The 72089-nt window shown below is 45.0% G+C and overlaps 1 long non-coding RNA gene and 5 other non-coding genes across 6 annotated transcripts; 2 read left to right on the top strand and 4 right to left on the bottom strand.

Moving 5' to 3' along the window:
- Positions 1–18716: 18716 nt before the first annotated feature.
- TRNAG-GCC (transfer RNA glycine (anticodon GCC)) lies at positions 18717–18787 on the bottom strand. The gene has a single exon. It is a non-coding gene; the product is annotated as a tRNA-Gly (tRNA).
- A 128-nt stretch (positions 18788–18915) lies between these two features.
- TRNAK-CUU (transfer RNA lysine (anticodon CUU)) lies at positions 18916–18988 on the top strand. The gene has a single exon. It is a non-coding gene; the product is annotated as a tRNA-Lys (tRNA).
- Positions 18989–19777: 789 nt separating this feature from the next.
- TRNAG-GCC (transfer RNA glycine (anticodon GCC)) lies at positions 19778–19848 on the bottom strand. Its single transcript has one exon. It is a non-coding gene; the product is annotated as a tRNA-Gly (tRNA).
- A 126-nt stretch (positions 19849–19974) lies between these two features.
- Positions 19975–20047, top strand: TRNAK-CUU (transfer RNA lysine (anticodon CUU)). The gene has a single exon. It is a non-coding gene; the product is annotated as a tRNA-Lys (tRNA).
- Positions 20048–20826: 779 nt separating this feature from the next.
- TRNAG-GCC (transfer RNA glycine (anticodon GCC)) lies at positions 20827–20897 on the bottom strand. The gene has a single exon. It is a non-coding gene; the product is annotated as a tRNA-Gly (tRNA).
- A 34595-nt stretch (positions 20898–55492) lies between these two features.
- On the bottom strand, positions 55493–62815 carry LOC141219379 (uncharacterized). Its single transcript, XR_012287891.1, has 3 exons — positions 62765–62815; positions 56118–56176; positions 55493–55767 (listed from the first exon to the last, which is right to left on the bottom strand). It is a non-coding gene; the product is annotated as an uncharacterized lncRNA (long non-coding RNA).
- Positions 62816–72089: the final 9274 nt, after the last annotated feature.

Genomic DNA, 72089 nt, shown 5'->3' with positions numbered 1-72089 from the left:
GAAAAGGAAGCGGAGGAACCACAAGCTTGATGACCAGTGGGAGAGAGAACCCTACACTGTGTTGAATTCAAGGTTTGACAACAGGAAGACATGTCTGATCAGCAAAGATGGAGGAAGAACAACTGCAACAGTATCTAGGGACCACCTGAAGTTGTGTCCAGATCTGCTAAAACCCCAAGAAGAAGTGCCTCTCATTTTCCCGGAGGAACCTGATGAAGCAGTAATACATACTGATTTAGGAGACTTCCCGGCAGATTGGCCTCAAATCGGAGGAGCAGTCATAATTCCAGTACTCAAATTCTTCCAACAGACAGAAGACCCTCCACAGCAAGTTGAACCTGTAAGTGCTGCAGAAGAGCCTAGTGCCACAGAAAAGCCTGCTCAGGAAGAATCCCCAGAAGAAGGATCCCCGGCAGAAGCAGAGCAAGAAGGCCCAGCCAATGGTGAACTTGCCAGTCCATTAGCGAGGTTAAGGCAGTTTTTCAATACCATCACTAGTAGAACAAACAGGGTAGCTGAGAGAAACACTGACACTATGTTATGTTCTGCTACCAGAGCTAAGGAAAGAGAGGAGATCTGTCCCTACGATAGAACTCAGCTTTATCCCTACGATGTAACAGGGGACCTGATCCTGCGATCAGACCTGCTAAAGTCCTAAGCTAGTCTGTACGGAGACCTATAGATGTGGGGAAGGAATCCCTACAAGTACTAAGGACTGGGAGGAAAATGGGACACCTCCTAACAGAAATAGTAGCAGACAGATAAACAAACAAAATATATAGAACACTGAGGTCCGTAGACCAAGCAAACTAACAGAGTTAGATACAGAGCACAGGCTAGCTAGAAAGTAGTTATACAATGAAGTCCAGCAAAGCCAGAAGGGCGGAGCAGGATTAAATAGGCCAACAAGGTCATGTGACCAGCAAAGGAAAAAACCTAAGAGCAAGGTTCTAACAGTACCCCCCCCCTTCTAAGAGGATCCTCCGGATCCCCTAGGACCAGGCTTATCAGGAAATCTCCTGTGAAACGCTCTGATAAGTCTGGACGCGGAAACATCATCTGACCTCACCCAAGAGTTATCCTCGGGTCCGAAACCTTTCCAGGCCACAAGATACTGCAAACTACCTCTATACCGTCTAGAGTTAAGGATGCGAGAAATTTCATATTCCCCGTCCTCCACCACCGGAGGAACAGAGGCAGAGGCGTCACCATCCGACACAACAGCTTTTTTTAGCAGAGAGACATGAAATACCGGATTAATTCTCCAGGAGGTAGGAACCTCCAACCTAACAGCAGATTGGTTGACAACCTGAAGCACCTTAAAGGGCCCTACAAACTTGGGACCCAATTTCTTAGAAGGAATCCTCAACCGCAGATTCCTAGAGGACAACCAAACCATGTCACCAACAGCGAACAAAACCTCCTGTCGTTTCCTATCAAAGTAGTCTTTAGATTTTCTGTTGGCCTCCTGAAGATTACCACGCACATCCGTCCAAACTCTCTCCAAATCACCGGAAAAATTCTCCTCCTCAGGCACGGCAGATCCCAACTTGGAGAACGACCCAAACGACGGATGTCTCCCAGAACAACAAAAAAAAGGCGAACAACCAGCAGAAGAAGATGTATGATTGTTCAGAGCAAATTCAGCAAGTGGCAGAAACTCAGACCACCCCTCTTGATTGTCTGCCTCAAAACAACGCAAGAACTGCTCAACATCCTGGTTTTTCCTTTCTGTCTGGCCATTAGATTCAGGATGATATCCGGACGAGAACGATAAATGAACTCCCAACCTGTCACAAAAGGCACGCCAAAAACGAGCCACGAACTGAGGACCCCTATCAGAAACAATGTCAGTAGGAACGCCATGAAGTCTGACAATTTCCTTGACAAAGGCCTTAGCGAGAGTTTTAGCGCAGGGCAGTTTGACGAAGGGAACCAAGTGACACATCTTGCTAAAACGGTCCACGACCACCCAGATGACCGTAAAACCCTCAGAGGGGGGAAGGTCCGTTATAAAGTCCATAGCCAAATGTGTCCAAGGAGCACTGGGAACCTCCAAAGGACAAAGCAACCCCGCAGCAGGAGTATGTGAGGACTTAGATCTAGCACATATAGTACATTGACGCACCTACTTAATGACTTCCTTCTGCCATCCAGGCCACCAAAAACTGCGACCCACCAGTCTCTTGGTCTCAGAGATTCCGGGATGACCTGCCAACCGAGATTCGTGACACTCAACAAACAAATCTCTCCTAAAGGTCCCAGGCAGAAACAACCTCCCATGAGGAGTGTTAGATGGGGCATTCTCCTGTGCTTTAAGAATCTCATCTTCCAAAACGGAGTCCAAAGCAGCTATCACAACACCTTCTTGTAAAATGTTCTCCTCTTTCTCAGCACCGACTATGGGAGAAAAACTGCGAGACAAGGCATCCGCCTTAACATTCTTAGTACCAGGGATGTAAGTAACGGAGAAATTAAACCGCAAGAAAAACAGTGCCCACCTAGCCTGACGGGCATTCAGGCGCTTGGCAGCATCAAGATATATCAGATTTTTATGATCCGTAAGAACCTGAACGGGAAATTCCGCACCTTCCAAGAAGTGGCGCCAGTGTTCAAATGCGAGTTTAATAGCCAATAATTCCCGATTACCAATATCGTAATTCAGTTCAGTCTCCGAAAATTTTTTTGAAAAAAAGGCACAGGGATGTAATCCATCCCCGTTATCCTGAGACAATACTGCGCCAACCCCCACAGAGGAAGCATCAACCTCAACCAAAAACGGCTTAGTCACATCAGGCTGCATAAGGATGGGAGCAGAGGTGAACCTCTCCTTGAGATACACAAAAGCTTCAATAGCCTCAGAAGACCACTGAACCGCATCAGCACCTTTCCTGGTGAGATCGGTCAGAGGTTTGACAATACTAGAAATTTTTTTTATGAATTTTCTGTAATAATTGGCGAAACCTAAAAACCTCTGTATCGATTTCAAACCAATAGGCCTAGGCCATTCCTGTACAGCTTGAACTTTAACCGGGTCCATCTCAAAACCTTCGCTGGAGATAATGTAACCCAAAAAACTAATTCTCTGTACAGCGAACTCACATTTCTCCAGCTTAGCAAAAAGCGAATTGTCCATTAACAACTGTAATACCTCACGTACGCTCCGCCAATGAGACTCCAGATCCGGCGAATAAATCAAAATGTCATCCAAATACACAACCACATTTTTGCCGATCAAAGGTCTAAGGATGTCATTAATAAGATTCTGAAAAAATGCAGGAGCATTAGTAAGACCAAAAGGCATAACCAGATTCTCAAAATGACCCACAGGAGTGTTAAAAGCAGTCTTCCATTCGTCACCCTCCTTCATGCGCAACAGATTGTATGCCCCCTTAAGGTCAATTTTAGAGAACCACTTGGCCCCCATTAACTGGTTAAATAAATCAGGAATCAATGGCAGTGGGTAAGGATTGCGTACAGTAATTTTGTTAATCTCACGAAAATCCAGACAAGGACGTAAACCGCCGTCCTTTTTTTTTTACAAAAAAAAATCCAACCGCCACAGGAGACTTAGAAGGCCTAATGTGACCAGCGGCCAAACTTGTCTGTATGTATTCCTCCAAAGCCTTCCTCTCAGGAATAGTAAGGTTAAATAAACGACTTTTAGGAAGAGTCGCTCCAGGGACAAATTCAATAGAACAATCATAGTCTCTATGGGGAGGCAAAACCTGCGATTCCTTCTCAGAAAAAAACTCTCCAAAAATCCTGAATAGGAACAGGCAATTCTCCCCTATCCAAAGCTGCAATACGACCGTTACAACACTTGTCATAACATTTATGGCTCCAGGATTTAATTTCACTGGTAGACCAATCCAGTACAGGATTGTGAAATTTTAACCAGGGCAATCCCAATATTACTGGAGAAGGCAAGTTATTCAAAACTACCAAATCCAATTTCTCATGGTGAACACCATTAATAGTGAGAGGAAATTCACAGACCTTGAGAGTAATATTCTTCAAAGGGGAACCATCCACAGAAACCACAGCAATGGGGGATGATAAAGGTTCGGGTTTTAAATTGAGTCTTTCCAAGAATCCCCCATCAATTACATTCAGAGTAGACCCACAATCGACAAACACCCGAAATTCCATTAATTTTTCCTGAGCAATCGTGGAAGCAGCTAAAAATACACCCTTGGAATTTAAACAGGCAATACGGGCATGACTGACCATTTTTTTTTCTTTCTTCATACGAAGCTCACAGCCTTTAATCAAATGACCAGATTTTCCGCAATAGAAACACAAGCCTTCAAAAAATCTACGGTCTTTTACTTGAGAGCGAGGTGCCACCGATCCAATCTCCTTCGGTTCACCACTGTTAGTACACACATTCTCATAACCAGAAACTGACATAGCAGAGGATTTGCTCTCATTAACCCTTGCACGCAGTCTCCTATCCACCCGTATAGCTAATTGCATAGCCTGTTGCAAATCTTCAGGTGTAGGATAAGCAATTAGCAGGTCTTTAACCCTTTCATTGAGCCCAGCAAGAAATAGACTTTTCAGAGCAGAATCGTTCCACCCTGTTTGAGTAGACCATCGACGGAAATGAGTACAATATTTTTCCACATTACCTGATCCCTGTCTCAAACGTCTTAACTCAGTCTCAGCTGATGCGACACGGTCAGGATCATCATATAATAGCCCCAAAGCAGAAAAAAAACTATCCACTGATCTGAAGCATGTATCACTAGGTTGCAAAGAAAAGGCCCACTCCTGAGGCTCTTTGCGCAAAAGTGACATTATGAACCCTATGCGCTGGGATTCATCCCCAGAGGACTTGGGTCTCAAACGAAAATACAATAAGCAAGCATTTTTAAATGAAAAAAATTCTCGGTGTTCACCAAAAAATAAATCCGGCAAACATACCTTAGGCTCCAAGAAATGTGCTCCAGGACAGTTACTCACGTGCTGACGGAGCTCGGCCACCTCCAGAGAGAGTCCCTGCAGGCGATGAGCCAAATCCTGAACCGACACCATGATGGAACAGAAAAATCTTTCCTTAGAGAATTTGCAGGCTGGACTTACTGTTATGTTCTGCTACCAGAGCTAAGGAAAGAGAGGAGATCTGTCCCTACGATAGAACTCAGCTTTATCCCTACGATGTAACAGGGGACCTGATCCTGCGATCAGACCTGCTAAAGTCCTAAGCTAGTCTGTACGGAGACCTATAGATGTGGGGAAGGAATCCCTACAAGTACTAAGGACTGGGAGGAAAATGGGACACCTCCTAACAGAAATAGTAGCAGACAGATAAACAAACAAAATATATAGAACACTGAGGTCCGTAGACCAAGCAAACTAACAGAGTTAGATACAGAGCACAGGCTAGCTAGAAAGTAGTTATACAATGAAGTCCAGCAAAGCCAGAAGGGCGGAGCAGGATTAAATAGGCCAACAAGGTCATGTGACCAGCAAAGGAAAAAACCTAAGAGCAAGGTTCTAACACACTACACAGACCACCGCACTACGCAGATCTACACGTAGCATGAAAGGTCAACTCCCTGTCAGGTACACTAAGTAAAATAGTTAAACCCCGACAGATGTAGATAGTTATCCCTGGGGTAAGGTATTGTATTGTATAATACTGTATATTATTGCATTATCCTGTGTATGTATTGCTATGTATTTATTGCCTTTTACAGGCCTTTAACTTATATTTTGCCCCTCTAATGGACAATCCAAGTGAAACGGACACTTTACTTATTTGCTTCCCATTACCCGCTTGGGTATCTAAGAACTCTGTGGCTGAGGACTATGTGCAGCCCAAAGACTTTATTTGTACATATTTGCACTCCCCCTTTGCGCAACCTCTCCGGAAGTGACTTGGACTTTCTGGTTGCTCATTGCCTACTGTTTATTGAACTATATATGTATATTTATCCATGTTCTGGTTATGCAACGTTCAAGTGTCCTAACCTCCCATAAAGGGAAGCTTGTTATTGTTGTTACAAAATGTGCTTCAGCCCGGGAGTGCTGAGTTCAACTAGGGGGGAATGTGACGCCCTGCTGTGCATGGAGCCACAGATCCTGGAGGGGTGTATTAAAGGATTTCTCCACAAGAGGCCCTCGGAGCATACATACACCTCTACCCTACCTTAGTCCACCAGAGGGAGTCCGGATAGGGATATAAATACGGAGGGTGGAGCTAGGCAGAGGCGGTCTGTGAGTTAGTTCTCCTCAGGAAGTGAGTGGAGACAGAACAGTCTGGAGTCCACAGCCAGTTCCTGCAGATTGAGACACAGAGAAACAGGTCTGTCTGCAGTGGAGCTCAGTCAGACTCAAGCATCTCGAGTTAAGTGAGCTAGGAGCGTTGCTGACACTCAGAGAGCAGTAGAAGAGGCAGCAAGCTAACTGCCAGTGTGTATAGCCTAGTGAGGGCCCGAGTAGGCCGAAGGCTAGAGGAGCGAGTAGCATTGGGGGCAGAGGGGCTTTACCAGCTCACCCCAGAAACCATATACCAGACAACGGGTCCGAGTCTGCAGGGATTCTTTACACCCAGCAGAGGACAACCAGAACACCTGGTTAACTACATGTCTCAGGAATACCAAACGCTGACTGTTATACCAGGGTCAGGAGTTACCGAGGCCCCATATACCAGGGGGTGTGTACTCTAACAGAAGGCCCTACCACAGGATAAGCCGATGCAGGACAGAAAATAAGTTAGGCCTAGCTCCAGGCAGGTCAGAAACTTACTACAGAGAGGTAAGAAACAGGAGGCCGTACACCCGCTCACTGGGGAGAATCCAGACGTGCACCCCTCACCCTACAGCGCTCCGGAGTGTTCCTGAACTATTTCCAGTAAAGGTACAGAAGTGACTTTTGTGTGTGCTTCCCCTTCTTGCTCTGACCTGGCTGGGTCCCCTCTGTCCTGCATTCCCAACTCCTACGCTGCCCTGAAGCCCCAATCCGCCTGTGGGGAGTGATTCCATCTAAGTTGCCACAACACCGGCCTCAGTGGAAGGTCGCAGCGCTGGTGATCCTCACCAGACACCATAGGTGGCGTCACGAACTTTGACATTTCATTTTCCCCTTTTTAAGAGAGACCTCAGTGTAGGGGCCCGGGAGCCGACCACCGCGACATCCCCCAAGAACAGGCATTAAGGCCCGGGCGCCAAGTAGTCCCCATCCCCTGGGTGCCACAGGGTTCAGCACACTCCAAGTACTTCAGGTGCACTTGACAGGTCCCCATGCTCTAGTGTGTTCCTCTCTTCTCTTAATTCTCCTCCCTCCTTGTGTTCCCCACTGAGTCCCATACGGGTACTGCGATGCCCTTTACGGGTGGCGTTTAGCCCCCGGACCGACTGGGTGCCCTTATTGGTGACTGGTGGTGAGAACTTGGTGTAAGGCCGGGTCCCTCTGGATAAACGCAGATTAGAGGATACAGGTGGCGACTCCGCTCCGTCCGTATCCCCCTGGGATCCACATAAGCCTCCGGACTTTTCTGACAGAGACGTGAAGTGCAAGGTCAGATAATCGGGGACCGATACCCCCTCTTGCGGCAGGGTCTCTCTGACTAAGCCAGAATGAGGCATGCAGGTGGCGACTCCGCTCCGTCTGCACCCCCTGAGATCCTTTCGCCTGTGGAGCCTATCTGCTCTGCTCCCCTCTTTTGCCTTCTTGTGTGGACTAAGACCAGGAACAGAGCGGGCTATAACTCAACTCTGCCCCAATCCCCAGTCTCGAGGCCTGAGACCGGGAATCACAGAATCCTAGAACAGCTGCAGCTTGTACTGACTAACCACTCCAGGGAACTGCGACCAAAGACCCGGTAAAGATGGCCTCTGTTTATATATGATTCTATTAAGGTGTGTTATAAAGTGCTTCCTCCACCCTCACTCACTACTTGGTTCCCCCTTACTTTGGTTCCGCCCAACTCCTCCATTCAGACCCAGGGCTGCACTATGGTGCTTTAGATCCCCGTCCTGAACTGGAGTGGTGTAGTGATGAGTCCGTGGCAGGGGTCCTGTGTAGTACTCCATTCTTACCTTGGAGAGGAGATACCACACCTCGGTCTGAGGTGCAGTACCCCTGTGGCGACTGAACCCTCAGGGGTGCCACATTATTCTGTATGGAGCACTGTGTGGGGCCAATTATACTGTATGGAGCACTGTGTGGGGCCCATTATACTGTATGGAGGATTATGTGGGGCCATTATACTGAAGGGGCACTATGTGGGGCCAGTATACTGTATGGAGTACTATGTGGGGCCCATTATACTGTATGGAGCACTATGTGGGGCCCACTATACTGTGTGGAACACTATGTGGGGCCCATTATACTGTATGGAGAACTATGTGGGACCCATTATTCTGATATGGAGGGCTATGTGGGGCCCATTATTCAGTATGGAGGACTATGTGGGGCCATTATTCTGTATGGAGGACTATGTGGGGCCATTATCCTGTATGGAGGACTATGTGGGGCCATTATTCTGCATGGAGGACTATGTGGGCCATTATTCTGCATGGAGGACTATGTTGGACCCATTATATTGTATGGAGGAATATGTGGGGCCATTATTGTGCATGGAGGACTATGTGGGGCCATTATTATGCATGGAGGACTATGTGGGGCCATTTTTCTGCATGGAGGACTATGTGGGACCCATTATACTGTATGGAGTACTATGTGGGGCCATTATTCTGCATGGAGGTCTATGTGGGACACATTATACTGTATGGAGGACTATGTGGGGCCATTATACTGTATGGAGGACTATGTAGGGCCATTATACTGTATGGATGACTATGTGGGCTATTATTCTGCATGGAGGACTATGCGGGGCCATTATACTGTATGAAGGACTATGCGGGGCCATTATACTGTATGGAGGACTATGTTGGACCCATTATATTGTATGGAGGACTATGTGGGGCCATTATTCTGCATGGAGGACTATGTGGGGCCATTATTCTGCATGGAGGACTATGACGGGCCATTATTCTGCATGGAGGACTATGTGGGACCCATTATACTGTATGGAGTACTATGTGGGGCCATTATTCTGCATGGAGGTCTATGTGGGACACATTATACTGTATGGAGGACTATGTAGGGCCATTATACTGTATGGATGACTATGTGGGCCATTATTCTGCATGGAGGACTATGCGGGGCCATTATATTGTATGACGGACTATGCGGGGCCATTATACTGTATGGAGGACTATTCAATGTTATATTTGATAAGGGAAAACTTCCTCAATTGTAGACATTTTTTAAATAAATATCACGGTTGTCTTGCAACTTTGTCCAAGCTTTTCAATTTGGCCCTCCGGGTATTTGAGTTTGACAAAATATAAAGGGATGTCTGGGCATACAGTATTGCCATATCGCTCTGCGTCATAATTCAGCTGTCACAGAGAGAGACTGCAGACTTTTCTTTTGCAAGCAGAAAACCCTATAAGATATAAAGGGATGTCCGGGCATACAGTATTGATGACCTATCTACATCTGCAGGATAGGTCATCAATAGCAGATCAGTGGGGGTCCGACACCTGGCGCCCCCAAGAGCAGCTGTTTGCTCAGGCGGCATTACTGAGCGGCTGCTGCTGGTTCTGCAGCTCAGCTCCTGTTCATTTGAATAGTAGTGACTACAGTACCAGCAGCGACTGGCAGAGGCCACTACACTCTGGATAGAGCTGCGCTTGCTCCGGAGCTTGTAACAGCTGACCGATGGGGGCACCAGCTGTCAGACCCCACCTATCTGCTTTTCATGACCTATCCTGTATATGTAGAGAGGTCATCAATCCCATATGCCCGGAAATATCCTTTACTCTCTTATAGTTGTTTTCTGGTCACAAGAGAAGAGTCTGCAGTTATTCTGACTGCAGACAGCTGAATTATCACACTGTCACGATTTGCGCACACTGTCTCGATTTTCCTGTATTTTAATGCGGGAGGGCGGTCACTTGACCTCATGTATGCAATTTACATACTTGCAGTCACATGCCGACTAGTCTCATCCAGATTCTTTCAATTCTCTTATATTGAGTGGAGCAAGATGAGTCTCGTCCGCACATGACTGCAAGTATGTAAATTACATACATTTAAAGGAAAATTCCTTTAAAGAGAATTTCCAACCTTCTTGAAAATTTTACAGGGGACAGGGTTTGTTTTAAGAAAAAGAAAAACAACCTTAAAGGGGTTGTCCAGCTTTAGGCTACAAGCCTGCAGTTTCTCTGTGCGCGCTGTGAGGATTCTCAGGTGTCGGTGCCCGATGTGAATTGAGTGCAGCCGAACACAGTCTAGTCAGAATGTGGCCAGAAGTAGAAGTATGCGTATCACATGCTTGTGGTCACACACCCGACACCTGAAAATCCTCACAGCGAGCAGGGCGTGCAATGTGAGGATTCACAAGTCTGCAGTCACATAAAGTGACTGCAGTCTTGTAGCTTAAGGCAGCTTGCACCTGTTCACACTTGCTTTATTCTGTTCGGAGGTGCTGGTCAAGTTTTTTTTATAGTTTACTTTTGTAGGTTGTGACAGCCTCCTTTTCTGACTGTGCACTCCTCTGATCAGCCTAAGGCCCCCTTCACATGTACATGTCTGCGTTACGTGTGGCATCCGTTTTTTCCATGGATACCACACGTGCCCATTATAACCTACTAGCTATTCAACCCGTTCTACGCCCGGGTGGCAAGCATTTTTATTGGTATATGGTATCCCATGCTGGTATGTGCTGCCCCCCTTCTGGTATTTGTGCTGCCCCCATCCTGTCCCCACCATCCCATCCTGGTATGCATGGCACCTCTCACCCCCAATCCTGGTATGCAAGGCACCCCTCACCCCCAATCCTGGTATGCATGGCACCCCTCACCCCCAATCCTGGTATGCATGGCACCCCTCACCCCCAATCTTGGTATACATGGCACCCCTCACCCCAAATCCTGGTATGCATGGCACCACTCACCCCCAATCCTGGTATGCATGGCACCCCTCACCCCCAATCTTGGTATGCATGGCACCCCTCACCCCCAATCTCGGTATGCATGGCACCCCTCACCCCCAATCCTGGTATGTGTGGTACCCCATCCCTCATCCCTATCCTGGTATGTATGGTATCCCAGATCCTGGTATGCATGGGCCGCTCACCCTCATCCTGGTATGCATGGCACCCCTCATCCCCATCCTGGTATGCATGGCACTCCTCATCCCTATCCTGGTATGCATGGGCCCCTCATCCCCAATCCTGGTATACATAGTACCGCTCATCCCCAATCCTGGCATACATGGTACCCCTCATCCTTATCATGGTATGTATGGTACCCCTCATCCTGGTATGCATGGTACCCATCATTCCTATCCTGGTATGTATGGTCCCCTCATCCCTATTCTGGTATGCATGGCACCCCTCACATCCCTATTCTGTTATACATGGCACCCCTCACACCCCAATCCTGGTATGCATGGTCCCCTCACCCCCCAATCCTGGTATGCATGGTCCCCTCACCCCCCAATCCTGGTATGCATGGTCCCCTCACCCCCCAATCCTAGTATGCATGGTCCTCTCACCCCTTAACCCTGGTATGCATGGTCCCCTCACCCCCCAATCCTGGTATGCATGGTCCCCTCAACCCCCAATCCTGGCATGTGTGGTACCCCTCACCCCCCAATCCTGTTAAGTGTGGTACCCCTCACCCCCCAATCCTGGTATGCATGGTCCCCTCACCCCCCAATCCTGGTATGCGTGGTACCCCTCATCCTGGTATGCTTGATCCCCTCACCCCACAATCCTGGTATGCATGGTCCCCTCACCCCACAATTCTGGTATGTGTGGCCCCCTCTTCCCTTTCACACTGTACACACATACAAAAAAATAAACAGTTATACTCACCTTTCTTCTCTGTGCTCCAGCGCTGCTGCGTCCTGTTCTGCCGGAGGCCGGGGGAGGAGTGTGGAGACGGAGCACCGCGCTGTCCGGCGCCATTTTGCTGAAGACACACTGCAAATGTATCTTCAGTAAAATGGCGCAAGATAGCGCTATGTGCATGCGCCGATCCGGCGCCTCACTCCTGCCACCGTCTCCGGCGAAGAGAGGCGCTGCGGCAACGCTCCTCCCGGTCAGGTAAGTATGTAAGTATGGTGTCGGAGATCGCGGTATGCGTTCAGTGCCTACGCATACCGCGATCTCCGGTGCCATACACTCCTTTTACCTGTAACGGCTGGATGGGTGATTCTGTCTGGAGCGAGACTGCGCGTCGCGCATGCGCAGTCTATCGAGGCTTCAGACAGAGACACGCTTGCAGTGTTATATTATAGATGGTGTTTTTCCGGTAACGGTTTTATATGAATTTATGAAGGTGCCTAAGGCTTTTAATTAATGCTGGATCCTACCTACCCTTTACATTTTTACGCTTATAGCCCGGGAGAGGCATGACTGATAAATATTAGGATTAGGATCCCATCAAAGAAAGGTCACCTTGTCACGGCTAGTGGGCTCTCCTGAATTTGCCAATTTATGAGCTAAATACTGTAATTTTTATAAGTAAATTCTATATAACAGTAATGCGGTTCAAATGTCATATATTCAATGTTTGCAGCACTTACAGGGGCGGCTGTATTCTCCTGTATCTATCTATACTGAGGAGAGGGTGGACATGCCTTGGTGTTTGGGACCTGATCTTTTAAGACCCTAACAACGCCCCCGCTGCTATCCGTCCTTGGTGACACTGTTTACCTCTTGGTATCACTTTGCAGCAGCCAACAGAATGTCTCCGCACTGTGACCCTAAACTACATTCTCACTTATCTTTTTGCAAAGGACCAGAAAAAGAGGGGAGGAGACATCACACCATGTGAGCACATCCCGCCCACTTTTACTGCAGTCTTAATGCAATCTAACACTACACTAGATTCATGGGAAATGTCTGCAGCTGCTCCCCCTAGTGGTTAAAAGTTGAAAATATCAAAACTTTTACAATTTTTATATTTTTTTACCATTAAAAGATTTTTTTTTTAAATTAAAACTTTAGTGCTTTACATTTTTTCAATTGTTGCTGCGAGACCTCTGAAGATGATGAGTATTATACTATCCATTTCTGAGCTTTACGTTGCTTTACTCCCTACTTCACAGTACACTGACGTTGAGTATGGTCTCATCCATATGGGGTCACAAAGGTTCAGCTAATGTTATCGCCTTTTGCAGGGCTTTTCATACTGGATACATCACCGTCCATCATATGAAAGTCCAACCATAAACAATATTCCATGGACCCTCAAGGTAAATCCCAAACTTCTCCCTGACCTTCTCTATGGGATATTCATGAAGCTGCTTTATATTTTATCCATGACTGTATAATAACAAGGGCTCTCTGGTTGATTAGATTATGTATAAGAGAATTTCTAAATGTTTTTTTTTTATTACAGGATGACCCAGGGTCGGCTCCAGGTTTTTCTGGGCCCCGGGCGAAAGAGTCTCAGTGGGCCCCTTTAACACATACCACGATTCATGATGCAGGGATACGGCGGAGAAATATATATATATATACCGTATATTCCGGCGTATAAGACGACTTTTGAAGACTGAAAAATCTTCTGTCTAGTCTGGGGTCGTCTTATACGCCGGTAATGCTTTTGAACTTTCAGAAATTGACATGCGGGGATACTCTGGGGGTGTTAATAAGCTGCCGTGGCCGTATCCCTGCCATGTCGGAGTTAATATAAGGTGGAGGGAGTTAAAATACGGTGGCGGTAGGTCCAGACAGTCAGCGCTTCTGTGCTGAAACTGACACATCGCTGCGTATTCCCAGCTCCGGACACAGCGCAGGACTTCTGTGCCGACAGCTTTCACTTGTCACAGAAGCGGTGCGCTGTGTCCGGAGCAGGGAAGTTCGCATCGCTTCTGTGACAATATATGAAAAGCCGGCAATTCAGCAGCGGCATAAGCCGGCACCCGACAATTTAGAATAGAAAGAATAGAGCATCACACATAGATTAGATAGATAGAAACATGTCAGTCACATATATATGAAGTACAGTGACAGTGTTGCTTACTGTACTTGTCATTTAGTGTAAAGGATTTATTAAAACAAATATTAGTGTTTTCATGCACCGTCTCTTTAAAAAAGCCGGCCGGCAATTCAGCATCTGTACCCGACAATTTATAACAGAAAGATAGAGCATCACACATAGATTAGATAGATAGAAACATGTCAGTCACATATATAAGAAGTACAGTGACAGTGCTGGTTACTGTACTTGTCATCTAGTGTTAAAATAACGGATTTATTTAAAAAAAAATTGGCGTGGGATTCCCCGTAATTATAGTCTCTAGCGGAGGTTAAGCAGACAGCTGGGGCAGATGTTTGAAGCCTGGGAAGGGGGTAATACCCACGGAGCTTCCCAGGCTACTAATATCAGCCCCCAGCTGAATACCTAGCCTTTACTAGCTATTAAAATGGGGGACCCCCCCAAAAAAATGACGTGGGGTCCCCCCTAATTTAATAGCTAGCAAAGGCTAGGCAGACAGCTGGGGGCTGATATTAATAGCCCAGGAAGGGAGCCATGAATATTGGCCCCCTCCCAGGCTAGAAACACCAGCCGTCAGCCGCCCCAGAAATGGCGCATCCATAGGATGCGCCAATTCTGGCACTTAGCCTCGCTCTTCCACACTGCCCTGGTGCGGTGGCAGGGGGTAATAGGGCTGGGGTTGATGTCAGCTTATAATGCCAGCTGACATCAAGCCCAGGTTAGTAATGGAGAGGCGTCTATAAGACACCCCCATTACTAACCCCATAGTCAAAGTTAAAAAAAACACAAACACCCAGAATAAAGTCCTTTAATTGAAATAAACACACAATTCTTTATTGTTCTAAATTAAACCATACTTACCATCACGCCCATTCCAGCTGAAGCCAACGATCTCCTGCAATAAAAGTAAAATAATAAAGCAACCTCATCCTTACCTCTCCATGGTTCCCAGGACCGATCCAGCTCTGCTACATTCACATGACAGGCTGGACCGCAGCAGAACGCTGCCATCCAGCCTGTCATCCCGCAGACACTGAGAAGCGCAGGCATGCTTGCGCTCTGCAGTGTCTGGCTGTGACGGCATCCAGATGAGCCGACAATGAACTCAGCTCACCTCCTGGACGTCCGTCACTGACAGCGTGGGAAACTTCTACTGCGCATGCGGGGAGCAGGAGAATTTTCCCACGCTGTCAGTGACGTGCATGAGGTGAGCCGAGTTCATTGGACATGATCTCGGCTCATCTGGATGCCGTCACAGTCAGACACTGAGGAGCACAAGCATGCCTGCGCTTCTCAGTGTCTGCCGCATGGCAAGCTGAACAGCAGCGTTCTGCTGCGGTGCAGCCTGTCATGTGAATGTAGCAGAGCTGGACCGGTCCTGGGAACCATGGAGAGGTAAGGATGAGGTTGCTTTATTATTTTACTTTTATTGCAGGAGATCGTTGGCTTCAGCTGGAATGGGCGTGATGGTAAGTATGGTTTAATTTAGAACATTAAAAAATTGTGTCTTTATTTCAATTAAAGGACTTTATTCTGGGTGTTGTGTTTTTTTTAATTACTTTACTAGAAATTCATGGCGGTCATGTCTAATATTGGCGTGACCCCATGAATTTCGGGCTTAGGGCCAGCTGATAATGCCAAGCTGGCCTTAACCCCTTTATTACCCAGTGAGCCACCGCACCAGGGCCCTGGATGAGTTGGGTACAGCGCCAGAAGATGGCGCTTCTATGAACGCGCCATTTTCCGGGGTGGCTGCGGACTGCAATTTGCAGCGGGGGGGGGGCCATAAAGCTTGGGCCTCCCTGCGCTGCAGATTCCAGCCCCCAGCTGCCTAGTTGTACCTGGCTGGACACAAAAATAGGGCGAAGCCCCACGTCTTTTTTTTTTTAATTATTTCATGAAATAATTAAAAAAAAAAGGGCTTCCCTATATTGTTGTGTCCGGCCAGGTACAAATAGGCAGCTGGTGGTTGGGGGCAGCCCGTTCCTGCCTGCTGTACCTGGCTGGACACAAAAATATGGCGAAGCCCACGTCAACATTTTTGGGAAAAATTAATTACAAAATTAATAATAATTTAGGGACTGCATCTTTATTAACCCCTCAATTGTCATTTAGTGTTAAAATAAAGGATTTTTTAAAAAGAAAATTGGCGTGGGATCCACCATCATTATAGTCTCTAGCGGAGGTTAAGCAGACGGCTGGGGCAGATGTTTGAAGTCTGGGAAGGGGGTAATACCCACGGAGCTTCCCAGGCTACTAATATCAGCCCCCAGCTGAATACCTAGCCTTTACTAGCTATTAGAATGGGGGACCCCCCCAAAAAATGACGTGGGGTCCCCCCTATTTTAATATGTTTATGAGTGACAGTTTTCCTGCTATATACCTGCATGTCATAAGAATTTAAATTAAAAAAAGGACCATGTTAAATTCAAATCTGTTTTTTTTTAATTTTTACCGGTTTTTGGTATGCGTTGGAAAAGGGGTAGTCTTATACGGTGAATATATCCTAAACTCTATATTTTAACAGGAAAGTAGGGGGGTCGTCTTATACACCAGGTCGTCTTATACGCCGGAATATACGGTATATATATATATATATATATATATATATAGTACAATGCAAAGATTTCACTTCTTACATTACATGAGTGATATCTATTGTAAATTCCACAATAGCTCAGAAACCGGTGAATCGCTCCACACAGAATACTGGCCCTCATATAAGGCTCCATACGGAATACTGGCCCCCATATAACGCTTCATACGGAATACTGGCCCCCATATAAGGCTCCATACAGAATACTGGCCCCCATATAACGCTCCATACAGGATACTGGTCCCCTTATAAAGCTCCATACAGGATACTGGCCCCCATATAACGCTCCATACAGGATACTGGTCCCCTTATAACGCTCCATACAGGATACTGGTCCCCTTATAAAACTCCATACAGGATACTGGCCCCCATATAACGCTCCATACAGGATACCGGTCCCCTTATAACGCTCCATACAGGATACCGGTTCCCTTATAACGCTCCATACAGGATACTGGCCCCCATATAATGCTGCATGCAGGCTGCTACCCCCCACATAATGCCCCATACAGGCTGTCCCCCCCTTATAATGCTCCATGCAGGCTGTTACCCCCCACATAATGCCCCATACAGGCCCCCCCCCCTTTTAATGCTCCATGCAGGCTGTTAACCCCCACATAATGCCCCATACAGGCTGCCCCCCCTTTATAATGCCCCATGCAGGCTGTTCCCCACCTTATAATGCCCCATGCAGGATGCCCCCCCCCTCTTTATAATGCCCCATGCAGGATGTCCCCCCCTCTCTTTATAATGCCCCATGCAGGATGCCCCCCCCTTCTCTTTATACTGCCCCATGCAGGATGCCCCCCCCCCTTCTCTTTATACTGCCCCATGCCTCCATACATTAAAAAAAAAAAATCAAATACTCACCTCCCTTCTGCTACCTGCTGCCCGCTGCTCGGGTCCGAACTCCAGCGTTGTCGGCGTCTTCCCGCTCAGCGCTCCCTGTGACGGCTCAGGGGAGGGCGCGGTGTAAAGACGTCACCTGAGACGTCACAGGGAGCACAGAGCAGGAAGACAGCTGATCTGCGGAGGCACGGGGAGAGGTAAGTATCGGGCAGCCGGGGCCCTGAGCAAGCGGCGGAGAAGGGCGGGCGCTGACACCGCTCTCCTCCGCCCATAGCCCAGCGGGGTGCGCGACCGCCAGTGGGCCCCTCTGCCTGCTCAGGGCCCCGGCATTTGCCCGGGTGCGCCGGGTGCTGACGCCGGCCCTGGGATGACCCACTACGTGTGGTTCCCTGGAAAAATTCCTCTGAAGATTCCATCAAGCTTCCTCTTTGGATCTTCCGTGCCACAGTTTTTGTTGCGCTGATGACACTTGTGACAATACTAGAGAACTTGGCTTTAAAGCGCACCTGTCAGCAGGATTGTGCTTAGTAAACCACATACACTGACCGGTGGGCGCCATTACACTGAGTAAAATGATAGCTTTGTTGATGAAATCCGTCCAGAGGTTCTTTTATAATCTTTAGTTTCAGTTTTGCCATAATGAGATACTCATGCTCTGGGGTGGGACTTTAGGGAGGTGCTGTAGCTGGTGCTCTCATTATGTATGCCTATCTCTGACAGGTCACTGTGCTTTCAGTCGCCGGCCTAATATTTTAAATATTGCCTTTGTAATTTCTCTGCCAATTTGAAATTTACATCCCCAAAATGGCCGCAAAGGCCCGCGCATGCGCAGTAGCATCTTTCGGTTGCCGAAAGATGTTACTGCACACGCGCGGTTGCCATTTTGCTAAAGGAAAAAGAAACTTGCCTGCAGCAATATGGCACCCAGCAACCGAAAGATGCTACTGCGCATGCGCGGGCCCCGGCGGCCATTTTGGGGGATGTAAATTTCAAATTGACAGAGAAATTACAAAGGCAATATTCACTGTCAACCCAGATAACCCCTTGCGAACTGCCCCCTTCTGCTTGCTACAAAACATGACAAACTGCATAGCCCCGCAGGATAAAGGGCAGGGAAGGCCCAAAAGGATGGGAAGCGAAAGAAAAGCAGCAAGTGCCCAATGTTTTCGCAAGTGTCTGCAAAGTCAATGAGGGAAGAGATGCGCTGCAATGGTCAGCAAATGAGAGAAGAGCTGTGCTGCATTGGCTGGGAATCAAACCCAGGCCTCCCACGTGGCAGGCGAGAATTCTACCACTGAACCACCAATGCTTGGATGAGTCCTTTATGGCAGTGGTGCCTGCCAGAACAAGGTTCCAGGATCAGACGGCCACCATCGCCCGACCTGACCAAATGAAGCTCTTGTGGTGCGGTGCGGTGCGGTGCGGTGCATGTCTGCAGCCCAGCTAGCTCAGTTGGTAGAGCATGAGACTCTTAATTTCAGGGTCGTGGGTTCGAGCCCCATGTTGGGCGGTTGCTTATTGCTGCCTTTTACTACTTATGCTAACCACTGTCAACCCAGATAACCCCTTACGAACTGCCCCCTTCTGCTTGCTACAAAACACGACAAACAGCATAGCCCCGCAGGATAAAGGGCAGGGAAGGCCCAAAAGAATGGGAAGCGAAAGAAAAGCAGCAAGTGCCCATTGTTTTCGCAAGTGTCTGCAAAGTCAATTAGGGAAGAGATGCGCTGCAATGGTCAGCAAATGAGAAAAAGAGCTGTGCTGCATTGGGCAGGAATCAAACCCAGGCCTCCCACATTGAAGGCGAGAATTCTACCACTGAACAACCAATGCTTGGATGAGTCCTTTATGTCAGTGGTGCCTGCCAGATCCAGGTCCCAGGATCAGACGGCCACTACCGCCCGACCTGACCAAATGAAGCTCTTGTGGTGCGGTGTGTTGCGTTGTGTTGCGTTGTGTTGCGTGTGTGTCTGCAGCCCGGCTAGCTCAGTCGGTAGAGCATGAAACTCTTAATCTCAGGGTTGTGTGTTTGAGCCCCATGTTGGGCGGTTGCTTATTGCTGCCTTTTACTACTTATGCTAACCACTGTCAACCCATATAACCCCTTAAGAACTGCCCCCTTCTGCTTGCTACAAAACATGACAAACAGCATAGCCCCACAGGATAAAGGGCAGGGAAGGCCCAAAAGGATGGGAAGCGAAAGAAAAGCAGCAAGTGCCCAATGTTTTTGCAAGTGTCTGCAAAGTCAATGAGGGAAGAGATGCGCTGCAATGGTCAGCAAATGAGAAAAGAGCTGTGCTGCATTGGCTGGGAATCAAACCCAGGCCTCCCGCGTGGCAGGCGAGAATTCTACCACTGAACCACCAATGCTTGGATGAGTCCTTTATGTCAGTGGTGCCTGCCAGAACAAGGTTCCAGGATCAAACGGCCACCATCGCCCGACCTGACTAAATGAAGCTCTTGTGGTGCGGTGCGGGGTGGTGGTGCATGTCTGCAGCCCGGCTAGCTCAGTCGGTAGAGCATGAGACTCTTAATCTCAGGGTTGTGGGTTTGAGCCCCATGTTGGGCAGTTGCTTATTGCTGCCTTTTACTACTTATGCTAACCACTGTCAACCCAGATAACCCCTTACGAACTGCCCCCTTCTGCTTGCTACAAAACACGACAAACAGCATAGCCCCGCAGGATAAAGGGCAGGGAAGGCCCAAAAGAATGGGAAGCGAAAGAAAAGCAGCAAGTGCCCATTGTTTTCGCAAGTGTCTGCAAAGTCAATGAGGGAAGAGATGCGCTGCAATGGTCAGCAAATGAGAAAAAGAGCTGTGCTGCATTGGGCAGGAATCAAACCCAGGCCTCCCACATTGAAGGCGAGAATTCTACCACTGAACAACCAATGCTTGGATGAGTCCTTTATGTCAGTGGTGCCTGCCAGATCCAGGTCCCAGGATCAGACGGCCACCACCACCCGACCTGACTAAATGAAGCTCTTGCGGTGCGGTGCGTTGCGTTGCGTTGCGTGTGTGTCTGCAGCCCGGCTAGCTCAGTCGGTAGAGCATGAAACTCTTAATCTCAGGGTTGTGCGTTCGAGCCCCATGTTGGGCGGTTGCTTATTGCTGCCTTTTACTACTTATGCTAACCACTGTCAACCCATATAACCCCTTAAGAACTGCCCCCTTCTGCTTGCTACAAAACATGACAAACAGCATAGCCCCACAGGATAAAGGGCAGGGAAGGCCCAAAAGGATGGGAAGCAAAAGAAAAGCAGCAAGTGCCCAATGTTTTCGCAAGTGTCTGCAAAGTCAATGAGGGAAGAGATGCGCTGCAATGGTCAGCAAATGAGAAAAGAGCTGTGCTGCATTGGCTGGGAATCGAACACAGGCCTCACGCTAGGCAGGTGAGAATTCTACCACTGAACCACCAATGCTTGCATGAGTCCTTTATGTCAGTGGTGCCTGCCAGAACAAGGTTCCAGGATCAGACGGCCACCATCGCCCGACCTGACCACATGAAGCTCTTGCGGTGTGTGTGTGTGTGTGTGTGTGTGTGTGTGTGTGTGTGTGTGTGTGTGTGTGTGTGTGTGTGTGTGTGTGTGTGTGTATGTGTATGTGTATGTGTTTGTGTGTATATGTATGGATGTGTGTGTGTGTGTATGTATGTGTGTGTGTGTGTGTATATGTGTGTGTGTGTATGTATGTGTGCGTGTGTGTGTGTATGTGTTTGTATGTATGTGTGTGTGTATGTGTGTGTGTATGTATGTGTGTGTGTATGTGTGTGTATGTATGTGTGTGTGTATGTATGTATGTGTGTGTGTATGTATGTGTGTGTGTGTGTGTGTGTGTGTGTGTGTATGTGTGTGTGCGTGTGTGTGTGTGTGTGTATGTACAGTACAGACCAAAAGTTTGGACACACCTTCTCATTTAAAGATTTTTCTGTATTTTCATGACTATGAAAATTGTAAATTCACCCTGAAGGCATCAAAACTATGAATTAACACATGTGGAATTATATACTTAACAAAAAAAGGGTGAAACAATGGAAAATATGTCTTCAAGAGAATGCCAAGAGTGTGCAAAGCAGCCATCAAAGCAAAAGGTGGCTACTTTGAAGAACCTAGAATATAAGACATATTTTCAGTTGTTTCACACTTTTTTGTCAAGTATATGATTCCACATGTGTCAGTTCATAGTTTTGTTGCCTTCAGTGTGAATGTACAATTTTCATAGTCATGAAAATACAGAAAAATCTTTAAATGAGAAGGTGTGTCCAAACTTTTGGTCTGTACTGTATGTGTGTGTGTATGTGTGTGTGTATGTATGTGTGTGTGTATGTGTGTGTGTGTATGTGTGCGTGTATATGTGTATGTATGTATGTGTATGTGTGTGTGTGTATGTGTGTGTGTGTGTGTGTGTATGTGTGTGTGTAATGTATTGTAGTGTAGTGTAGTGTAGTGTGAGTGTAGTGTAGTGTAGTGTGAGTGTAGTGTAGTGTAGTGTAATGTAGTGTAGTGTAGTGTAGTGTGAGTGTATTAATATAGTCATCTACCTCCTTCTCTGGCGCTGGATCCTGAAGAATGTGGCAGTAGATCAGTATAGTAACACACACCACACTACATACACATATAAGCAGCTTTAGTATAAAGAATCCTCATGGGGGGGCTTCTTTAAGTGAGATGGAGGTATGGCATGAGACCACTTGTCTCTGCCGAATGTCTGCGCAGGGCCTGTGCGGCTAGCAGTTTTACTGGCCCATTGTGATTGGCCCCTTAGCAGGTTTATTGCATGTATCCGGCAGTTTGTCATATTAGTAAGTCTTTAAAACCTTTCAGAAATTACAGTACATAGTTGGGGTTTGTTCACACTGAGTTTTTGATGAGTCTTTGGAGCAGAAACGGAGTGGAAACTCACCTCAAAAATGTAAAACTTCTCAAAAACTTGGAGGTTCAGTTTCTGCTTTGAAAGCGTCAAAAAGACTCCTTGTACTCACAGCCTTAGTATGATTGAGAAAAAGACATGTCCATCAAGTTCTATGGAGTGATTGGTAAGGGGTGTAGATCCATCCATAATGTCTGATCCAATGCTTTACTACAGCCTAAAGCTGGAAAATCTGGGTTATGTTAATAAAAAATAAACCTTAGAAAAAAAGTTTTCTGCCCTTTTCTTTCTGGTGTCCTGCATGTGGTTTTCTTCTGTAGAATACACTAGATGTGCGAGTATACAAGTATTCCATGTTACCTCTGTGAAGATACTGAGCATTCACATCACTTTGTAGAAAGCACCATGTCCATGTACCTGAACATCGCTGGTTGTACGGGGATCAGTGCCAAAAAAGGGGAAAAAAGGGCCCGATTTGTAATGTGTTTTTAAGTCACTTTTCTTTTGATGTCTTTTAGTATTCCTACATATTTTTGCGCCTGATTCTTATAAATTGTGCGTGTCGTTTCATGAATTTGGGTCGATTTAGCACAAGTCTCATATGTTCGACTGCAATGTCGCCAAAAAAAACGGAGTAAAAATGACAGGCGTCTATAGAATAATTTGGGGTGGGGGCCTAGTACATTTCTGCAGAAGGGTCTAGGCTATTTTTGCTGTCACTTGAGAGCTTGAGGAAGGTGAGTGGTTTTTGCTCCTTTCATGTGGTGTTGGTGCAGTGTGTCGGCCATTGTTGCTGTGGTTTTGTGCTTGTGGGGCGGCGTGGCCTGGAGTCATGGGGACTCGGTCTGGCAGCATGGGTGCTGTGAGGCACCGGGCCGCCCGCCCTGCTGGTGCATTGTCGCTGCGGCGGTGGGTGGCGCACGGCTCCGCTCCCGTTCAGGCAGGAAATGTTAGGACCCTCTATGAGGTTTGGCGTGACGTGGCAGTGGGCTTCATACAGTCTGATCATTACATCAAATGGATGAGTTTTTGGAGGTGCGCTCCATGCTCCTTTTTTTTACATTTCTGTAAAGACTTTGTAACATTTTAAATAAACCCAGGCGAAGACATAAAATAGACTTTACAAAAGGGGCAAATTAAAACCGTATAAGGCCGAAATGAGAAACAGCCAAAAACACAGAAAACCACACAAAAATGTGCAAATGAAAACATGGATTGGGCCCAAAGTTTATTATTATAGAGGGATTGATACCTTTAGTTATAAAAAGGGACTTAAAATGGGAGTCGCATCACAGCTCAATACAACCTACTTTATATTTCAGCAAATACATTAATGTAATTATAGCGGAGCATGGTATGGATGGTGTATATAAACATGCAGACAAGATGGCGGTATATTATCATACCTATAGCGGTGCATGGTATGGATGGTGTATATAAACATGCAGACAAGATGGCGGTATATTATCGTACCTATAGCGGTGCATAGTATGGATGGTGTATATAAACATGCAGACAAGATGGCGGTATATTATCATACCTATAGCGGTGCATGGTATGGATGGTGTATATGAACATGCAGACAAGATGGCGGTATATTATCGTACCTATAGCAGTGCATGGTATGGATGGTGTATATAAACATGCAGACAACATGGCGGTATATTATCGTACCTATAGCGGTGTATGGTATGGATGGTGTATATGAACATGCAGACAAGATGGCGGTATATTATCGTACCTATAGCGGTGCATAGTATGAATGGTGTATATAAACATGCAGACAAGATGGCGGTATATTATCATACCTATAGCGGTGCATAGTATGGATGGTGTATATAAACATGCAGACAACATGGCGGTATATTATCATACCTATAGTGGTGCATAGTATGGATGGTGTATATAAACATGCAGACAACATGGCGGTATATTATTATACCTATAGCGGTGCATAGTATGGATGGTGTATATGAACATGCAGACAAGATGGCGGTATATTATCGTACCTATAGCGGTGCATGGTATGGATGGTGTATATAAACATGCAGACAAGATGGCGATATATTATCGTACCTATAGCGGTGCGTGGTATGGATGGTGTATATAAACATGCAGACAAGATGGCGGTATATTATCATACCTATAGCGGTGCATAGTATGGATGGTGTATATGAACATGCAGACAACATGGCGGTATATTATCGTACCTATAGCGGTGCATGGTATGGATGGTGTATATAAACATGCAGACAACATGGCGGTATATTATTATACCTATAGCGGTGCATAGTATGGATGGTGTATATAAACATGCAGACAAGATGGCGGTATATTATTATACCTATAGCGGTGCATGATATGGATGGTGTATATAAACATGTGTGACACCCCAGGGGTCTGGTTGCCACAGTGATAGAGATATTACGTCTGAGAGCAGGTGGGAGGTCCTTTGGTCAGGGATCCTGTGCATGCCACACCTCCTGCCCAGTCTTGGGAGGGGAAGGACTTCCCCTATATAAACCCGGGGCTGAGGCAGAGTTAGTGAGAAAGAAGACAGAACAAGAGTAGAGAAGAGAAGCAGCATAGCAAGAAACATCAGGAGCTCTGTGGGGAGCAGTGTTACAACGAGTCAGGGGCTGGCAGCTACAGAGCTCGCCCTGACTGAGAAGATTTCTTACCGGACCCGGAGTCCGAGGCTGTGGGGACTAACTCCTACCCAGCAGCAGAAACCGTCCGGCCGAGGATTTCAGGTCCTCTGGCCCAGAAGCCCGAAGGCACGGTCACATGCGTGGGACCAGCACCGCCATCGTGGAGCGGAAGCCATTAGAAGGCCCCGAGTCACCGGCCATACGGGTGAGCACCACACGGTACACTCAGGGACGTGGGCTACTTATTCCCGCCTCTAGCAAGGTAGCCAGAAGAGTACAGTTAGTTGGGAAGGCCTACAACTCCGCCTGGCCAGGGGAGATCCCATCTGCTCAAGGACTGACCAGGCCCCTATCACTAGCAAGTACTCCGGGAGGGTCTATCTTTGTCACCAGTAAAGACCCTGAACTACACCGCACCGTCTCTGAGTGGTTCCTGCTACCCCCATTATCCACGTCGGCTGCCCTGAGGCCATACCCCTCCCGTTGGGGCTTATACCATCCACGCTGCACCATCCTTCCACCGGCCTCAGCGGTCTGCCCTGCAGCGGCAGCTCCATAGCTGCATTCAACGGGTGGCGTAGTCACCAACCATCTACTGCTAGTACATCGCCGCTCAGTTTGACTCCCTGGGCGCGGACCGGGTCGCCGCCACGAGACTACAACCCTCAAGAGATCCGGCTCCGGGTAAGCTCCCGCGTGCGCAACGCAGCGCGACACAGGCCCAGGGGCGCGTCAACTTTGGCGTAGTCGGCAGGATTTCGTGCCCGCAACCACCGGGTACTGCGTGCCTGAAAAGCAAAGACTGTTCAAACTTACCAGTGGTGAAGATTCCCGCTATCCGTGGAGGTTTCCCGCCATCCGGCGCCATCTTCTACCTTCTTCCCGCCATCCGCGAAGTTTTCCCGCCATCCGCCGCCATCTTCGACCTTCTTCCCGCCATCCGTGGAGTTTTCCCGCCATTGGACGCCATCTTGAGGACGCCGCGCGGGAAGCAGAGGGGCGTGGACTCCGAAAGCGCGCGAGAACTGAAGCCCCGCCTCACGTTCGGACGTTGCGTAAGGTCCTGGAAGGAGCCCAGCAGACGCCGACGTCACCGGAGCGCGACGGAAGGTCCTCAACCCTGACGATCCACTGCGGAGCCGCGGCCTACGGAACAGGATCATCGCAAGGTAGGCCACGGTCCACTAGGGGGGAGGAAGATGTCGGATACGGAGGAGAGCTTCACTGCCTCAACCCCCGCCAGCGCCACCGCTGCTGCAGTTATGCCCTTCACCATGCCCTATATCCCGGGAGCAGCTTGGCTACCCCAGTACTCAGGGGAGTCACATACCCTGCATGACTTTAGAGAAAAGCTGGATAGCCTCTTCCAGGTGTACCCCCTCACAGAAGAGCAAAAAGTGAGCATCCTGGTGGCCCAACTAACCGGGGCAGCCAAAAGGGAAGTAAAATCCTGGCCACCTGGGAGGAAGACTGTCGCAGGGATACTAACCCGGCTGAAGGACACCTTTGATACCCGCACCTCAGCCGAGATTAAGCTTAGATTCTACGGGTGCAAGCAGCGAGCGCATGAGAGTATAAGGGACTATGCACTAAACCTACAAGAGGCCCTGAGGGCCATAAAGCAGACCGACCCTGATGGGGTGGGAAACGAGGACAGGCTGTTGACTGAACAATTTATAGAGGGTTTATATTGCAATGCCCACCGAACCCAGTTGCGGGCAATGGCCTTACAGGATCCCCATCTGGACTTTGCACAGTTCAAGGACAGAGCCATCCGGGTGCTCCGAGAACCGGCACCGGGTGGCGTTGTGACCCACAGGCGCCCAGCTATCACTTACCACCAGGAGGCGGCGCCCTTGTCGGCAGGGCCTGTGGGAGCTGATGCGCAGGCTTTGGACAATGACCCGGCTCCAGACCTACGCCATCAGGTCCAAGAGCTAGCTAAGAGCGTTGCTGCGCTAACCCGAACTGTGCAGTCTTTACAGGTTTCCACCCCAGGGAAGATCCAGCTGGCATCCGGACCGGAGGACATCCCGTGGCGTCGACCAAGGAGGACCCCACCGGCCAGAGGAAGACCCAGTGACCGATACAGCGAGGACGGACGACCCATCTGCCGCCGCTGCAATCAACCCGGACATATGGAAAGGTACTGTTCTTTAAACGGGCACAACCTGGGGTAGAGGGCCAACCCCCAGGAAAAAGATCACCAGGCCCATCGAACTGGCGCGACAGATATGTGGGAGGACGTCCAGTCTTGCCTGTGGTACTGGATGGCATTCCCATGAGTGCCCTACTGGACACCGGGTCACAGGTCACCACTATCCCGTACGTGCTCTTTAAGCAGTACTGGAATGACTCGGATATTACCCGCTACCCTGACGACGACTTGAGTATCATCGCCAGCAATGGCCAGCCCGTGCCACAGATCGGATTTAAAGAGGTGACCATCAAAATCGGTAGAGTCGAACTGGCAGCACAGGGACTGATCATTGTAGACATTGACAAACATGAGAGCCACCCCAAAATAACTCTAGGAACTAATGTAATTGAGAATTGTCTTGCAGAGGTGATTTTCCTTCTACAGCAGGTTGCCAAGAACGCCAGCTCCAGCGAGCAGCGAGTGCTCCAGAAAGAGATCCGGGCACTGATGCGACGGCAACAGGTGGAACTCTCCGGCGGTGAGATTGGTAGCGTAAGAATGTGTGACCCTTTCCCTATTGCCATGCCCCCAAAAAGCGAAATGATGATTTGGTGCCGGGCAGCTATTGGTCTGAGAGGTAGAGATTACCAGGCAATGGTAGAACCAGTTTACTCAGACAGTAGGCCCACCATTTTGACAGCACGGGGGGTGGTCAATGTACGCCATGGGAGGGTGCCCGTTCGCATAATCAATATCGGGGAGAGGGAAGTGTACCTGCCCCGGTATGCCACGCTAGCAAAATTATATACCATCAACCAAAACTCTATACAGTCTGTGGAACCCTTGCCTCCATCTCACCCTGAGGAAGGTAACGGCTCTAAGAAAGTAATGGAGGATTGGTGTCAGCAACTACACTTGGGAACTGACTCCACTCCCTCCCACCAGAAACAGGGAGTCTACCGGGTGGTTCAAGAGTATGAGAGAGTGTTTAGTAAACACCCGTTAGACTTCGGGCGAGTCAAGGGGGTAGAACACCGCATCCCCACGGGAGATCATCCTCCCATAAAAGAGAGGTATCGACCCGTACCCCCTGCACATTACCAACACGCCAAGGGGATGCTTAGAGACATGAAGGAGGCTGGGGTAATCCGGGATAGCTGTAGCCCCTGGGCAGCCCCGCTAGTTTTAGTCAAAAAGAAAGACAACACCATGAGGATGTGTGTAGATTACCGGAAAATCAACCGTATCACACACAAGGATGCGTACCCCTTACCAAGGATAGAGGAGTCATTGGCTGCTTTAAGATCTGCTAACTTCTTCTCTACCTTGGATCTCACTAGCGGGTACTGGCAGGTTCCTGTAGCAGAGGCGGACCGGGAGAAGACCGCATTCACCACCCCGATGGGACTTAGTGAGTTCACCTGCATGCCGTTCGGACTCTGCAACGCCTCAGGAACCTTCCAACGATTAATGGAGTGCTGTCTGGGCCACAGAAACTTCGAGACGGTCCTGTTGTACCTGGACGATGTCATCGTATACTCCAAAACTTATGAGGACCACCTGAAACACCTGGCGGAGGTGTTCGAAGCTCTGGCGAGTTACGGCCTAAAGGTGAAACCCTCCAAGTGTCACCTCCTGAAACCAAAGGTGCAGTACCTGGGACACGTGGTGAGCGCTGACGGAGTGGCTCCCGACCCCGATAAGATCACCGCAATTAAGGGATGGCCAAGCCCCTCCAGCGTAAAAGAAGTGCGGCAGTTCCTCGGGTTGGTAGGCTACTACCGAAGGTTTATTCCCGGTTTCACCAAAAAGGCAGCGCCTATGCAGGACCTCCTGATAGGCCAGTCCCGGAAGGCCAAGAACCAGAAGCCGCCCTTCAAATGGGAAGAGCTAGAAGAAGAGTCCTTCCGCCAGCTGAAGATGGCCCTCACGGGGGATGAAATCTTGGCGTACCCGGATTATAGCCAGCCCTTCATCCTCTACACCGACGCCAGTAACATCGGGCTAGGAGCCGTACTGTCCCAGATCCAGCAGGGGAAAGAACGAGTAATCGCCTACGCCAGCCGAAAACTGCGACCCACCGAAAGGAACCCCGAGAATTATAGCTCATTTAAGCTAGAGTTCCTGGCCGTGGTATGGGCAGTCACTGAGCGCTTTAAGCATTACCTTGCTTCTTCCCGGTTCACCGTGTACACGGATAACAACCCGTTGACACACCTGGACACGGCAAGACTCGGTGCCCTGGAGCAGAGGTGGATGGCCCGTCTGTCCAACTACGAGTTCATAATCAAATACCGGGCAGGGCGCTCCAGTACTAACGCGGACGCCCTGTCCAGGATGCCCAACCTGCCGGACGAAGGAGAAGATCCGGAGGGACTGGAAGAAATTGAACTCCCTGCGTTCCACCGTCATGGGACTATCCAGTATTCCCACCGGGTAAGGAGTAAGCAGGCTGCTACGTAGAACCCCTTACCTCACTACAACTGGGCGGAAACGCAAGACAGCGACCCTGCCGTCCGACTGGTGAAGGAGATGCTGACTCGGCCGGAGGCTCGCCTTGAACCAGACGCTCCGGAGGAAGCCAAACAACTATGGGCAGAGAAGAGTCGACTGTTCCTTTACAAAGGGAAGTTGTGCCGCAGAATGGTTAACTCCCGGACGCATGAATTACTCTGGCAAGTAGTGGTGCCACGAAGAGACGCAGCCATGGTGATGGAGGCATACCACGACGGAGCTGGACACTTCGGGTGGAAGAAGCTGGAGTTCCTGCTGCGCGAGCGATTCCACTGGGTAGGCATGAGGGGAACCATTGAGAAGTGGTGCAGAGACTGTGGCCCGTGCAACCTGAGAAGGAAGGACCGCGCCAGCCAGAAGACTCCCCTGCAGTCCATCGTCACCCGGCAACCGTTGGAACTGGTAGCCTTGGATCATGTAAAACTGACCCCAAGCAGAAGTGGCTACGTCTACGCGTTAACCATCGTGGATCATTACTCCCGGTTTCTGGTTGTCGTCCCCGTCAAGGACTTAACGGCTCAAACAGCCGCTAGAGCCTTCCAGCAGCACTTTTGCCGTCCACACGGGTACCCGGACCAAGTGCTGACGGACCAGGGACCTGCCTTTGAAGCGGAGGTCTTCCAGGAATTCTGCAATCTGTATGGCTGCCGGAAGATAAGGACGACACCCTACCATCCGCAGACTAATGGACTTTGTGAAAAAATGAACCAGGTGGTAATGGATCTTCTAAAAACATTGCCCCTGGAAGAACGCAGTCTGTGGCCTGAAAAATTGCCCGATCTGGTGGACCTATACAACCACATCCCGGTAGGTTCCACCAACTGTACCCCGGCTTACCTAATGAGGGCAACACCTGGTAAGTTACCTGTTGACCTGGAAATGGGAGTCCTGACACCCGAGGACACTTCACCAGAAACAGACTGGGACACAGAGAGGCAGCAGCAGTACCGGAGAGTACAGGAGAGCGTGGAGCGAAGTCTCTGTCAGGCTAGGGAAAGACAAGAGAAAACTTACAACCAGTATGCTCTCGCTGTTCCCCTGGTACCCGGAGAGCAGGTCTTGAAGAGGAAGAGACTGCTCCACAAGTTGGACGACCAGTGGGAGAAGGACCCGTACACCGTACTGCCCTCAAGCCACGAAAACCCGAAGGTCTGTACCATCAGTAAAGACGGAGGGGAAACCACAGCCATTGTATCCCGGGACCACCTGAAGAAGTGTCCCGAACAACTGAGGAACCCTGAAGAGGAACAAGAAGACCATCGACCCGTAGAGGAAAGGGAAGATATGGTTAGTACCGTGCTCGGGGACTTCCCTCGGTCTTGGACTCAAGTCAATGGTGCAGTTGTGGTACCCGTACTCACCTTCCTCCAACCATCATCCCAAGAACCTACGGAGCAACCGGTAGAGCTGGAAGAACAGCCGGTCCAGGAGGCAGAAGACTCTACACAAGCAGACCCGGAAAATCAACCCTCTGCTTATAGTGAGCATGCCATACCCCTAGTGAGCCAGAGGGCCCATGGACAGCTGCCCAGTTTACCCTTGGCAGCTCCTACACCCTGTAGTTCAGGGCCAGACAGTCAGCTCCGTAGGTCCACTAGGGCCACTAGAGGCCAGCTACCCGCACGTTGGAGGATCTAAATGTTTAAGCTATCTTATAATGTTTACTTGTTTATAGTTGCTTGTGTATAATTTTGTGTTTCTAGTTCTTTTTAGGAGTCCTTGGTGGATTTACCGGGAATCCTTGTACATAGTTGGAGCGTAATCCAGGATGGACTAAAGACTGTTAAGGACTCGGGGCAGGACAGGCCCCTACCTGGTTACGTCTCCCTGTTTTGGTGAAATGGACACCTTGCTTTTCAAAACTGCACCCGGTTGCGGACACGCCGTAACCATCTTATGTGTTTTTCTTATTGTATTGTCATTGTTATACCTTGTTATGTTTTTCTAAAAAAAATATGTTTAGTCCCGGAGTACTAAATTTCACTAGGGGGGAATGTAACACCCCAGGGGTCTGGTTGCCACAGTGATAGAGATATTACGTCTGAGAGCAGGTGGGAGGTCCTTTGGTCAGGGATCCTGTGCATGCCACACCTCCTGCCCAGTCTTGGGAGGGGAAGGACTTCCCCTATATAAACCCGGGGCTGAGGCAGAGTTAGTGAGAAAGAAGACAGAACAAGAGTAGAGAAGAGAAGCAGCATAGCAAGAAACATCAGGAGCTCTGTGGGGAGCAGTGTTACAACGAGTCAGGGGCTGGCAGCTACAGAGCTCGCCCTGACTGAGAAGATTTCTTACCGGACCCGGAGTCCGAGGCTGTGGGGACTAACTCCTACCCAGCAGCAGAAACCGTCCGGCAGAGGATTTCAGGTCCTCTGGCCCAGAAGCCCGAAGGCACGGTCACACGCGTGGGACCAGCACCGCCATCGTGGAGCGGAAGCCATTAGAAGGCCCCGAGTCACCGGCCATACGGGTGAGCACCACACGGTACACTCAGGGACGTGGGCTACTTATTCCCGCCTCTAGCAAGGTAGCCAGAAGAGTACAGTTAGTTGGGAAGGCCTACAACTCCGCCTGGCCAGGGGAGATCCCATCTGCTCAAGGACTGACCAGGCCCCTATCACTAGCAAGTACTCCGGGAGGGTCTATCTTTGTCACCAGTAAAGACCCTGAACTACACCGCACCGTCTCTGAGTGGTTCCTGCTACCCCCATTATCCACGTCGGCTGCCCTGAGGCCATACCCCTCCCGTTGGGGGTTATACCATCCACGCTGCACCATCCTTCCACCGGCCTCAGCGGTCTGCCCTGCAGCGGCAGCTCCATAGCTGCATTCAACGGGTGGCGTAGTCACCAACCATCTACTGCTAGTACATCGCCGCTCAGTTTGACTCCCTGGGCGCGGACCGGGTCGCCGCCACGAGACTACAACCCTCAAGAGATCCGGCTCCGGGTAAGCTCCCGCGTGCGCAAAGCAGCGCGACACAGGCCCAGGGGCGCGTCACATGCAGAAAACATGGCGGTATATTATTATACCTATAGCGGTGCATAGTATGGATGGTGTATATGAACATGCAGACAACATGGCGGTATATTATTATACCTATAGCGGTGCATGGTATGGATGGTGTATATGAACATGCAGACAACATGGCGGTATATTATCGTACCTATAGTGGTGCATGGTATGGTATGGATGGTGTATATAAACATGCAGACAACATGGCGGTATATTATCATACCTATAGCGGTGCATGGTATGGTATGGTGTATATAAACATGCAGACAACATGGCGGTATATTATCATACCTATAGCGGTGCATAGTATGGATGGTGTATATAAACATTCAGACAACATGGCGGTATATTTTATACCTATAGCGGTGCATAGTATGGATGGTGTATATAAACATGCAGACAACATGGCGGTATATTATTATACCTATAGCGGTGCATAGTATGGATGGTGTATATGAACATGCAGACAACATGGCGGTATATTATTATACCTATAGCGGTGCATAGTATGGATGGTGTATATGAACATGCAGACAAGATGGCGGTATATTATCGTACCTATAGCGGTGCATGGTATGGATGGTGTATATGAAAATGCAGACAACATGGCGGTATATTATCGTACCTATAGCAGTGCATAGTATGGATGGTGTATATAAACATGCAGACAACATGGCGGTATATTATTATACCTATAGCGGTGCATAGTATGGATGGTGTATATGAACATGTAGACAATATGGCGGTATATTATTATACCTATAGCGGTGCATAGTATGAATGGTGTATATGAACATGCAGACAACATGGCGGTATATTATCGTACCTATAGTGGTGCATAGTATGGATGGTGTATATGAACATGCAGACAACATGGCGGTATATTATCGTACCTATAGCGGTGCATAGTATGGATGGTGTATATAAACATGCAGACAACATGGCGGTATATTATCGTACCTATAGTGGTGCATGGTATGGATGGTGTATATAAACATGCAGAGAACATGGCGGTATATTATCGTACCTATAGAGGTGCATGGTATGGTATGAATGGTGTATATAAACAAGCAGTGAAGATGGCGGTATATTATCGTACCTATAGCAGTGCATAGTATGGATGGTGTATATAAACATGCAGACAACATGGCGGTATATTATTATACCTATAGTGGTGCATAGTATGGATGGTGTATATGAACATGCAGACAAAATGGCGGTATATTATTATACCTATAGCGGTGCATAGTATGGATGGTGTATATGAACATGCAGACAACATGGCGGTATATTATCGTACCTATAGCGGTGCATAGTATGGATGGTGTATATGAACATGCAGACAACATGGCGGTATATTATCGTACCTATATTGGTGCATAGTATGGATGGTGTATATGAACATGCAGACAACATGGCGGTATATTATCGTACCTATAGCGGTGCATGGTATGGATGGTGTATATGAACATGCAGACAACATGGCGGTATATTATCGTACCTATAGTGGTGCATAGTATGGATGTTGTATATGAACATGCAGACAACATGGCAGTATATTATTATACCTATAGCGGTGCATAGTATGGATGGTGTATATGAACATGCAGACGACATGGCGGTATATTATCGTACCTATAGCGGTGCATAGTATGCATGGTGTATATGAACATGCAGACAACATGGCGGTATATTATTATACCTATAGCGGTGCATAGTATGGGTGGTGTATATGAACATGCAGACAACATGGCGGTATATTATCGTACCTATAGCGGTGCATAGTATGGATGGTGTATATGAACATGCAGACAACATGGCGGTATATTATCGTACCTATAGCGGTGCATAGAATGAATGGTGTATATGAACATGCAGACAACATGGCGGTATATTATCGTACCTATAGCGGTGCATAGTATAGATGGTGTATATAAACATGCAGACAAGATGGCAGTATATTATCATACCTATAGCGGTGCATAGTATGGATGGTGTATATAAACATGCAGACAACATAGCGGTATATTATCGTACCTATAGCGGTGCATGGTATGGATGGTGTATATGAACATGCAGACAACATGGCGGTATATTATCGTACCTATAGCGGTGCATAGTATGGATGGTGTATATGAACATGCAGACAAGATGGCGGTATATTATCGTACCTATAGCGGTGCATAGTATGGATGGTGTATATGAACATGCAGACAAGATGGCGGTATATTATCGTACCTATAGCAGTGCATGGTATGGATGGTGTATATGAACATGCAGACAACATGGTGGTATATTATTATACCTATAGTGGTGCATAGTATGGATGGTGTATATGAACATGCAGACAACATGGCGGTATATTATCGTACCTATAGCGGTGCATAGTAAGGATGGTGTATATGAACATGCAGACAACATGGCGGTATATTATCGTACCTATAGCGGTGCATAGTATGGATGGTGTATATGAACATGCAGACAACATGGCGGTATATTATCGTACCTATAGCGGTGCATAGTATGGATGGTGTATATGAACATGCAGACAACATGGCGGTATATTATTATACCTATAGCGGTGCATAGTATGGATGGTGTATATGAACATGCAGACAACATGGAGGTATATTATTATACCTATAGCGGTGCATAGTATGGATGGTGTATATAAACATGCAGACAACATGGAGGTATATTATTATACCTATAGCGGTGCATAGTATGGATGGTGTATATGAACATGCAGACAACATGGCGGTATATTATCGTACCTATAGCGATGCATGGTATGGATGGTGTATATGAACATGCAGACAACATGGCGGTATATTATTATACCTATAGCGGTGCATAGTATGGATGGTGTATATGAACATGCAGACAACATGGAGGTATATTATCGTACCTATAGCAGTGCATGGTATGGTATGGATGGTGTATATGAACATGCAGACAACATGGCGGTATATTATTATACCTATAGCGGTGCATAGTATGGATGGTGTATATGAACATGCAGACAACATGGCGGTATATTATTATACCTATAGCGGTGCATAGTATGGATGGTGTATATGAACATGCAGACAACATGGAGGTATATTATTATACCTATAGCGGTGCATAGTATGGATGGTGTATATAAACATGCAGACAACATGGAGGTATATTATTATACCTATAGCGGTGCATAGTATGGATGGTGTATATGAACATGCAGACAACATGGCGGTATATTATCGTACCTATAGCGATGCATGGTATGGATGGTGTATATGAACATGCAGACAACATGGCGGTATATTATTATACCTATAGCGGTGCATAGTATGGATGGTGTATATGAACATGCAGACAACATGGAGGTATATTATCGTACCTATAGCAGTGCATGGTATGGTATGGATGGTGTATATGAACATGCAGACAACATGGCGGTATATTATTATACCTATAGCGGTGCATAGTATGGATGGTGTATATGAACATGCAGACAACATGGCGGTATATTATTATACCTATAGCGGTGCATAGTATGGATGGTGTATATGAACATGCAGACAACATGGAGGTATATTATCGTACCTATAGTGGTGCATAGTATGGATGGTGTATATAAACATGCAGACAACATGGCGGTATATTATCGTACCTATAGCGGTGCATAGTATGGATGGTGTATATGAACATGCAGACAACATGGCGGTATATTATCGTACCTATAGTGGTGCATAGTATGGATGGTGTATATAAACATGCAGACAACATGGCGGTATATTATTATACCTATAGCACTGCATAGTATGGATGTTGTATATGAACATGCAGACAACATGGCGGTATATTATTATACCTATAGCGGTGCATAGTATGGATGGTGTATATAAACATGCAGACAACATGGCGGTATATTATCGTACCTATAGCGGTGCATGGTATGGATGGTGTATATAAACATGCAGACAACATGGCGGTATATTATCGTACCTATAGCGGTGCATAGTATGGATGGTGTATATAAACATGCAGACAACATGGCGGTATATTATCATACCTATAGCGGTGCATGGTATGGATGGTGTATATAAACATGCAGAAAACATGGCGGTATATTATCGTACCTATAGCGGTGCATAGTATGGATGGTGTATATAAACATGCAGACAACATGACTGTATATTATCGCACGTATAGTGGTGCATAGTATGGATGGTGTATATAAACATGCAGACAAGATGGCGGTATATTATCGTACCTATAGTGGTGCATGGTATGGATGGTGTATATAAACATGCAGACAAGATGGCAGTATATTATCGTACCTATAGCGGTGCATGGTATAGATGGTGTATATAAACATGCAGACAACATGGCGGTATATTATCGTACATATAGCGGTGCATGGTATGGATGGTGTATATAAACAAGCAGACAACATGGCGGTATATTATCGTACATATAGCGGTGCACGGTATGGTATGAATGGTGTATATAAACAAGCAGAGAAGATGGCGGTATATTATCGTACCTATAGCAGTGGATAGTATGGATGGTGTATATAAACATGCAGACAACATGGCGGTATATTATTATACCTATAGTGGTGCATAGTATGGATGGTGTATTTGAACATGCAGACAAAATGGCGGTATATTATTATACCTATAGCGGTGCATAGTATGGATGGTGTATATGAACATGCAGAGAACATGGCGGTATATTATCGTACCTATAGCGGTGTATAGTATGGATGGTGTATATGAACATGCAGACAACATGGCGGTATATTATTATACCTATAGCGGTGCATAGTATGGATGGTGTATATAAACATGCAGACAACATGGCGGTATATTATTATACCTATAGCGGTGCATAGTATGAATGGTGTATATGAACATGCAGACAACATGGCGGTATATTATTATACCTATAGCGGTGCATAGTATGGATGGTGTATATGAACATGCAGACAACATGGCGGTATATTATTATACCTATATCGGTGCATAGTATGGATGGTGTATATGAACATGCAGACAACATGGCGGTATATTATTATACCTATAGCGGTGCATAGTATGGATGGTGTATATGAACATGCAGACAACATGGCGGTATATTATCGTACCTATAGCGGTGCATAGTATGGATGGTGTATATGAACATGCAGACAACATGGCGGTATATTATCGTACCTATAGCGGGTGCATGATGTGGATGGTGTATATAAACATGCAGACAACATGGGGGTATATTATCGTACCTATAGCGGGTGCATGATGTGGATGGTGTATATAAACATGCAGACAACATGGGGGTATATTATCGTACCTATAGCGGTGCATAGTTTGGATGGTGTATATGAACATGCAGACAACATGGAGGTATATTATCGTACCTATAGTGGTGCATAGTATGGATGGTGTATATAAACATGCAGACAAGATGGCGGTATATTATTATACCTATAGCGGTGCATAGTATGGATGGTGTATATGAACATGCAGACAACATGGTGGTATATTATTATACCTATAGTGGTGCATAGTATGGATGGTGTATATGAACATGCAGACTACATGGCGGTATATTATCGTACCTATAGTGGTGCATAGTATGGATGGTGTATATAAACATGCAGACAACATGGAGGTATATTATTATACCTATAGCGGTGCATAGTATGGATGGTGTATATGAACATGCAGACAACATGGCGGTATATTATTATACCTATAGCGGTGCATAGTATGGATGGTGTATATGAACATGCAGACAACATGGAGGTATATTATCGTACCTATAGCAGTGCATGGTATGGTATGGATGGTGTATATGAACATGCAGACAACATGGCGGTATATTATTATACCTATAGCGGTGCATAGTATGGATGGTGTATATGAACATGCAGACAACATGGAGGTATATTATCGTACCTATAGTGGTGCATAGTATGGATGGTGTATATAAACATGCAGACAACATGGTGGTATATTATCGTACCTATATTGGTGCATAGTATGGATGGTGTATATGAACATGCAGACAACATGGCGGTATATTATTATACCTATAGTGGTGCATAGTATGGATGGTGTATATGAACATGCAGACAACATGGCGGTACATTATTATACCTATAGCGGTGCATAGTATGGATGGTGTATATGAACATGCAGACAACATGGCGGTATATTATTATACCTATAGCGGTGCATAGTATGGATGGTGTATATGAACATGCAGACAACATGGCGGTATATTATCGTACCTATAGTGGTGCATAGTATGGATGGTGTATATGAACAAGCAGACAACATGGCGGTATATTATCGTACCTATAGTGGTGCATAGTATGGATGGTGTATATGAACATGCAGACAACATGGCGGTATATTATTATACCTATAGCGGGTGCATGGTATGGATGGTGTATATGAACATGCAGACAACATGGCGGTATATTATCGTACCTATAGCGGTGCATAGTATGGATGGTGTATATGAACATGCAGACAACATGGCGGTATATTATCGTACCTATAGTGGTGCATAGTATGGATGGTGTATATGAACATGCAGACAACATGGCGGTATATTAACGCACCTATAGCGGTGCATGGTATGGTATGGATGGTGTATATAAACATGCAGACAACATGGCGGTATATTATCGTACCTATAGCGGTGCATGGTATGGATGGTGTATATAAACATGCAGACAACATGGCGGTATATTATCGTACCTATAGCGGTGCATAGTATGGATGGTGTATATGAACATGCAGACAACATGGCGGTATATTATCGTACCTATAGCGGTGCATGGTATGGATGGTGTATATAAACATGCAGACAACATGGCGGTATATTATCGTACCTATAGCGGTGCATAGTATGGATGGTGTATATGAACATGCAGACAACATGGCGGTATATTATCGTACCTATAGCGGTGCATAGTATGGATGGTGCATATGAACATGCAGACAACATGACGGTATATTATCGCACGTATAGTGGTGCATAGTATGGATGGTGTATATAAACATGCAGACAAGATGGCGGTATATTATCGTACCTATAGTGGTGCATAGTATGGATGGTGTATATAAACATGCAGACAACATGGCGGTATATTATCGTACCTATAGTGGTGCACAGTATGGATGGTGTATATAAACATGCAGACAAGATGGCGGTATATTATCGTACCTATAGCGGTGTATGGTATGGATGGTGTATATAAACATGCAGACAACATGGCGGTATATTATCGTACCTATAGTGGTGCATAGTATGGATGGTGTATATGAACATGCAGACAACATGGCGGTATATTATTGTACCTATAGCGGTGCATGGTATGGATGGTGTATATAAACATGGAGACAACAAGGCGGTATATTATCGTACCTATAGCGGTGCATGATATGGATGGTGTATATGAACATGCAGACAACATGGCGGTATATTATCGTACCTATAGCGGTGCATGATATGGATGGTGTATATGAACATGCAGACAACATGGCGGTATATTATCGTACCTATAGTGGTGCATAGTATGGATGGTGTATATAAACATGCAGACAAGATGGCGGTATATTATCGTACCTATAGCGGTGTATGGTATGGATGGTGTATATAAACATGCAGACAACATGGCGGTATATTATCGTACCTATAGTGGTGCATAGTATGGATGGTGTATATGAACATGCAGACAACATGGCGGTATATTATTGTACCTATAGCGGTGCATGGTATGGCATGGATGGTGTATATAAACATGCAGACAACATGGCAGTATATTATCGTACCTATAGCGGTGCATGGTATGGATGGTGTATATAAACATGCAGACAACAAGGCGGTATATTATCGTACCTATAGCGGTGCATGATATGGATGGTGTATATGAACATGCAGACAACATGGCGGTATATTATCGTACCTATAGCAGTGCATGATATGGATGGTGTATATGAACATGCAGACAACATGGCGGTATATTATTGTACCTATAGCGGTGCATGATATGGATGGTGTATATGAACATGCAGGCAACATGGCGGTATATTATCGTACCTATAGCGGTGCATAGTATGGATGGTGTATATGAACATGCAGACAACAAGGCGGTATATTATCGTACCTATAGCGGTGCATAGTATGGATGGTGTATATGAACATGCAGACAACATGGCGGTATATTATCGTACCTATAGCGGTGCATGGTATGGATGGTGTATATAAACATGCAGACAACATGGCGGTATATTATCGTACCTATAGCGGTGCATAGTATGGATGGTGTATATGAACATGCAGACAACATGGCGGTATATTATCGTACCTATAGCGGTGCATGGTATGGATGGTGTATATAAACATGCAGACAACATGGCAGTATATTATCATACCTATAGCGGTGCATGGTATGGATGGTGTATATAAACATGCAGACAACATGGCGGTATATTATCGTACCTATAGTGATGCATAGTATGAATGGTGTATATAAACATGCAGACAACAAGGCGGTATATTATCGTACCTATAGCGGTGCATGGTATGGATGGTGTATATAAACATGCAGACAAGATGGCGGTATATTATCATACCTATAGCGGTGCATAGTATGGATGGTGTATATAAACATGCAGACAACATGGCGGTATATTATTATACCTATAGCGGTGCATAGTATGGATGGTGTATATAAACATGCAGACAACAAGGCGGTATATTATCGTACCTATAGCGGTGCATGGTATGGTATGGATGGTGTATATAAACATGCAGACAAGATAGCGGTATATTATCGTACCTATAGTGGTGCATGGTATGGATGGTGTATATAAACATGCAGACAACATGGCAGTATATTATCGTACCTATAGCGGTGCATGGTATGGATGGTGTATATAAACATGCAGACAACATGGCGGTATATTATTATACCTATAGCGGTGCATAGTATGGATGGTGTATATGAACATGCAGACAACATGGCGGTATATTATCGCACGTATAGTGGTGCATGGTATGGATGGTGTATATAAACATGCAGACAACATGGCGGTATATTATCGTACCTATAGTGGTGCATAGTATGGATGGTGTATATAAACATGCAGACAACATGGCGGTATATTATCGTACCTATAGTGGTGCATAGTATGGATGGTGTATATGAACATGCAGACAACATGGCGGTATATTATCGTACCTATAGCGGTGCATGGTATGGATGGTGTATATAAACATGCAGACAACATGGCGGTATATTATCGTACCTATAGCGGTGCATAGTATGGATGGTGTATATGAACATGCAGACAACATGGCGGTATATTTTTATACCTATAGCGGTGCATAGTATGGATGATGTATATGAACATGCAGAGAACATGGCGGTATATTATCGCACCTATAGTGGTGCATGGTATGGATGGTGTATATGAACATGCAGACAACATGGCGGTATATTATCGTACCTATAGTGGTGCATAGTATGGATGATGTATATGAACATGCAGACAACATGGCGGTATATTATCGCACCTATAGTGGTGCATGGTATGGATGGTGTATATGAACATGCAGACAACATGGCGGTATATTATCGTACCTATAGTGGTGCATAGTATGGATGGTGTATATAAACATGCAGACAACATGGCGGTATATTATTATACCTATAGTGGTGCATAGTATGGATGGTGTATATGAACATGCAGACAAGCTGGCGGTATATTATCGTACCTATAGCGGTGCATAGTATGGATGGTGTATATGAACATGCAGACAACATGGCGGTATATTATCGTACCTATAGCAGTGCATGGTATGGATGGTGTATATAAACATGCAGACAACATGGCGGTATATTATTATACCTATAGTGGTGCATAGTATGGATGGTGTATATGAACATGCAGACAAGCTGGCGGTATATTATCGTACCTATAGCGGTGCATAGTATGGATGGTGTATATGAACATGCAGACAACATGGCGGTATATTATCGTGCCTATAGCGGTGCATAGTATGGATGGTGTATATGAACATGCAGACAACATGGCGGTATATTATCGTACCTATAGTGGTGCATAGTATGGATGGTGTATATAAACATGCAGACAACATGGCGGTATATTATCGTACCTATAGCGGTGCATAGTATGGATGGTGTATATGAACATGCAGACAACATGGCGTATATTATCGTACCTATAGCGGTGCATAGTATGGATGGTGTATATAAACATGCAGACAACATGGCGGTATATTATCGTACCTATAGCGGTGCATAGTATGGATGGTGTATATGAACATACAGACAACATGGCGGTATATTATCGTACCTATAGCGGTGCATAGTATGGATGGTGTATATGAACATGCAGACAAGATGGCGGTATATTATCGTACCTATAGCGGTGCATAGTATGGATGGTGTATATGAACATGCAGACAACATGGCGGTATATTATCGTACCTATAGCGGTGCATAGTATGGATGGTGTATATAAACATACAGACAACATGGCGGTATATTATCGTACCTATAGCGGTGCATAGTATGGATGGTGTATATGAACATGCAGACAACATGGCGGTATATTATCGTACCTATAGCGGTGCATAGTATGGATGGTGTATATGAACATGCAGACAACATGGCGGTATATTATCGTACCTATAGCGGTGCATGGTATGGATGGTGTATATAAACATGCAGACAACATGGCAGTATATTATCGTACCTATAGCGGTGCATGGTATGGATGGTGTATATAAGCATGCAGACAACAAGGCGGTATATTATCGTACCTATAGCGGTGCATAGTATGGATGGTGTATATGAACATGCAGACAACATGGCGGTATATTATCGTACCTATAGCGGTGCATGGTATGGATGGTGTATATAAACATGCAGACAACATGGCGGTATATTATTATACCTATAGCGGTGCATAGTATGGATGGTGTATATAAACATGCAGACAACATGGCGGTATATTATCGTACCTATAGTGGTGCATAGTATGGATGGTGTATATAAACATGCAGACAAGATGGCGGTATATTATCGTACCTATAGCGGTGCATAGTATGGATGGTGTATATGAACATGCAGACAACATGGCGGTATATTATCGTACCTATAGCGGTGCATAGTATGGATGGTGTATATAAACATACAGACAACATGGCGGTATATTATCGTACCTATAGCGGTGCATAGTATGGATGGTGTATATGAACATGCAGACAACATGGCGGTATATTATCGTACCTATAGCGGTGCATAGTATGGATGGTGTATATGAACATGCAGACAACATGGCGGTATATTATCGTACCTATAGCGGTGCATGGTATGGATGGTGTATATAAACATGCAGACAACATGGCAGTATATTATCGTACCTATAGCGGTGCATAGTATGGATGGTGTATATAAACATGCAGACAAGATGGCGGTATATTATCGTACCTATAGCGGTGCATGGTATGGATGGTGTATATAAACATGCAGACAACATGGCGGTATATTATTATACCTATAGCGGTGCATAGTATGGATGGTGTATATGAACATGCAGACAACATGGCGGTATATTATCGCACGTATAGTGGTGCATGGTATGGATGGTGTATATAAACATGCAGACAACATGGCGGTATATTATCGTACCTATAGTGGTGCATAGTATGGATGGTGTATATAAACATGCAGACAACATGGCGGTATATTATCGTACCTATAGTGGTGCATAGTATGGATGGTGTTTATGAACATGCAGACAACATGGCGGTATATTATCGTACCTATAGCGGTGCATGGTATGGATGGTGTATATAAACATGCAGACAACATGGCGGTATATTATCGTACCTATAGCGGTGCATAGTATGGATGGTGTATATGAACATGCAGACAACATGGCGGTATATTTTTATACCTATAGCGGTGCATAGTATGGATGATGTATATGAACATGCAGACAACATGGCGGTATATTATTGCACCTATAGTGGTGCATGGTATGGATGGTGTATATAAACATGCAGACAACATGGCGGTATATTTTTATACCTATAGCGGTGCATAGTATGGATGATGTATATGAACATGCAGACAACATGGCGGTATATTATCGCACCTATAGTGGTGCATGGTATGGATGGTGTATATGAACATGCAGACAACATGGCGGTATATTATCGTACCTATAGTGGTGCATAGTATGGATGGTGTATATAAACATGCAGACAACATGGAGGTATATTATCGTACCTATAGTGGTGCATAGTATGGATGGTGTATATAAACATGCAGACAACATGGCGGTATATTATTATACCTATAGCGGTGCATAGTATGGATGGTGTATATGAACATGCAGACAACATGGCGGTATATTATCGCACGTATAGTGGTGCATGGTATGGATGGTGTATATAAACATGCAGACAACATGGCGGTATATTATCGTACCTATAGTGGTGCATAGTATGGATGGTGTATATAAACATGCAGACAACATGGCGGTATATTATCGTACCTATAGTGGTGCATAGTATGGATGGTGTTTATGAACATGCAGACAACATGGCGGTATATTATCGTACCTATAGCGGTGCATGGTATGGATGGTGTATATAAACATGCAGACAACATGGCGGTATATTATCGTACCTATAGCGGTGCATAGTATGGATGGTGTATATGAACATGCAGACAACATGGCGGTATATTTTTATACCTATAGCGGTGCATAGTATGGATGATGTATATGAACATGCAGACAACATGGCGGTATATTATTGCACCTATAGTGGTGCATGGTATGGATGGTGTATATAAACATGCAGACAACATGGCGGTATATTTTTATACCTATAGCGGTGCATAGTATGGATGATGTATATGAACATGCAGACAACATGGCGGTATATTATCGCACCTATAGTGGTGCATGGTATGGATGGTGTATATGAACATGCAGACAACATGGCGGTATATTATCGTACCTATAGTGGTGCATAGTATGGATGGTGTATATAAACATGCAGACAACATGGAGGTATATTATCGTACCTATAGTGGTGCATAGTATGGATGGTGTATATAAACATGCAGACAACATGGCGGTATATTATTATACCTATAGTGGTGCATAGTATGGATGGTGTATATGAACATGCAGACAAGCTGGCGGTATATTATCGTACCTATAGCGGTGCATAGTATGGATGGTGTATATGAACATGCAGACAACATGGCGGTATATTATCGTGCCTATAGCGGTGCATAGTATGGATGGTGTATATGAACATGCAGACAACATGGCGGTATATTATCGTACCTATAGTGGTGCATAGTATGGATGGTGTATATGAACATGCAGACAACATGGCGGTATATTATCGTACCTATAGTGGTGCATGGTATGGATGGTGTATATAAACATGCAGACAACATGGCGGTATATTTTTATACCTATAGCGGTGCATAGTATGGATGATGTATATGAACATGCAGACAACATGGCGGTATATTATCGCACCTATAGTGGAGCATGGTATGGATGGTGTATATGAACATGCAGACAACATGGCGGTATATTATCGTACCTATAGTGGTGCATAGTATGGATGGTGTATATAAACATGCAGACAACATGGAGGTATATTATCGTACCTATAGTGGTGCATAGTATGGATGGTGTATATAAACATGCAGACAACATGGCGGTATATTATCGTACCTATAGCGGTGCATAGTATGGATGGTGTATATGAACATGCAGACAAGCTGGCGGTATATTATCGTACCTATAGCGGTGCATAGTATGGATGGTGTATATGAACATGCAGACAACATGGCGGTATATTATCGTGCCTATAGCGGTGCATAGTATGGATGGTGTATATGAACATGCAGACAACATGGCGGTATATTATCGTACCTATAGTGGTGCATAGTATGGATGGTGTATATGAACATGCAGACAACATGGCGGTATATTATCGTACCTATAGCGGTGCATGGTATGGATGGTGTATATAAACATACAGACAACATGGCGGTATATTATCGTACCTATAGCGGTGCATGGTATAGATGGTGTATATAAACATGCAGACAACATGGCGGTATATTATTATACCTATAGCGGTGCATAGTATGGATGGTGTATATGAACATGCAGACAACATGGCGGTATATTATTATACCTATAGCGGTGCATGGTATGGATGGTGTATATGAACATGCAGACAACATGGCGGTATATTATCGTACCTATAGCGGTGCATAGTATGGATGGTGTATATCAACATGCAGACAACATGGCGGTATATTATCGTACCTATAGCGGTGCATAGTATGGATGGTGTATATGAACATGCAGACAACATGGCGGTATATTATCGTACCTATAGTGGTGCATAGTATGGATGGTGTATATAAACATGCAGACAACATGGCGGTATATTATCCTACCTATAGTGGTGCATAGTATGGATGGTGTATATAAACATGCAGACAACATGGCGGTATATTATCGTACCTGTAGCGGTGCATAGTATGGATGGTGTATATGAACATGCAGACAACATGGCGGTATATTATCGTACCTATAGCGGTGCATAGTATGGATGGTGTATATGAACATGCAGACAACATGGCGGTATATTATCTTACCTATAGCGGTGCATAGTATGGATGGTGTATATGAACATGCAGACAACATGGCGGTATATTATCGTACCTATAGTGGTGCATAGTATGGATGGTGTATATAAACATGCAGACAACATGGCGGTATATTATCGTACCTATAGCGGTGCATAGTATGGATGGTGTATATGAACATGCAGACAACATGGCGTATATTATCGTACCTATAGCGGTGCATAGTATGGATGGTGTATATAAACATGCAGACAACATGGCGGTATATTATCGTACCTATAGCGGTGCATAGTATGGATGGTGTATATGAACATACAGACAACATGGCGGTATATTATCGTACCTATAGCGGTGCATAGTATGGATGGTGTATATGAACATGCAGACAAGATGGCGGTATATTATCGTACCTATAGCGGTGCATAGTATGGATGGTGTATATGAACATGCAGACAACATGGCGGTATATTATCGTACCTATAGCGGTGCATAGTATGGATGGTGTATATAAACATACAGACAACATGGCGGTATATTATCGTACCTATAGCGGTGCATAGTATGGATGGTGTATATGAACATGCAGACAACATGGCGGTATATTATCGTACCTATAGCGGTGCATAGTATGGATGGTGTATATGAACATGCAGACAACATGGCGGTATATTATCGTACCTATAGCGGTGCATGGTATGGATGGTGTATATAAACATGCAGACAACATGGCAGTATATTATCGTACCTATAGCGGTGCATGGTATGGATGGTGTATATAAGCATGCAGACAACAAGGCGGTATATTATCGTACCTATAGCGGTGCATAGTATGGATGGTGTATATGAACATGCAGACAACATGGCGGTATATTATCGTACCTATAGCGGTGCATGGTATGGATGGTGTATATAAACATGCAGACAACATGGCGGTATATTATTATACCTATAGCGGTGCATAGTATGGATGGTGTATATAAACATGCAGACAACATGGCGGTATATTATCGTACCTATAGTGGTGCATAGTATGGATGGTGTATATAAACATGCAGACAAGATGGCGGTATATTATCGTACCTATAGCGGTGCATAGTATGGATGGTGTATATGAACATGCAGACAACATGGCGGTATATTATCGTACCTATAGCGGTGCATAGTATGGATGGTGTATATAAACATACAGACAACATGGCGGTATATTATCGTACCTATAGCGGTGCATAGTATGGATGGTGTATATGAACATGCAGACAACATGGCGGTATATTATCGTACCTATAGCGGTGCATAGTATGGATGGTGTATATGAACATGCAGACAACATGGCGGTATATTATCGTACCTATAGCGGTGCATGGTATGGATGGTGTATATAAACATGCAGACAACATGGCAGTATATTATCGTACCTATAGCGGTGCATAGTATGGATGGTGTATATAAACATGCAGACAAGATGGCGGTATATTATCGTACCTATAGCGGTGCATGGTATGGATGGTGTATATAAACATGCAGACAACATGGCGGTATATTATTATACCTATAGCGGTGCATAGTATGGATGGTGTATATGAACATGCAGACAACATGGCGGTATATTATCGCACGTATAGTGGTGCATGGTATGGATGGTGTATATAAACATGCAGACAACATGGCGGTATATTATCGTACCTATAGTGGTGCATAGTATGGATGGTGTATATAAACATGCAGACAACATGGCGGTATATTATCGTACCTATAGTGGTGCATAGTATGGATGGTGTTTATGAACATGCAGACAACATGGCGGTATATTATCGTACCTATAGCGGTGCATGGTATGGATGGTGTATATAAACATGCAGACAACATGGCGGTATATTATCGTACCTATAGCGGTGCATAGTATGGATGGTGTATATGAACATGCAGACAACATGGCGGTATATTTTTATACCTATAGCGGTGCATAGTATGGATGATGTATATGAACATGCAGACAACATGGCGGTATATTATTGCACCTATAGTGGTGCATGGTATGGATGGTGTATATAAACATGCAGACAACATGGCGGTATATTTTTATACCTATAGCGGTGCATAGTATGGATGATGTATATGAACATGCAGACAACATGGCGGTATATTATCGCACCTATAGTGGTGCATGGTATGGATGGTGTATATGAACATGCAGACAACATGGCGGTATATTATCGTACCTATAGTGGTGCATAGTATGGATGGTGTATATAAACATGCAGACAACATGGAGGTATATTATCGTACCTATAGTGGTGCATAGTATGGATGGTGTATATAAACATGCAGACAACATGGCGGTATATTATTATACCTATAGCGGTGCATAGTATGGATGGTGTATATGAACATGCAGACAACATGGCGGTATATTATCGCACGTATAGTGGTGCATGGTATGGATGGTGTATATAAACATGCAGACAACATGGCGGTATATTATCGTACCTATAGTGGTGCATAGTATGGATGGTGTATATAAACATGCAGACAACATGGCGGTATATTATCGTACCTATAGTGGTGCATAGTATGGATGGTGTTTATGAACATGCAGACAACATGGCGGTATATTATCGTACCTATAGCGGTGCATGGTATGGATGGTGTATATAAACATGCAGACAACATGGCGGTATATTATCGTACCTATAGCGGTGCATAGTATGGATGGTGTATATGAACATGCAGACAACATGGCGGTATATTTTTATACCTATAGCGGTGCATAGTATGGATGATGTATATGAACATGCAGACAACATGGCGGTATATTATTGCACCTATAGTGGTGCATGGTATGGATGGTGTATATAAACATGCAGACAACATGGCGGTATATTTTTATACCTATAGCGGTGCATAGTATGGATGATGTATATGAACATGCAGACAACATGGCGGTATATTATCGCACCTATAGTGGTGCATGGTATGGATGGTGTATATGAACATGCAGACAACATGGCGGTATATTATCGTACCTATAGTGGTGCATAGTATGGATGGTGTATATAAACATGCAGACAACATGGAGGTATATTATCGTACCTATAGTGGTGCATAGTATGGATGGTGTATATAAACATGCAGACAACATGGCGGTATATTATTATACCTATAGTGGTGCATAGTATGGATGGTGTATATGAACATGCAGACAAGCTGGCGGTATATTATCGTACCTATAGCGGTGCATAGTATGGATGGTGTATATGAACATGCAGACAACATGGCGGTATATTATCGTGCCTATAGCGGTGCATAGTATGGATGGTGTATATGAACATGCAGACAACATGGCGGTATATTATCGTACCTATAGTGGTGCATAGTATGGATGGTGTATATGAACATGCAGACAACATGGCGGTATATTATCGTACCTATAGTGGTGCATGGTATGGATGGTGTATATAAACATGCAGACAACATGGCGGTATATTTTTATACCTATAGCGGTGCATAGTATGGATGATGTATATGAACATGCAGACAACATGGCGGTATATTATCGCACCTATAGTGGAGCATGGTATGGATGGTGTATATGAACATGCAGACAACATGGCGGTATATTATCGTACCTATAGTGGTGCATAGTATGGATGGTGTATATAAACATGCAGACAACATGGAGGTATATTATCGTACCTATAGTGGTGCATAGTATGGATGGTGTATATAAACATGCAGACAACATGGCGGTATATTATCGTACCTATAGCGGTGCATAGTATGGATGGTGTATATGAACATGCAGACAAGCTGGCGGTATATTATCGTACCTATAGCGGTGCATAGTATGGATGGTGTATATGAACATGCAGACAACATGGCGGTATATTATCGTGCCTATAGCGGTGCATAGTATGGATGGTGTATATGAACATGCAGACAACATGGCGGTATATTATCGTACCTATAGTGGTGCATAGTATGGATGGTGTATATGAACATGCAGACAACATGGCGGTATATTATCGTACCTATAGCGGTGCATGGTATGGATGGTGTATATAAACATACAGACAACATGGCGGTATATTATCGTACCTATAGCGGTGCATGGTATAGATGGTGTATATAAACATGCAGACAACATGGCGGTATATTATTATACCTATAGCGGTGCATAGTATGGATGGTGTATATGAACATGCAGACAACATGGCGGTATATTATTATACCTATAGCGGTGCATGGTATGGATGGTGTATATGAACATGCAGACAACATGGCGGTATATTATCGTACCTATAGCGGTGCATAGTATGGATGGTGTATATCAACATGCAGACAACATGGCGGTATATTATCGTACCTATAGCGGTGCATAGTATGGATGGTGTATATGAACATGCAGACAACATGGCGGTATATTATCGTACCTATAGTGGTGCATAGTATGGATGGTGTATATAAACATGCAGACAACATGGCGGTATATTATCCTACCTATAGTGGTGCATAGTATGGATGGTGTATATAAACATGCAGACAACATGGCGGTATATTATCGTACCTGTAGCGGTGCATAGTATGGATGGTGTATATGAACATGCAGACAACATGGTGGTATATTATCGTACCTATAGCGGTGCATAGTATGGATGGTGTATATGAACATGCAGACAACATGGCGGTATATTATCTTACCTATAGCGGTGCATAGTATGGATGGTGTATATGAACATGCAGACAACATGGCGGTATATTATCCTACCTTTAGTGGTGCATAGTATGGATGGTGTATATAAACATGCAGACAACATGGCGGTATATTATCCTACCTATAGCGGTGCATAGTATGGATGGTGTATATGAACATGCAGACAACATGGCGGTATATTATCGTACCTATAGCAGTGCATAGTATGGATGGTGTATATGAACATGCAGACAACATGGCGGTATATTATCGTACCTATAGCGGTGCATAGTATGGATGGTGTATATGAACATGCAGACAACATGGCGGTATATTATCCTACCTTTAGTGGTGCATAGTATGGATGGTGTATATAAACATGCAGACAACATGGCGGTATATTATCGTACCTATAGCGGTGCATAGTATGGATGGTGTATATGAACATGCAGACAACATGGCGGTATATTATCGTACCTATAGTGGTGCATAGTATGGATGGTGTATATGAACATGCAGACAACATGGCGGTATATTATCGTACCTATAGTGGTGCATAGTATGGATGGTGTATATGAACATGCAGACAACATGGCGGTATATTATCGTACCTATAGCGGTGCATGGTCCTGGCTGTGCAGGGATATGGACTGTTGCAGCTTCTCTACTGTGGCAGCACTGAGAGATAGGAGACAAATCGTCAGTGATGTGAATGGCTTCTAGAGACATAAGTGAAACATGACAGGACTCGGCTCTGCACAGATGCACAATATGATCTAGAGAGCAATTACAATGCCACCTTGGGCCATGGAGCCAGTGTCAGTCACTATCTTTGTCTTTCCTAGGCTTCTTCGTGCAGTCGTTGTATAGGTGCACTATAGGTGCATCAGTGACTGCCAGTCATACTGAGATAACACAGGAGGACATACAATACAAGAGGGCTGTATCCAGCACCAGATCGGAAGAAAATCATTGTAAAAACAACCATTTATTGAAAAGTTATTAAAACTGACGCACTTCAAACTCTGCGCTCTTAATCCTAGTATGGCGTAGTTCTCCAGCGCTAGGTCGTGGTTAAATAATGGAGGTATAGGATATGATGTAGACAGATCATTAGTTCTCTGAACTGAATATATAGACATTTGTTTCTCCAATCAATTCTTTATTTCGTTAATATCCATTAAATCAGTTCCACCATGCATGCCATCTGGTTCTCTGATCTTTAATGTGAGGAGCCATGAAGCCTCTATGTTTTCTACTACGTGATCCATCGCCTCCTCTCTTGGGTGGAGGAACTTTCTCAGCCGCATTAACCCCGAGGCTTCTGACATCACCATTGTGCTGATGTGGAGAGGCACCGGATACCCTATACCTTCATTATTTCCCCCCACCTAGCGCTGGAGAGCTAGAACATACTAGGAGAACACATGGTGTGAAGCGCGGCAGTCGTGCATGCCTCGGAGAAATGCTTTTTTTATTAGATGAATTCTTTGTAACATTTTTTTCAATAAATGTTTTTTACAATGATTTTCTTCGGCCTGGTGCTGGGTGCACCCCTCTTGTAGCCATTTTGCCCTGCTGGGGGGAGTATGCACAATCAGCAGGGGAGCTGGATTAACCTCTTCTTTCCTCTCTAGGAGGACATACAATGTGGAGTCCATGGCTTCCCGCTCATCGGTACAAGCCGTGTCCGCTGCTCCACCAGATCCAGACCGCAGATAACATTCGCTCTATGGATCCAAGGCTGACCAGCCCAGATACTGAAGCATTAATGGCAGCAATTCCCTGTATACAGACATATCTTAGGGAACTGCTATTCATGCAATTCCCCAGTATAAGGTGCACCACTATTAAACCAATACCACAGCACTTACTCTTCTCTTTTCCATGAACAGAGTTAAAAAATCATCTATTTCTGTTTTTCCCTCAAGGAAATTTTGGGCAAAATTGTCAGAGTCCTCTTCAGCTTGGTGGGCAGCGACTTTTAACCTGGCCTGTAGTGCGCTGAGACTGCAGCTCTGCGAGGGGGGAAGGAGCAGGACGTTACACCTCATCCCATATGGCACAGGGACTCACCTATTTTACTAGCGGCAGTAGGTTTCCCCAGCAAATGGGGCTCATTTACAGATCATCCATTGCAGCCAATCATAATGCAGCTTTCATTCCTCAAACTGTTCCTAAAAAATGAAAGCCAAGCTCTGGTTGGCTGCTGTGAAAGCATCTGGTCATGTACCATTCACATGCTATAACCTCACAGTACTAATCATCAGGATTAAATACAAGTCTGGACAATTGGACCTATCGTCTAGTAGAAAAGATCAGCTGATATAAAAATGTGTATTATATGGAAAACTTGGCGAGATGATGCTGAAAACATTGTACAGGACTATAGTGGCAATCTGGGAACATGTAGCGACTAGTGATGAGCGAGCGTGCTCGTTTAACCCTTTAAACGAGCACACTCGGGTACTCGCTGAGTAGTTTCGTCGTGTTCAGCATTTTCGTTGCAGCCGGGGCGGCTGCATGTATCGCGGCTGTTACACAGTTGTGACACATGCAGGGATTGCCTGTTTGTTAGCCAGTCTCTGCATGTGTCACAGCTGTGTAACAGCCGCGACACATGCAGCTGCTGCGGCTGCAACCGATATGCACAGCACGCCGAAACTACTTGGCGAGTACCCGAGCGTGCTCGTTTAAAGGGTTAAACGAGCACGCTCGCTCATCACTAGTAGCGACATCATACATATAGTAATATTTCAATATTCAGCCAATTCTTGCATGGCCCCCTTACAGTGCACGCCGTCCATATCCCCCCGCACTGTAAACCTTTCAGAACGTTCCCTTTGTTCTACTGAACAATAATGTCATTTGTGGCTTCAGCGGCTTTCTGCAGATAAGAAGTCCAGTTTCCACAGGACACATAAAGGGCTTTTATTACCCTTTAACTTATCAAAGAGATCTACTGACAGCACAGTTCTGCAATTAAAGGGAATGTGTCATCAGAAAATGACCAGGACTTTATGTTAAAGGTAACCTGTCAGCTCCCCCGAGATCACAAGCCGTCACCATGTATTTATTTCTCACTTTATACCCGTCCTAACAAACCCCTTTTAGTGGCTTTCTGATTTCTGCATTTGGCGAAAATCTATTTTCTAATTGTGGTGGCAATTTGCTAATTAGAGGGTGACTAGTGGTGGGGCGCGTTGCAATGCCCCCACAAATATTCACCTACTTATTATCACGGCCGCAGTTATAAAAATGTTAGAAATCAGTAAGCCACTATTAATGGGCTCTTTACACAGGGTACAAAAAGATGAATACATACATGGTGGCGCTTCGGGAGGCATGAGAAAGCTGACAGCTTCTCTTTACATGTTATTTTTAACTACTGAGTTTTTTTTCGATTTTCCATAACACAATCTAGATAAAAAAAAAATGCAAACTGGCCATTAATCCTAATACTAGACTCAAACTTCTTATTCTGTTCACAAGGCTTTGCATCAGTCTCATGATCATCACAGACAGGATAATAATGAAAGGTAACAATCAATATACAATAGAATCCACCATTCACAAGAGGTGATATCACTGTCCCGCAGGCGCCATCTTCTCTAGCCCCGTATCCGCCACATTACCTCGCTCAGCTCATGCTGTCTTTGCTGGTTTTCATTTGAGTCAGAAGCTCATACTGGAAGAGAAGAAAAGCACAAGGAAATGAGGATGAATTCACGCCGGCCGCATTTGCTGCAGCTTTTACGGCCAGATCAGAGCAGGTTTATAAGGTAAGTGGATGAGACTTTACAAATCTCATCCGCAAACTGTAAAGATTGCCCATATAGAAAAATGAGAACGCCAAAGATGTTCCAAATCCCGGCATGTCATTGTGGGGTGAAAATACAGCAGATTATCAATGTGAATTTCACCAACTTCAATATAGCAAGGGTGAGATCGTCAGAATTCCTCAGCACAATCCACAAATGAACCAAACCTACCGTAAAGACTGCGCCTGCCATGTCAGCCCCATCCACAGTGGCTTACCTTATCTAATAATGCTTGTCGCTTTGACTCCAGAATTGGCTCAATTTGAAGATTCTTTTCTGGATTAAAAAATTGAAAAAAAATTCTATATTAATATACACATACAGAGGATGAAATAAGTATTGAACATGTCACCAATTGTCTAAGTAAATATATTACTAAAGGTGCTATTGACATGAAATTCTCACCAGATGTCGGTAACAACCCATCCAGTCCACACAGGCAAATAAATCAAATCATAGATGTCCATGAATTATGTGTAATAATGAGAAATGACACAGGAAAAAGGTACTGAACACATGAAGAGAGAGAGAGGCAAAAAGCCATGGAAAGTCATGACACCAGCTGAAATCTATCAGTAATTAGAAACCCATCCTGCCACTTAGTGAAAAATAATATTAGGTGGTTCATCTGATGGCCTATAAAAAGGTGTCTCGTTAGCAAGATGCCACACAAGAAACATCTCATGATGGGTAAATCCAGTGAGCGGTCTCAAGACCTCCGCAACCTAATTGTTGCAAAACATACTGACGGTATTGGTTACAGAAGAATTTCTAAATTACTGAAGGCTCCAGTGAGCACTGCTGGGGCCATAATCCAGAAATGTAAAGAACATAATTTTATAATAAACCGGCCACGACCAGGTGCTCCCCGCAAGATTTCAAACAGAGGAGTGAAATTAATTATCAAAAGAGTTGTCCATGACCAAGGACCACCTGTGGAGAGTTACAGAAAGACCAGGAATCAGCAATTGTTTCAAAGAAAACTATAAGTGATGCACTCAACCTCCATGGTCTGTATGCACGCTTAGCACGCAAGACTCCATTGCTGAACAAAAAGCATGTTGACGCGTGTTTAACGTTTGCTCAACAATATTTAGACAAGCCTGTGAAATACTGGGAGAATATAGTCTGGTCAGATGAGACCAAAATTGAACTCTTTGGATGTCATAATACACACCATGTTTGGAGGCCAAAAGACACTGCATATCACCCCCAAAACACCATACTAACAGTGAAGTTTGGAGGTGGGAACATCATGGTGTTGGGCTGTTTTTCAGCATACGGCAATCTTCATATTAATGAAGGAAGGAGGAATGGATAAATGTACGAGACATTCTTGATAAAAATCGGCTGCAATCTACCAGGATGATGATGAAACAAGGGTGGACATTTCAGCAAGACAATGATCCCAAACACACAGCCAAGGAAACGCTCAATTGTTTTCAGAGAGAGATAATTAAAGCTGCTAAAATGGCCCACCCAATCACCTGACCTGAATCCAACAGAATATTTATAGAAGGAACTGAAGCTCAGAGTTCATAGAAGGAGCCCAAGGGATCTTCAGGATTTGTAGCGTGTTTGTGCGGAAGAATGGGACAAAATCACACCTGAGCAATGCATGCGACTAGTTTCTCCATACAGGATGAATCTTGAAGCTGTCATCACCAACAAAGGCTTGTGTACGAAGTATTAAATACATTTCAGTAAGCATAGTCAATACTTTTTCCCCGTGTAATTTCTCATTATTACACATAACTTAATTTATGGACATCTATTGTTTGATTTCTTTGCCTATGTGGATTGGATGGTCTGTTACTGATATCTGGGGAGAATTTCACGCCTATAGCACCTTTAGTAACATAGTTACTTAGAAAATTGGTGAAGTGTGAGTATTTCACCCGCTGTGTATATCCAGTGGGGAAAATAAGTATTTGATACACTGCCGATTTTGCAAGTTTTCCCACCTACAAAGAATGGAGAGGTCTGTATTTTTTTTTTTATCGTAGGTATACTTCAACTGTGAGAGACAGAAGAAGAATCCAGAAAATCACATTGTATGATTTTTACATAATTAATTAGCATTTTATTGATTGAAATAAGTATGTGATACAATAGAAAAACAGAACGTAATATTTGGTACAGAAACCTTTGTTTGCAATTACAGAGGTCAGAAGTTTCCTGTAGTTCTTGACCAAGTTTGCACACACCGCAGCAGGGACTTTGGCCCACTCCTCCATACAGATCTTCTCCAGATCTTTCAGGTTTCGGGGCTGTCGCTGGGCAACATTGGAGTTTCAGCTCCCTCTAAAGATTTTCTACTGGGTTCAGGTCTGGAGACTGGTTAGGCTACTCCAGGACCTTGAAATGCTTCTAACAGAGACACTCCTTAGTTTCCTTGGCTATGTGTTTCGGGTCATTGTCATGGTGGAAGACCCAGGCACGTCCCATCTTCAATGCTCTTACTGAGGGATAGAAGTTGTTGGACAAAATCTCGCGATACATGACCCCATCCATCCTCCCTTCAATATGGTGCAGTCATCCTGTCCCCTTTGCAGAAAAGCACCCCCAAAGTATGACATTTTCCCCACCATGCTTCACAGTTGGGACAGTGTTCTTGGGGTTGTACTCATCCTCCTTCTTTCTCACGGCGAGTGGAGTTGATACCAAAAAGTTCTATTTTGGTCTCATCTGACCACAAGACCTTCTCCCATGCCAGATGGTCATTGGCAAACTTGAAATGGGCCTGGACATGTGCTGTTGTTTGAGACTGTGGTCCCAGCTCTCTTCAGGTTATTGACCAGGTCTTCCTGCGTAGTGATGGGCTGATTCCTGACCTTTCTCAGAATCATGCTTACCCCACAAGGCGAGATCTTGCATGGAGCCTTACACCGAGGAGAATTGACAGTCATCTTGTGTTTCTTCCATTTTCTAATAATTGTGCCAACAGTTGTTGACTTCTCACCAAGCTCCTTGTCTACTGCCTTGTAGCCCATGCCAGCCTTGTGCAGGTCTACAATTTTGTCCCTGGTTTCCTTAGACAGCTCTTTGATCTTGGCCATGGTGGAGAGGTTGGAGTGTGATTGATTGAGCATGTGAACAGGTGTCTTTTATACAGGTTTATATGGTGCAATTAATAAAAGGTAATGAGTGCAGAGTAGGAGGGCTTCTTAAAGAAACACTAACAGGTCTGTAAGAGCCAGAATTCTTGCTGGTTGGTAGGAAATCAAATACTAATTCCATGCAATAAAATGCAATTTAATGATTTGAAAATCAAACAATGTGGTTTTCTGGTTTTTATTTTTAGATTCTGTATCTCACAGTTGAAGTGGATATACGATAAAAATTACAGACCTCTCCATTCTATGTAGGTGGGAAAACTTGCAAAATCGGCAGTGTATCAAATACTATTTTTACCACCATGTATATGTATGTGTGTGTATATACACTACCCACAAAAAGTTAGGAATATTTGGCTTTTGGGTGAAATTTCAGGATGAACCTAAAATGCCCTCTAACCTTTTCAGGTGAACTTAATGTGACCTTCTCTAAACTTTTGAATGCACATGTCCAACTGTTCAATGTTTCAGTACTTTTTGCACAACTTGCTGTTCTCTAACAAGGAGCTTAATGGCAAAATTCACATCAGGTGTTTGATCCATGTATCGCCCAATAAAATTTGGGGTTCAATTAGAATTGGTATTAAACAGCCCCTACTACTTGAATAAGAACATTAATCCTGTCATTGTCCCTCTGCATTCACAACACAGGCCTAATTTCATCTTCATGGATCACAAGGCTCCAGCTCATTGAGGTTGCATCATTAGGGAATGGCTGCTGGAGACAGGGGAACCTCAAATGGAGTGGCCTGCATTTTCTCCAGACCTGAATCCCATAGAAAACCTATGGGATCAGCTGAGTCGCTGTGTAGAGGCTCGTAACTCTGTACCCCAGAACCTCAATGACCTGAGAACCGCCCTTTCCAGGGCTGTGGTGTCAGTAAGCCAAACTTCCGACGCCCGACTCTGACTCCACAGCCCTGGTCACTACTGAGCGTGTACATAAAGTGCAGCACAGATTCATCTGAACTAAAAGCCGAGATCCTTAGATCAGGAACAGAACAGACATTTATAGGACATTTCAGAACTTTCACAAATTCTTATGGAAACATTTACAGCACATCCTGTATTGTACTGCTGTACCCAATTTATTCTATATTTTAGGAGTCGGAGTAGGTCCATTTTATACCGACTCCACCAAAATAGACACCGACTCAGACTCCACAGCCCTGCACCCTCCAAGAAGAGTGGGATGCCATGCCTCAGCAGACAATAACTCCACTTGTGAACAGCAGGAGAATTCATTGTCGAGCTGTAATTGATGCTGCTCAAGGCCACATGACAAGTTATTGAGACATTGACATTTTTTGTTGGGGTATACCCACCACTGTTGTTGGCATTTGTTTCAATAAATGGTATGAGATGAGGAAATCACCGTTACATGCTTCTACTTAAACGCCCTACTTGTATTATAATATATTACTGTAGAGGGAACTTTTTACATTTTCCATACATTTCACCAGAAAACCACATATCCCTAACTTTTTGTGGTCAGTGTAGATATACAGGTGCTACTCACAAAATTAGAATATCATCAAAAAGTTAATTTATTTCAGTTCTTCAATACAAAAAGTGAAACTCATATATTATATAGAGTCATTACAAACAGAGTGATCTATTTCAAGTGTTTATTTCTGTTAATGTTGATGATTATGGCTTACAGCCAATGAAAACACAAAAGTCATTATCTCAGTAAATTAGAATATTTTATAACAGCTTATAAAATGATTTTAAAATCCGAAATGTTGGGCTACTGAAATGTATGTTCAGTAAATGCACTCAATACTTGGTCGGGGCTCCTTTTGCATCAATTACTGCATCAATGCGGCGTGGCATGGAGGCGATCAGCCTGTGGCACTGCTGAGGTGTTATGGAAGCCCAGGTTGCTTTGATAGCAGCCTTCAGCTCCTCTGCATTGTTGGGTCTGGTGTCTCTCATCTTCCTCTTGGCAATACCCCATAGATTCTCTATGAGATTATGGTCAGGCGAGTTTGCTGGCCAATCAAGCACAGTGATACTGTTGTTTTTAAACCAGGTATTGGTACTTTTGGCAGTGTGGACAGGGGCCAAGTCCTGCTGGAGAATGACATTTCCATCTCCAAAAAGCTTGTCGTCAGAGGGAAGCATGAAGTGCTCTAAAATTTCCTGGTAGACGGCTGCGCTGACTTTGGTCTTGATAAAACACAGTGGACCTACACCAGCAGATGACATGGCTCTCCAAGGCATCACTGATTGTGGAAACTTCACACTAGACCTCAAGCAGCTTGGATTATGTGTCTCTGCACTCTTCCTCCAGACTCTGGGACCTTGATTCCCAAATTAAAATTGGAACTTTGGGACCTTGTGGAGTGTGTCAATGACTGCCTTCTGGACATCTGTCAAGTCAGCAGTCTTCCCCATGACTGTGGAGCCTACTGAAACAGATTAAGGGGCCTTTTTAAACACGTAGGAAGCCTTTGCAGGTGTTTTTTTCTTAATTATTCTAATTTACTGAGACAATGACTGTTGTGTTTTCATTGGCTGTAAGTCATAATCATCAACATTAGCAGAAACAACCACATGAAATAGATCACTCTGTTTGTAATGACTCTATATAATATATGAGTTTCACTTTTTGTATTGAAGAACTGAAATTAATTAACTTTTTGATGATATTCTAATTTTATGAGACGCACATATATATATATATATATATATATATATATATATATATACAGTACAGACCAAAAGTTTGGACACACCTTCTCATTTAAAGATTTTTCTGTATTTTCATGACTTTGAAAATTGTACATTCACACTGAAGGCATCAAACTATGAATTAACACATGTGGAATTATATACTTAACAAAAAAGTGTGAAACAACTGAAAATATGTCTTATATTCTAGGTTCTTCAAAGTAGCCACCTTTTGCTTTGATGACTGCTTTGCACACTCTTGGCATTCTCTTGATGAGCTTCAAGAGGTAGTCACCGGAAATGGTCTTCCAACAATCCTGAAGGAGTTCCCAGAGACTCTTAGCACTTGTTGGCCCTTTTGCCTTCACTCTGTGGTCCAGCTCACCCCAAACCATCTCGATTGGGTTCAGGCCTGGTGACTGTGGAGGCCAGGTCATCTGGCGTAGCACCCCATCACTCGCCTTCTTGGTCAAATAGCCCTTACACAGCCTGGAGGTGTGTTTGGGGTCATTGTCCTGTTGAAAAATAAATGATGGTCCAAGTAAAAGCAAACCGGATGGAATAGCATGCCACGGCAAGATGCTGTGCTAGCCATGCTGGTTCAGTATGCCTTCAATTTTGAATAAATCCCCAACAGTGTCACCAGCAAAGCACCCCCACATCATCACACCTCCTCATCCATGCTTCACGGTGGAAACCAGGAATGTAGAGTCCATCCGTTCATCTTTTCTGCGTCGCACAAAGACGAATGCCAAGAGTGTGCAAAGCAGTCATCAAAGCAAAAGGTGGCTACTTTGAAGAACCTAGAATATAAGACATATTTTCAGTTGTTTCACACTTTTTTGTTAAGTATATAATTCCACATGTGTTAATTCATAGTTTTGATGCCTTCAGTGTGAATGTACAATTTTCATAGTCATCAAAATACAGAAAAATCTTTAAATGAGAAGGTGTGTCCAAACTTTCGGTCTGTACTGTATATCTATCTATCTATCTATATTTTTTTTCCCAAGAACCAGAAAAACTCTTCATTCCTCAAAACCGTATTCAACTACCATCCACCAAATCTTACTTGCCAGCTCCTCGATATTTTTCACTAGCTCCTCTTTATCAGATATCATCTGTTTTAGTTGTGGAAGATTTACAAACTGCTCCAGAAGAACATCCTCTTGCTCCATCATATCGGTGAGCTGTGACACGCTGAAGTAGAAAAAAAGAGAAACGTGCGTCCAAGACTTTCATGGAAATGTTACAACAGGGTACAGAGAAGCTAGTGTGCAGAATAAGCCCCCACAGACTTATCTATAGGGGTGGCCCTGGGGAATACTAGGATGGATGTCATTTTATCATTACAACTAATATAGAATTCAGAAATTTTTTTTTGACAAATAAAAATTAAACTTTTTTTTTTTTTATTTTAGTTGTAAAAATACAAACCTCAAATCTGACAGCTCAGGAAACGTTTCAGGGAGATCAGGCATCTTATATGTAAAGCCGTTCACACCCACCTAAGAAATATATACAGGTACTGGTGAGAGACTACAGAAACAGAAATGTTCGGTGCCTAGGTTACCGGCCACTGCTGCTGTCTATCAGTGGTGGCCAGTCTCCTAGGCAAGGAAAGCAGTTTGCTATACAGCTTGCAAGTGCAGCTCTGAAGTTGGCCGGATCCCTGGATTCAGTACCTCTGTGCTCCTCCGACGCTGCAAAGTCAAAGCGGTCTCTGCCGACAGCAGAGGAAAGTGCATAGTTCAGACCAGCGGCGCGACCATGCCGCTGGTTGAAACTGTCCATCTTCAGGAGAGCACTGCCCCCAGCAAGGAGGTAGCCAGCAAGACAGAGGAGCAGTGTGCTCCTGATGAAACAAGATTAGACAAGCTCTTAAAGGGGTTTTCTGATCCGACATGACACTGACTGCAGACTTGTGAATTCTCACATAGTGTGCACTGCTGTCTGCAAGTACGCGCTATGCATACTCCCAGCCAGAATCCAACTACAGTTCAAGGCCTCGCACAATACACTTGCATTGAGCGCGCTGGAAACAGTGTAGCCAGATTGTGGCCGGAAGTACGCATATTGTATACTTGTGGCCACCTGACCGCCTTTCCCGGTGTGGACACCACAGAATCCTCACTGTGTGCAGTGTGCTCTATGTGAGGATTCACAAGTCTGCAGTCATACACAGTGACTGCAGACTTGTCGTTTTAGACCAGACAACCCCTTTACAGAAACATCTTCCCTGCCCACCTATTAAACTTTAATGGACATTTTTTGGCTTTTTCTGATCACGGCTGCGCACTTACTTCAGACGGGGGGACAGGCACCGGCAGATCTGTAATTAGGCCGTATGCGGGGGCGGCAGTTTTGGCAGAGTTGTATGTGGAAGGAACAGGTTCAGATACTGGCACTGATCTATTGTTATCTTGTGTAGGGAAAGGAGGAAACAAAGAAAAGCCAGAAAGAGGGTGCGGAGGCCTCCCTGCGGGATTGCTGTACAGGCGGAAAGACAAGAAAGGGTTTCCCTCATTAGATTAGTATTCTCCTAAGCACCATTGTAATGAAATAGGACATACAATATCTGTAGGTAGATGCTGTGTCGCCAACATGCCAGCAGATAGATCAGCCTATTATGTGCTGTAATTCTGCAGCTCTGAACATACTGTGTACGGACAGATACACACTATTAACACACAGTTACCCTGCAATCCTATTAGTATACCAGAGATGTTAATCTGCAGATAAGGTTACTGACAGGCTTCATGAGGACACAATGTAGCCCGTACTCCACATGGGCTGCCAGATGATCACCTCTCCTCTACTGCTAGTGTAGCCGCCATGCAAGGTGCACAATGGGAGAGAACTGTCCGGGCCCTGCTTACCGGCAGCAGCAACATACAGCACATCCACGGACAGAAAATGTACAAGAGAAGTAAGAGGAGCCGTCTGGATGGTATATAGCACCCTGTAATGCTGGGTTTAGTCATTATACCCATTCTGCCCATCAGCAGCATCATATCCATAGGCAGTCACTTCTGGAGATGTTTAGACAGGCGAGCCGCACTTCTGTCCGCACAGAATGATGGTTAATATGATAGAATCTCAGCAGCACACGATCTGATCACACAGGGCGATGATGTGCTGCCAATAACGCTACAGCTTAAGCAGTCCTGAAAATGACCGCCCCATCGCACCAGCTTTGTGCTCCAAGTCTCTTCTATTCACCGCCACATATTTCTGATAAATTTACATCACTGTGACTCCAACTTGTCACTACAACTGAAGACTTCTTTGGTCTCTGAAGTGTAAATGATTGTGAACACACCGCCATTTCCACAGCTCCCATAGCGTTAGCCTATGTTCACATGTGCAGTAATCATCAGTTAGGATGGATCCAGCAGTGATCCATTCACACACAAAAAAAAATAATTGACACAACTTTTTTGTCCACCTGAAAAGAAACTAATTTCAACTCGGTCCATTTTCTTAACACTGACGTCTATGGAAAACGGATCCGTTTATTAGCCATCTGTTTTCTTCCTTTTGAAACTGATCCAGTAAATAGAACAATTAACCTTTTGCAAAATGAAAAAAAAATGGATGGCTAATTAACAAATCAGTTTTCCATAGGGTTCAATGTTACAAAATGGATCAAATTGAAATAAGTTGTTTTTTTTTTGCCACATAAAAAAAAGTTGGGCCTGCACAACTGTTCTGTTATCAGATTGCTGCTGGATACGGACTATGTTCACACATCCAGTAATCATGTTAGAACGCTCTAATGGATGATTACTGACGTGTGAACATAGTCTCATGTGCAGCGGCATCATGCAGAGTTTCCCCGACACACCGTGTCTGCAAATTGAGAATCTGGTTTGGCTTTTATCCTAAGTCATATGGCAAGGCTCGTTAAAGGGTTGATATTGACTTTTAGGTTTACTTCCAAAAGGTGGCGCTAAAGTTCTAATCCTCTTCCTCTCTGAAGAGACAATTTGCATATTTAATTGCCCAGAGGAGCATGCACGGCTTATACGTCTCCTCACTCTGACATGCCAGGCTTGGCTTGGCATTCTCCACAAGGAGAAACGCTAGCCCTTAGACCCCAACCACTCGGTACAAAACTCTCATCATTGGTGTACAGTGGGTATTCCCATCAAACAATATGGAAAGGAGGGGACCCATAATTTGTAAAGTCTGAATTTTGATAATGTTAAAAGTCTAAAGGAGAGAAAAAGAAATGTTCAGGTACAAGTTAAGGTACAACTCTACAAAGAAACTAGCAGTCAAAATTAGAACTAAGGGTATGTGCACACGATGCAGAAATGAAGCAGAAAATTTCTGCATCATTTCTGCATCTCCCTGGCAGAAAAAACGCATGCAGATTGTGCATGCGTTTTTCCTGCAGAATACATGCGGATCCACATGCGTTTCCGCATGTGGATTAACAAGCGCTTTCCAGGCGATTTTAGCATCACCTGGAAAGTGCTTGACAACTAGGTCACACGATATAAATCCATGCAAACAGCATGGATTTATATAGTGTGACCCGAGAGAAAACGTTTCATGCATGAAACGATCTCGATGGTCCAGATGGATGGAGTGGAGGATGGCTGGTTGATAGACACCCCATGCAAACACGGCTACGGCGCTAACAAGGAGGAGGTGGAGTAATGTTTTGGGCTGGAATCATGGGGAGAGGGATTGTCGGCCCTTTTTGGATCCCTGAAGGGGTAAAGATGAACTCCATAATGTATGTTGAGTTTCTCAAACAGCACTTCCTTCCATGGTTCAAGAAGAAGAACCGTGCATTCCGCAGCAAGATCATTTTCATGCATGATAATGCCCCGTCTCATGCTGCACATAACACATCTGCATCTCTGCCTGCTATGGGCATAAAAGGGGACAAACTTATGGTGTGACCCCCATGCTCCCCTGACCTCAACCCCATTGAGAACCTCTGGAGCATCATCAAAAGGAGTGTCTATAATGGCGGGAGGCAGTTCACATCTAAGCAACAGCTCTGGGAGGGTATTCTGTCCTCATGCAAAACAATTGAAGCAGAAACCATCCAAAACCTGACAAATTCAATGAACGAGAGAGTTCAGAAGCTCCTTTCGAACATGCGGTCCTATGTGCAAATGTAACATCACCTAGAATAAAGTTTTGAGTTGAAAACTGTTTGATTTCAGTTTGTAATAACCTGCTAATGCTTATAATTTCAAAAATGACCATTTTTTTGTTCTTTATTAAAATGAAAAGGTTGAAAACTCTGCTGTGCATAATAATTTGGAACATGCATTTTGAGTGCAGTTTGAGTTTTTTTTTTTTTTTTTTTAAATATACTGTTATCATAGGCAGTTTGTACAAAAACCTTTCAATTGTACTCTAATAGTTATTTGACTGGAAAATTACAATGACTGCAATTCATATAGGTAATTTGGGAAAATCTGAGAAAATATTATTTGCATAATAATTTGGAACACAGTGTATACAGACCACAAAGTATGGCAGTATCAGCGATCAAGCAGACAAGGGCTGGAGAGAGCAGGAGAGACGCTAGAAAGACGCTCGAGAGAGAGAGAGCAGGAGAGACGCTCGAGAGAGAGAGCAGGAGAGACGCTAGAGAGAGAGAGACGCTCGAGAGAGAGAGAGCAGGAGAGAAGCTCGAGAGAGAGAGCAGGAGAGACGCTCGAGAGAGAGAGCAGGAGAGACGCTCGAGAGAGAGAGTAGGAGAGACGCTCGAGAGAGAGAGCAGGAGAGACGCTCGACAGAGAGAGAGCAGGAGAGACGCTAGAGAGAGAGAGACGCTTGAGAGAGAGAGCAGGAGAGAAGCTCGAGAGAGAACAGGAGAGACGCTCGAGAGAGAGAGCAGGAGAGACGCTCGAGAGAGAGCAGGAGAGACGCTCGAGAGAGAGAGCAGGAGAGACGCTCGAGAGAGAGAGCAGGAGAGACGCTCGAGAGAGAGAGAGCAGGAGAGACGCTCGAGAGAGAGAGCAGGAGAGACGCTCGAGAGAGAGAGAGCAGGAGAGACGATCAAGAGAGAGAGAGCAGGAGAGACGCTCGAGAGAGAGAGAGCAGGAGAGACGCTCGAGAGAGAGAGAGCAGGAGAGACGCTCGAGAGAGAGAGCAGGAGAGAAGCTAGAGAGAGAGAGCAGGAGAGACGCTCGAGAGAGAGCAGGAGAGACGCTCGAGAGAGAGCAGGAGAGATGCTCGAGAGAGAGAGCAGGAGAGACGCTCGAGAGAGAGAGCAGGAGAGAAACTTGATAGAAAGCAGGAGCAACTGTCAATCACTTCATCACTATATGACTCAGTAATGATACCTATAGCATATTACTCAGGGTGACAACATGGCAGCTCACAGAGTTACTTTCATGATCTAGATTTGCTAAATTGGAGACATATCATGATACAGAGCCCATGTTCATGACTTATGTCAGCTCCAAAGTGAAATATGTATTGAAAAAATTTTTAAAAAATTATATATATACACACACATATACATACACTGCTCAAAAAAATAAAGGGAACACTCAAATAACACATCCCAGATCTAAATGAATGAAATATTCTCATTGAATACTTTGTTCTGTACAAAGCTGAATGTGCTGACAACAAAATCACATAAAAATCATCAATGGAAATCAAATTTATTAACTAATGGAGGCCTGGATTTGGAGCCACCCCCAAAATTAAAGTGGAAAAACACACTACAGGCTGATCCAACTTTGATGTAATGTCCTTAAAACAAGTCAAAATGAGGTTCAGTATTGTGTGTGGCCTCCACGTGCCTGTATGACCTCCCTACAACGCCTGGGCATGCTCCTGATGAGGTTGCGGATGGTCTCCTGTGCGATCTCCTCCCAGACCTGGACTAAAGCATCCGCCAACTCCTGGACAGTCTGTGGTGCAACGTGACGTTGGTGGATGGAGCGAGACATGATGTCCCAGATGTGCTAATTCGGATTCAGGTCTGGGGAACGGGCGGGACAGTCCATAGCTTCAATGCCTTCATCTTGCAGGAACTGCTGACACACTCCAGCCACATGAGGTCTGGCATTGTCCTGCATTAGGAGGAACCCAGGGCAAACCTCACCAGCATATGGTCTCACAAGGGGTCTGAGGATCTCATCTCGGTACCTAATGGCAGTCAGGCTACCTCTGGCGAGCACATGGAGGTCTGTGCGGCCCTCCAAAGAAATGCTACTCCACACCATTACTGACCCACTGCCAAACCGGTCATGCTGAAGGATGTTGCAGGCAGCAGATCGCTCTCCGCGGCGTCTCCAGACTCTGTCATGTCTGTCACATGTGCTCAGTGTGAACCTGCTTTCATCTGTGAAGAGCACAGGGCGCCAGTGGCGACTTTGCCAATCCTGGTGTTCTGTGGCAAATGCCAAGCGTCCTGCACAATGTTGGGATGTGATCACAACCCCCATCTGTGGACGTCGGGCCTTCATACCACCCTCATGGAGTCGGTTTCTAACCGTTTGTGCAGACACATGAACATTTGTGGCCTGCTGGAGGTCATTTTGCAGGGCTCTGTCAGTGCTCCCCCTGTTCCTCCTTGCACAAAGGCGGAGGTAGCGGTACTGCTGCTGGGTTGTTGCCCTCCTACGGCCCCCTCCTTGTCTCCTGGTGTACTGGCCAGTCTCCTGGTAGCACCTCCAGCCTCTGGACACTATGTTGACAGACACAGCAAACCTTCTTGCCACAGCTCGCACTGATGTGCCATCCTGGATGAGCTGCACTACCTGAGCAACTTCTGTGGGTTGTAGAGTCCGTCTCATGCTACCACGAGTGTGAAAGCATAACCAACATTCAAAAGTGACCAAAACATCTGCCAGAAAGCATTGGTACTGAGATGTGGTCTGTGGTCCCCACCTGCAGAATCAATCCTTTGAGGGTGTCTTGATAATTGACAATAATTTCCATCTATTGTCTATTCCATTTGCACAACAGCATGTGAAATTGATTGTCAATCAGTGTCGTTTCCTAAGTGGACAGTTTGATCCACTTGGAGTTATATTCTGTTGTTTAAGTGTTCCCTTTATTTTTTTGAGCAGTGTATATATACAGTACAGACCAAAAGGTGGACACACCTTCTCATTTAAAGATTTATCTGTAGGTTCTTCAAAGTAGCCACCTTTTGCTTTGATGGCTGCTTTGCACACTCTTGGCATTCTCTTGATGAGCTTCAAGAGGTAGTCACCGGAAATGGTTTTCACTTCACAGGTGTGCCCAGTCAGGTTTAATAAGTGGGATTTCTTGCCTCATAAATGGGGTTGGGACCATCAGTTGTGTTGTGCAGAAGTCTGGTGGATACACAGCTGATAGTCCTACTGAATAGACTGTTAGAATTTGTATTATGGCAAGAAAAAAGCAGCTAAGTAAAGAAAAACGAGTGGCCATCATTACTTTAAGAAATGAAGGTCAGTCAGTCCGAAAAATTGTGAAAACTTTGAAAGTGTCCCCAAGTGCAGTTGCAAAAACCATAAATCGCTGCAAAGAAACTGTCTCACATGAGGACTGCCCCAGGAAAGGAAGACCAAGAGTCACCTCTGCTTCTGAGGATAAGTTTATCCGAGTCACCAGCCTCAGAAATCGCAGGTTAACAGCAGCTCAGATTAGAGACCAGGTCAATGCCACACAGAGTTCTAGCAGCAGAAACATCTCTTCAACAACTGTTAAGAGGAGACTTTGTGCAGCAGGCCTTCATGGTAAAATAGCTGCTAGGAAACTACTGCTAAGGACAGGCAACAAGCAGAAGAGACTTGTTTGGGCTAAAGAACACAAGGAATGGACATTAGACCAGTGGAAATCTGTGCTTTGGTCTGATGAGTCCAAATTTGAGATCTTTGGTTCCAACCACCGTGTCTTTGTGCGACGCAGAAAAGGTGAACGGATGGACTCTACATGCCTGGTTCACACAGTGAAGCATGGAGGAGGAGGAGTGATGGTGTGGGGGTGCTTTGCTGGTGACACTGTTGGAGATTTATTCAAAATTGAAGGCATACTGAACCAGCATGGCTACCACAGCATCTTGCAGCGGCATGCTATTCCATCCGGTTTGCGTTTAGTTGGACCATCATTTATTTTTCAACAGGACAATGACCCCAAACACACCTCCAGGCTGTGTAAGGGCTATTTGACCAAGAAGGCGAGTGATGGGGTGCTACGCCAGATGACCTGGCCTCCACAGTCACCAGACCTGAACCCAATCAAGATGGTTTGGGGTGAGCTGGACCGCCGAGTGAAGGCAAAAGGGCCAACAAGTGCTAAGCATCTCCGGGAACTCCTTCAAGATTGTTGGAAGACCATTTCCGGTGACTACCACTTGAAGCGCATCAAGAGAATGCCAAGAGTGTGCAAAGCAGTCATCAAAGCAAAAGGTGGCTACTTTGAAGAACCTAGAATATAAAACATATTTTCAGTTGTTTCACACTTTTTTGTTAAGTATATAATTCCACATGTGTTAATTCATAGTTTTGATGCCTTCAGTGTGAATGTACAATTTTCATAGTCATGAAAATACAGAAAAAGTCTTTAAATGAGAAGGTGTGTCCAAACTTTTGGTCTGTTCTGTACATACACACACACACACACATATATATATACATACACGCACGCAGTAGGAAAAATAAGTATTTGATACACTGCCGATTTTGCAAGTTTTCCCACCTACAAAGAATGGAGAGGTCTGTCATTTTTATCATAGGTACACTTCAACTGTGAGAGACAGAATCTAAAAATAAAATCCAAAAAAAAATCACATTGTATGATTTTTAAATAATTAAATCGCATTTCATTGTATGAAATAAGTATTTGATCACCTACCAACCAGCAAGAAATCTGGCTCTCACAGACCTGTTAGTTTTTCTTTCAGAAGCCCTCCTACTCTGCACTCCTCACCTGTATTTATTGTACCTGTTTGAACTCGTTACCTGTATAAAAGACACCTGTCCACACACTCAATCAATCACACTCCAACCTATCCACCATGCTTAAGACCAAAGAGCTATCTAAGGACTCCAGGGACAAAATTGTAGACCAGCTCCAGGCTGGGATTGGCTACAGGACAATATGCAAGCAGCTTGGTGAGAAAGCAACAACTGTTGGCACAATTATTAGAAAACGGAAGAAACACAAGATGACTGTCAATCTTCCTCGGTCTGGGGTTCCATGCAAGATCTCGACCCGTGGGATAAGGATGATTCTGAGAAAGGTCAGGAATCAGCCCAGAACTACACAGGAGGACCTGGTCAATGACCTGAAGAGAGCCGAGACTACAGTCTCAAACATTACCATTAGTAGCACACTATGCCGTCATGGATTAAACTCCTGCAGGGCACGCAAGGTCCCCTGCTCACGCCAGCACATGTCCAGGCCCGTTTGAAGTTCGC

Source organism: Phyllobates terribilis, unplaced genomic scaffold (genome assembly GCF_046119375.1).
Source record: "Phyllobates terribilis strain yellow unplaced genomic scaffold, ASM4611937v1 Scaffold_265__1_contigs__length_2625494, whole genome shotgun sequence".
Lineage (NCBI taxonomy): Eukaryota > Metazoa > Chordata > Amphibia > Anura > Dendrobatidae > Phyllobates > Phyllobates terribilis.
The sequence above is the reverse complement of the archived record's forward strand: the minus strand, read 5'-3'. Positions and strand labels throughout refer to the sequence as shown.